Source organism: Nicotiana tabacum, chromosome 22 (genome assembly GCF_000715075.1).
Source record: "Nicotiana tabacum cultivar K326 chromosome 22, ASM71507v2, whole genome shotgun sequence".
NCBI lineage: Eukaryota > Viridiplantae > Streptophyta > Magnoliopsida > Solanales > Solanaceae > Nicotiana > Nicotiana tabacum.
This window is the reverse complement of record NC_134101.1, coordinates 133,329,340-133,401,428: the sequence shown is the minus strand read 5'-3', so window position 1 is coordinate 133,401,428 and position 72,089 is coordinate 133,329,340. Positions and strand designations below refer to the sequence as shown.

The 72,089-nt window shown below is 38.9% G+C and overlaps 3 protein-coding genes across 5 annotated transcripts; 1 reads left to right on the top strand and 2 right to left on the bottom strand.

The window, feature by feature from the left end:
- Window positions 1-25,947: 25,947 nt before the first annotated feature.
- Window positions 25,948-29,193, top strand: LOC107805047 (uncharacterized). The gene is made up of 7 exons (XM_016629022.2): window positions 25,948-26,199; window positions 26,343-26,414; window positions 27,367-27,440; window positions 27,894-28,053; window positions 28,617-28,697; window positions 28,811-28,906; window positions 29,024-29,193. The coding sequence occupies exons 1-7, from the start codon at window positions 26,044-26,046 to the stop codon at window positions 29,063-29,065; spliced, it is 681 nt and encodes a 226-aa protein (XP_016484508.1). The 5' UTR covers window positions 25,948-26,043; the 3' UTR covers window positions 29,066-29,193.
- A 208-nt stretch (window positions 29,194-29,401) lies between these two features.
- Window positions 29,402-40,337, bottom strand: LOC107805046 (DNA mismatch repair protein MSH6). The gene is made up of 21 exons (XM_016629020.2): window positions 39,217-40,337; window positions 38,531-38,624; window positions 38,295-38,397; window positions 38,158-38,211; window positions 37,951-38,025; window positions 37,583-37,651; window positions 37,385-37,468; window positions 37,095-37,286; window positions 35,629-36,179; window positions 35,426-35,555; window positions 34,453-34,544; window positions 34,183-34,361; window positions 33,910-34,112; window positions 33,719-33,820; window positions 32,874-33,036; window positions 31,569-31,858; window positions 31,360-31,497; window positions 30,801-30,880; window positions 30,574-30,673; window positions 30,195-30,324; window positions 29,402-29,971 (listed from the first exon to the last, which is right to left on the bottom strand). Exons 1-21 carry the CDS (start codon window positions 40,097-40,099, stop codon window positions 29,739-29,741), a joined length of 3,945 nt encoding a protein of 1,314 aa, XP_016484506.1. The 5' UTR covers window positions 40,100-40,337; the 3' UTR covers window positions 29,402-29,738.
- Window positions 40,338-41,975: 1,638 nt separating this feature from the next.
- Window positions 41,976-60,711, bottom strand: LOC107805045 (uncharacterized). 3 transcript variants are annotated; one of them, XM_075245108.1, is made up of 24 exons: window positions 60,456-60,711; window positions 56,496-56,929; window positions 55,835-55,986; window positions 54,839-55,078; window positions 54,424-54,533; window positions 54,260-54,337; window positions 54,035-54,141; window positions 51,328-51,422; window positions 51,111-51,244; window positions 50,543-50,646; window positions 50,398-50,475; window positions 50,142-50,223; window positions 49,657-49,828; window positions 47,722-47,792; window positions 47,259-47,339; window positions 47,100-47,170; window positions 46,711-46,807; window positions 46,562-46,621; window positions 45,871-45,925; window positions 45,362-45,759; window positions 43,652-45,283; window positions 42,981-43,550; window positions 42,829-42,887; window positions 41,976-42,491 (listed from the first exon to the last, which is right to left on the bottom strand). In XM_075245108.1, exons 2-24 carry the CDS (start codon window positions 56,849-56,851, stop codon window positions 42,296-42,298), a joined length of 4,998 nt encoding a protein of 1,665 aa, XP_075101209.1. In that variant the 5' UTR covers window positions 56,852-56,929; window positions 60,456-60,711; the 3' UTR covers window positions 41,976-42,295. The 3 variants fall into 3 exon arrangements, with proteins under 3 accessions (XP_075101209.1, XP_075101211.1, XP_075101210.1); XM_075245110.1 differs by having other exon boundaries at window positions 55,835-56,000; window positions 60,456-60,698; XM_075245109.1 differs by lacking the exon at window positions 60,456-60,711 and adding an exon at window positions 58,709-58,979.
- Window positions 60,712-72,089: the final 11,378 nt, after the last annotated feature.

The following is a 72,089-nucleotide window of genomic DNA, read 5'->3' as shown; positions in this document are numbered from 1 at the left end:
AAGCACCCATCTCGAGAAGGTATACCGAAGACTCATCGTGGCATACCTCGAGGTAGCACGAAAATCGATGACAATCATGGAAAATCAGGAAGTTCCCAAGGGCACGTGATCGGAACTAACAGGGCATGCAAAAATAGGACAAGTTAGTACTGAGTCATTATACAGTTGTACCAATAATATTTCCTACCCCTCCTATATAAAAGGAACCCTTATCATCTTGTAAAAGATTTGGATTATTACACAACATTTTGAATACAATACAACATTCTCTACTCTTTGCTTAAACAATTGTTCTTCACATTTATTGTTTATTCTTTCACTGCTCATCCATTGTTCACTTATTGTTCTTCATTTATTGCTCACTATTAACCGCAAAAGGCCATCTTTGAGGCTCTCATTATCACTAATTCTTCATCAATTGTTATTAGCTCCATCTAGACCTCAAAGCTTTGCTCCAGCCAACTCGAGGCCCAGCCTTATAACCGTATCGGTTTGCATTTATTATTTTCTATGCTTACACTTAGCATCTATTATCTAACAACTAGTATTGAAATAAATCACGTATTTTTAGAACCACAAAATCAAATATAATTGTAGTTACCATTTTTAAGGTAAACGACTTGGCGTCCACCGTGGGGCTAAGGATAATAGTGATTGTTTTGGTGCTAGTTTCCTGATAACACACGTTACTCTTCACACTTTTTCTTGTCAAAGATTCTTTGATTTCAGGTCAAAAAATGTCTAACTCAACAAATGCACACAAAAACAACGGTATTAGGCTTCATGGAAAGAACGGACCAGAAGAACCTCAGCACATCATTCACATGATCATTGGAGGAACCGACGTCCCATAGGGACCCATGTTCAAATGGGTCAGAGTGTCCATCGCAGCGGAAAGGCAAACTCGGAGTTGTACACCCGAGGGTGCCCTTATATTTAGAGAAGAAGACAGCGAGGCCTTATCCCAACCACATGATAATGCGCTGGTAATCTCTTTTCTTTGGAATAATGTTCAAATTAAACATGTGCTCGTGGATCCAAGTAGCTCGGCCATCTTAATCAGGTCAAAGGTGGTGGAGCATCTCAGACTACTCGACCAAATCGCACCCACCTCTCGAATCCTCTATGTATTCAACATGGCAAGCGAGACAACGAAGGGAGAAGTCATCCTCCCAGTCACTGTGTCTGGTACAGTTCAGGACACCAAGTTTCATATCATCGAAGGTGACATGGGGTACCATGGATACACAACATGAGGGCGGTACCATCAACTCTTCACCAGAAGATGAAATTCCCAACAAAAGATGGTATAAAAATGGTGTACGGATAACAACGTGCAGCAAAGGAGATGTTCGCGGTAAATGATGTGGCACCAACATCAACTTCCACCATCCAGGACGGGTCAAAAAATGGGCCGACCCCCGAGGAACAAGTGGTCTATGAGCATTCGAACGAAGACAGCAAAGAAGACTTCCTCACTCCTCGGACCTTCATTAACCCCGAGGAATTGGATGCAACGAAATCAACGGTCAAAGAACTTGAATAGGTCGTCTTGATCAAGCATCTTCCAGATAGAAAGGTATACCTGGGAACGGGATTGACCCCAAACTCAGAAAATAAACTCATCCAATTTCTTGTTGATAACATTGATTGCTTTGCTTGGTCCCATTTAGACATGATAGGGATCCCACCAGAAATATACACCCATCAACTAAGCGTCGATCCCAGGTTCAAACCAGTGAAGCAAAAAATAAGGCCTCACTCTGAGGTAAAACACGTGTTCATCGAAGGCGAGGTAACAAAACTCCTCAAAATAAGATCGATTAGGGAGGTAAAATACCCTGAATGGTTGGCTAATGTAGTAATGGTCCCCAAAAAAGGAAATAAATTAAGAATGTGCGTAGACTATAAAGACTTGAATAAAGCATGCCCCAAAGATTCATTCGGATTGCCCAACATCAATCGTTTGATCGATGCCACGGCCGGCCACGAAATCCTCACTTTTCTCGATGTCTATTCCGGGTATAATCAAATTCAAATTAACCCAAAGGACAGGGAAAAGACTTCGTTTATCACAAAGTATGGTACATACTGCTATAACGTAATGCCCTTCGGACTAAAAAAACGCAGGAGCTACGTACCAACACCTAGTTAATAAGATGTTCGAACATTAAATAGGCCAATCTTTGGAAGTTTACATTGATGACATGCTAGTTAAGTCCCTACGCGCAGAGGACCATTTGACTCATTTGCAAGAAACGTTCGATATCCTTAGAAGTTACAACATGAATCTCAACCCCGAGAAATGTGCCTTCAGAGTAGGATCGGGTAAATTTTTAGGCTTCATGGTGTCAAATAGGGGGATCGAGATTAACCCCGACAAAATAAAGGCCATTGAAGAAATCACAGTGGTGAACAATGTGAGGCCGTGCAGCGGCTGACCCTTAAGGTCGTCAGATCGGAGTCATCATTTTTTCTCCTTGCTAAAAAAGAAAAACAGCTTTGAATGGAATCTGGAATGTCAGCACACTTTAGAGGAGCTAAAGCGCTATCTCTCGAGCCCGCCTTTGCTCCTCACCCTGAAAGAAGATGAAACGTTGTACATATATTTGGTCGTATCTGAGGTAGTGGTAAGTGGTGTGTTGGTTCAGGAAGAACAAGCTACGCAATTCCCTATTTATTATGTAAATCAAACTTTAGGAGATGCTGAAACCAGGTATCTCCACTTAGAAAAATTAGCTCTTGCATTAATAAGTGCATCTCGAAAATTAAAACCTTATTTTCAATGCCATCGTATATGTGTGTTGGCCCAAGTAAAGGTTAGTTTTGAAGACTGACAAAGGAACTCAGGATGAACCAGGTCCATCCCTCAGGTGCACAAAAATGGGCAGATTCGAGCATGTGGGTTGCACGTGAAGGAGATAAGCTTAACTTGGTGTATTTAATATCCCTGATTGAAAAGGTTGCATAATTGATAAGGAGAAGGACTCCTTAATCAAAGAGAACACTATCCAAGATAGGGAAGGAGTTAGAAGTTGAAATCAACTAGAACTCTTCCATCAAGGAAGAGTTGCATCAGAACTCTAGTTATTTCTTCATTTACTAACTCTATAAATTGCAGGATGTTCTCACATTACAGTGTTGCACAAAAACGCAGAAGTTAAAAGTGAATTGAGAGCAAAATAGCAAGGCTTTTTGCAAGCAGTTCGTGTGTGATTCAAGTATGCAAACCTGAAGTTACATGAACCAGATTGAAGAACCAGCTTTATAAAGAGTTTTATGTGTCTTTCTTTATTTCTAGTTCAATTGTAGTAGAAATAGGGTGGTAAAGATGGTGGTAAAGAACATAACACAATCAAGGACTGATCCTCACTCTTAATTTTGATATCCACATTCTTCAGGTCCATTATAATTGAATTAAACTCATTAATGTGAGTTTTAACAGGTGTAACTTCATTCATACGGAGATTGTATAACCTTTTTTCAGGTAGAGGCGGTTTATTTGCGATTTCTTAAAATACAGATCTTCCAGCTTCTTCCATGTCGTTGCCGCAGAAGTTTCTTCAGCAATTTCCCGAAGAACGCTATCTGTAACGCTCATAAAGGTCGCACTCAAAGCTCTCTCCTTCAGATCTGCCTTCTCTGACTCTGTTATAAAATCCTCATCAATTGCCCTCCATAACCCTTGTACACCAAGGACGATTTCATCCTAATCTTCCATGGACTGAAATAGAACCCTCGTCAAATTTCTCTACTTCGTACTTTGTTGAAGATGATGAAGATATCTTAACCCTAGATTATATGTAAAAATCTAAATCTTGCTCTGATACCAATTATTGCGAAATATCGTGGGTTAACTAGCATACAATCACACACAAAGCAAAGAGAAAAAAAAATTGACACAAGGATTTAATGAGGTTCGGCTAAGCCTAATCCTCGGGGAAAAAGCAGAGAGAGTTTTCCACTATGAATGAGAAGAAAATCACCATACAATCTCTAGGATCCCCAACTACAACCCCTATATATAGATCCCAAAAGTTCCCAAACATATAAGAGAAAGGTTTCCCAATTTGACAAGGACTATAGGTTTTCCTTTCCCAAATCTATTAGGACAATGGGTTTTCCTAAACATATAGGGATTATGGGTTTCCTAAAAATACAAGGAAATAATTCAAGCCACAAATAACAATATATGTGTGTGTGTGTGTACACGATCAAAATCAAGAATTGTCGATTTTGAGGCTTCTATGATACTTTGAGTCCAACCTTGATAGGCTCGGAGCACGATCTAGGTTATATGTGTGTGTGTGTGTGTGTACATGATCAAAATCAAGGAAGGCCGATTTTGAGGCTTCTATGACACTCCGGAGTCCAACCTCGATAGGCTTGGAGCACGATCCAGGGCTTGCCCCCGAAGCACCCATCTCGAGAAGGTATACCGAAGACTCATCGTGGCATACCTCGAGGTAGCACGAAAACTGATGACAATCATGGAAAATCAGGAAGTTCCCAAGGGCACGTGATCGGAACTAACAGGGCATGCAAAAATAGGACAAGTTAGTACTGAGTCATTATACATTTGTACCAATAACATTTCCTGCCCCTCCTATATAAAAGGAACCCTTATCATCTTGTAAAAGATTTGGATTATTACACAACATTTTGAATACAATACAACATTCTCTACTCTTTGCTTAAACAATTGTTCTTCACATTTATTGTTTATTCTTTCACTGCTCATCCATTGTTCACTTATTGTTCTTCATTTATTGCTCACTATTAACCGCAAAAGGCCATCTTAGAGGCTCTCATTATCATTAATTCTTCATCAATTGTTATTAGCTCCATCTAGACCTCAAAGCTTTGCTCCAGCCAACTCGAGGCCCAGCCTTGTAACCCTATCGGTTTGCATTTATTATTTTCTATGCTTACACTTAGCATCTATTATCTAACAACTAGTATTGAAATAAATCACGTATTTTTAGAACCACAAAATCAAATATAATTGTAGTTACCATTTTTAAGGTAAACGACTTGGCGCCCACCGTGGGGCTAAGGATAATAGTGATTGTTTTGGTGCTAGTTTCCTGATAACACACGTTACTCTTCACACTTTTTCTTGTCAAAGATTCTTTGATTTCAGGTCAAAAAATGTCTAACTCAACAAATGCACACAAAAACAACGGTATTAGGCTTCATGGAAAGAACGGACCAGAAGAACCTCAGCACATCATTCACATGATCATTGGAGGAACCGGCGTCCCATAGGGACCCATGTTCAAATGGGTCAGAGTGTCCATCGCAGCGGAAAGGCAAACTCGGAGTTGTACACCCGAGGGTGCCCTTATATTTAGAGAAGAAGACATCGAGGCCTTATCCCAACCACATGATAATGCGCTGGTAATCTCTTTTCTTTGGAATAATGTTCAAATTAAACGTGTGCTCGTGGATCCAAGTAGATCGGCCATCTTAATCAGGTCGAAGGTGGTGGAGCAGCTCAGACTACTCGACCAAATCGCACCCACCTCTCAAATCCTCTATGTATTCAACATGGCAAGCGAGACAACGAAGGTAGAAGTCATCCTCCCAGTCACCGTGTCCGGTACAGTTCAGGACACCAAGTTTCATATCATCGAAGGTGACATGGGGTACCGTGGATACACAACATGAGGGCGGTACCATCAACTCTTCACCAGAAGATGAAATTTCCAACAAAAGATGGTATAAAATGGTGTACGGATAACAAGGTGTAGCAAAGGAGATGTTCGCGGTAAATGATGTGGCACCAACATCAACTTCCCCCATCCAGGACGGGTCAAGAAATGGGCCGACCCCCGAGGAACAAGTGGTCTATGAGCATTTGAACGAACACAGCAAAGAAGACTTCCTCACTCCTCGAACCTTCATTACCCCCGAGGAATTGGATGCAACGAAATCAACGGTCAAAGAACTTGAATAGGTCGTCTTGATCAAGCATCTTCCAGATAGAAAGGTATACCTGGGAACGGGATTGACCCCGAACTCAGAAAAAAAACTCATCCAATTTCTTGTTGATAACATTGATTGCTTTGCTTGGTCCCATTTAGACATGATAGGGATCCCACCAGAAATATACACCCATCAACTAAGCGTCGATCCCACGTTCAAACCAGTGAAGCAAAAAATAAGGCCTCAATCCGAGGTAAAACACGTGTTCATCGAAGGCGAGGTAACAAAACTCCTCAAAATAAGATCGATTAGGGAGGTAAAATACCCTGAATGGTTGGCTAATGTAGTAATGGTCCCCAAAAAAGGAAATAAATTAAGAATGTGCGTAGACTATAAAGACTTGAATAAAGCATGCCCCAAAGACTCATTCGGATTGCCTAACATCGATCGTTTAATCGATGCCATGGCCGGCCACGAAATCCTCACTTTTCTCGATGCCCATTCCAGGTATAATCAAATTCAAATTAACCCAAAGGACAGGGAAAAGACTTCGTTTATCACAAAGTATGGTACATACTGCTATAACGTAATGCCCTTCGGACTAAAAAAATGCAGGAGCTACGTACCAACACCTAGTTAATAAGATGGTCGAACATCAAATAGGCCAATCTTTGGAAGTTTACATTGATGACATACTAGTTAAGTCCCTACGTGCAGAGGACCATTTGACTCATTTGCAAGAAACGTTCGATATCCTTAGAAGTTACAACATGAATCTCAACCCCGAGAAATGTGCCTTCAGAGTAGGATCGGATAAATTTTTAGGCTTCATGGTGTCAAATAGGGGGATCGAGATTAACCCCGACAAAATCAAGGCCATTGACGAAATCACAGTGGTGAACAATGTGAGGCCGTGTAGCGGCTGACCCTTAAGGTCGTCAGATCGGAGTCATCATTTTTTCTCCTTGCTAAAAAAGAAAAACAGCTTTGAATGGACTCTGGAATGTCAGCACACTTTAGAGGAGCTAAAGCGCTATCTCTCGAGCCCGCCTTTGCTCCTCACCCTGAAAGAAGATGAAACGTTGTACTTATATTTGGTCGTATCTGAGGTAGTGGAAAGTGGTGTGTTGGTTCAGGAAGAACAAGCTACGCAATTCCCTATTTATTATGTAAATCAGACTTTAGGAGATGCTGAAACCGGGTATCTCCACTTAGAAAAATTAGTTCTTGCATTAATAAGTGCATCTCGAAAATTAAAACCTTATTTTCAATGCCATCGTATATGTGTGTTGGCCCAAGTAAAGGTTAGTTTTGAATACTGACAAAGGAACTCAGGATGAACCAGGTCCATCCCTCAGGTGCACAAAAATGGGCAGATTCAAGCATGTAGGTTGCACGTGAAGGAGATAAGCTTAACTTGGTGTATTTAATATCCCTGATTGAAAAGGTTGCATAATTGATAAGGAGAAGGACTCCTTAATCAAAGAGAACACTATCCAAGATAGGGAAGGAGTTAGAAGTTGAAATCAACTAGAACTCTTCCACCAAGGAAGAGTTGCATCAGAACTCTAGTTATTTCTTCATCTACTAACTCTATAAATTGCAGGATGTTCTCACATTACAGTGCTGCACAAAAACGCAGAAGTTAAACGTGAACTGAGAGCAAAATAGCAAGGCTTTTTGCAAGCAGTTCGTGTGTGATTCAAGTGTGCAAACCTGAAGTTACATGAACCAGATTGAAGAACCAGCTTTATAAAGAGTTTTATGTGTCTTTCTTTATTTGTAGTTCAATTGGAGTAGGTATTTTATATTGTACCTTTCAGCTTTATCTAGAAGCAATTGTAATAGGTATTTTAAGTATTCAAGTTAGAGTTAACTTGAAGTTGTCGCAACAGTTAGAGGCTGGTTGCTACAACGGGATTAGAGGTAATCCTTAGGTTTACAAAGAGTTTTGTAAATGCTGTTTTGGCTCAGTGATTTAGTGAAGTGTTGGGGAAAATCTTACTGAGTAGTAAGTCGTGGTTTTTTTACCTTTTGAACCGGGTGTTTGTCACGTAAAAATCTCTGTGTTCTTTATTTTATGTACTTATTATTCCGCAAACAGTAGTAGTTAGAACACCTAGAAGAACCAGGTTCTTCTATAGCGAAAATTGGGTACCACACAAATCACCCCCCCCCTCTTGTGTGGTATTGACATTTAGAATATCAATTGGTATCAGAGCAGGTTATCCTTGAAGAGGCTAACACCTTAGGAACAGATCAAGATGAGCGCACCACCTAGAAACTGGGAAGGGCAATCCACTGATAGGCCTCCACTCTTTAATGGCCACTACTACTCTTGGTGGAAAAATAGGATGAGAGATCAAATCATCGGAGAAGACTATCAGCTATGGGACATTGTCACTGATAGTACCCTGGCTACCATGAAGAAGAATGGTGAAGGAGTAGATGTGCCAAAAATAAGAGTTGACTGCAATGCTGAGGACTTGAGAAAATGGGGAAAAATGCTAAAGCGAAGAAATGGCTTGTATGTGAACTTGGTCCATACGAGTATAGTAGAATTCAAAGTTGTACCACTACTAAGGAAATTTGGGACACATTGCAAGTGGCTGATAAAGGAACACCTCAAGTTAAGAGGTCCAGAGGAACACTGTTGTATTCTCAATATGAGAATTTCACCATGAAGGAAGGGAAACCATCCAGGAGATGCATACAAGGTTCACCACACTAACAAATAAACTTAAGTCTCTTGGAAGGGTTATTATTGAAAAATACAAGGTTGAGAAAATTCTGACAAGGGTTTTGCCTGTTACTTGGGAAAGCAAAATCACTGTTACTCAGGAATCAAAGAATATTGTCACTCTTAAGTTGGATGAGCTAATTGGAAATCTCACTGCCTATGAACTTAGAAGGCAAACCATGAAGATGGATGCACCCAAAAAGGAAAGGAGTCTGGCATTCAGAATCACTGAAGGTGCTGATCTAGAGAAGGATGAAATGACCATGATCACAAAAGACTTCAAGAAGTACCTAATGAAAGGAAAGGGTCCTTCAAGAAGTGGAAGCTACAGCAAACTAAGGGTTCCTGAAAAACAAACCAATGAGGGGTGTTACAAGTGTGGGAAGACTGATCGCCACATCAAAAACTGTCCTCAATGGGAAATTGAATGGAAGAAGGAAATAGCTGAACGAAGGAACATGAAGAAGGAACAGGTTCAACCCAGGAAGAACAAAGGATCAACAAAGGCTATGGTTGTTGCCTGGGGAGAAAGCTCAGATGAGGACTCAGAGGGTGAAGATGGAGATGAACAAGCACTTATGGTAATTGGAGAATCCGATGAGGAATCTGAGGTAAGTATAATTCATCTCAAAGACAAGATTAAACTTTTGTCTAAAGAAAGGCTATCTGAGTTACTCCTGGATTTCATTAATGAATCCGAGGATCTAAATAATGAAAAAGTACAGCTGTCTAAGGAGTGTGTGATTTTGAAAGCTAAGTGCAAAAATCTGGAACTTAGGGCTAGTGAAAGTGAAAGTAAAAATGCTGAGTTAAAGAACCAAGTTCATGAACTTGACATCACTATCCTAGAGCTTAGATCTGAAAGTCTAAAATTGAAATTAAGAACTGGTAAAAAGAAAACTGATCACGCACAACTCACTTTAGAAGAAAATGTAGGAAAAATGAAAGATGAGTTGTACAAAAGAGATGAGCAGATAAGAGTCCTTAAGCAGGATTTAAACAAGGTTAAGTACGAGCTAGACAGAACCTGTAAATGGAATAGGTCCTCCGATGCACTTTCAGGGCTACATGAACACCATAGTAGAAATAAGAGAGGACTTGGCTACGGGACCCCTTAACCTAAGTGGGATCCCAAAAGCAAGTACCTCACACTTCCTGAGAACATAATTTGCACACACTGTGGTAAAACTGGTCACTATAAATCTGATGTGTTGCAAAAGAAAAGGCTAGTAAAAAGAATAAAGAATTTGTTCAAGGGAAAAATAGGCTACCGGTTGGGCTAAAAAGAATCTGATTCACCCTTTTGCCTATAGAAAGGGACCCAAACTAGTTTGGGCTCTTAAGACTAACCCTTGATTTCCTTTTGTGGGTCCAAGTGAAGGGGAGCAGCCAAATATGGTACATGGATAGTGGTTGCTCAAAGCATATGACAGGAAGCAAGAACCAGTTCCTTTCACTTGAGGACCTCAAAGGAGGTAATGTCTCCTTTGGAAATGGGAAGAAATGTGAGATCATTGGGGTTGGAAAGGTAGGTAAGACTGATTCTCACTCTATTGAGAATGTCTACTTGATAGATGGCCTAAAATACAGCCTAATAAGACAATCACTATTGTGTGATAGAGGTAACTTGGTAGCATTCACCTCTACCAAATGTTTTGTGATTAATCTTACCACTAACAAGATTGTTTTGCAGGGAAAAAGAGTAAACAATACATACATTGTAGATTTGTCCATACTTTAAGAAAATGAACTCACTTGCTTAAGTGTGTTGGACAATGATCACCTCCTTTGGCACAAGAGACTTGGACATGTCAGTCTAAGTCAACTAAACAAACTAGTCTCCAAGGACTGGATGATAGGACTGCCTAACATTAAGTTGAAGGAAGACAAAATTTGTGAGGCTTGTGCAAGGAGGAAGCAAGTTAGATCCTCTTTCAAAAGCAAGAAAATGGTAAACACCACCAGAACGATGGAACTGGTCCATATGGATCTCTATGGTCCAATAAGAATATTAAGCAGGGGTGGTAAAAGATATGTGATGGTGCTTGTTGATGATTACTCTATGTTTACTTGGACATTGTTTTTAACATCTAAAGATGAAGCATTTGACATGTTTACTTCTTTTGTTAGAAAAACTCAGAAGCAACTAGGTAATCAGCTTGCATCAATTAGGTCTGATCATGGAACTGAATTTGAAAATACTAAGTTTGCTGAATTTTTTAATGCTACATCATAAATAGTTGCATGACTAGACCTCTTGTTAAGAAGATTCCCTATGAGTCACTTAAAGGGAGAAAGCTAAATATATCCCATCTTAGGGCATTGAGATGCAAGTGCTTTGTGCACAATAATGGCAAAGACTCCCTAGGTAAGTATGATCCCAAAAGTGATGAGGGAGTATTCTTGGGATACTTTTCACATAGTAACGCTTATAAGATATACAGTAAAAGGACTATGTGTGTAGAAAAAAGTGTATATGTTATTTTATTGAAAAATTAACATTCTTTCTAAGAGGAAGGAACAAGATAATGAAGAGATTGGGCTGATAAGAAATTCAAGTGGTGAAACCATAGTCCATCCTGAATATGCATCACAGGAAGGAATAGGTGATGAAACAGGTCCTTCCACCCAAGGCAACATGACAGGGGGGAACTGACTAGAGAGGAACTGATCCTCAAACCTCAGGTGAACCTATTCCTCAGTAACAAAACCAGGAAGGAACATCCAAAGAAATTGACACTCCTATTGCAACATCCACGAAATTGGATATAGATGAACCTGGTTCATCTGTTGATCAGAAGTTGTATAGGAGAATGATTGGTTCTCTTTTATATCTCACTACTAGCAGACCTGGCATTGTGTTCAGTGTAGGTCTTTGTGCTCGATTTCAGTCAAATCCAAAGGAGTCCCACTTGACTAATGTAAAGAGAATATTGAGATACTTGAAAGGCACCACTGACCTTTGCCTTTGGTATCCAAAAGGTAGTAATTTTAACCTAATGGGATATGTTGACGTTGTTTATGTAGGTTTCCTAGTGGATAGGAAGAGCACCTCAGGTATGGCACACTTCCTTGATTCATGTCTTGTGTCATGGGCTACTAAAAAACAAATTCAGTGGCCTTATCTACTGCTGAAGTTGAGTATGTTGCTACTGCTTCATGATTGTGCTCAATTGTTGTGGATCAAGAAACAGTTGATGGATTTTGGTATTGAAGTTGGTTGCATCCCTATTTTCTGTGAGAACACTAGTGCTATTAGTATGACTAAGAATCTGAATCATCATAAGAGAACTAAGCACATAGATGTTAGACACCATTTTTGAGGGACAACTATGAGAAAGGCTTCACTGTGGAGTTTTGTGCTACTGACAAGCAAATTGCTGACATCTTCACAAAGCCTTAAGTAGAGATCACTTTGAAAGGAACGGGTTGGAATAGGGATGATTAAGATCACCTAAAAGGACCAGTTCAAGGTTAAATGAAAAAAAATGAAAAAAAAACTGGAAAAAAATATATTTGGTTAGAAAATCTGTAAATTGTGTATAGTTAGATTAAATCTTGCTCAGTCTCATACTTTTCATAGTATACTCTTGTACCATGTGTTAAAATGACTCATTAATCTCTAATGATATTTTCTCTATTTTGGCAAATTTAGACTTACACAAGAGAACTATCAATGAAGAACCTGGTTCATCAAGATAACATGGTATGTTTTCTACACTCTGCATAATTTGAAATAACTATATTTGGATCATGAGCAGAGTCCTACCAAATACCAAAGTTCTTGTGAACTTATCTATTACAAGTGAGCCGGTTACGTTCAAGACTCCTGACCGTATTAAACTACCTAGATTCTTTTAAGTCTGCTACTCAGGGGGAAGAAAGTGGTTCTTCCGAAATTGAACAGGTATCTTCTGATTCTAAAGTTTCTCCTGAAATAATTTCTAAAGTTGCTACAGATTTGGAAACTAGATTTGTAGGATCTATAGCAAGTGTTGAGACTACAGAATCTGGATAAGTTGGTGGTAAAAATGAAAAAGAAAAAAAGGAGAGCAAGGGTGCTAGGAGTACTGTGAGGGGAAAGGGGACAAGAGTGGCTGATTCTTCACCCACTCCTGTGAGTTTAACCAAAGACGCATGTGCAATGGTTGTTTGGGGAGATGAACCTGGTTCATCTGTAGAGGAAACCCTCGCAAGACCTGCATAAGAAAGTGACTGAAAGCTATAATCCAACTTCTTGATAGAGTTATTAATGGCACCAAAACTCATACCATTCCCTATGACTTCATTCTCACAATTGTGCTTGCACATTTCAATGTACCTATGAAAAGGTGGGAGGTTAGTACAAGCATGGATCATTTTTGGGTTAGTACTCTGGTTGCTTGCGATATAAAGTCAATGTCACTCCTAAGAACCTAGTTCATCCAAAAAGGTACCAATGAATAGCAAGGTCAGAGCCTTGGTGCAAGAAAGTGGGGCTAAGGATGTTGAGATTGAAAGGCTGGAGAAGAGGTTGGTTGAGATGGAGACTAAGAGAGATGCTCTCAGAACTGAGCTGGCAAGAGAAAAAGAGAAGAATGATAGCATTCTTCAAGGTATGCTGAAACTCCTCCAAGTCAAAAACCAAGCACCTAGTTCTTCCCATCCTTAAGCCTCCTAGCCTAATGTAGATAAACCAGTGACCCAGTTCGGGACTTTTTGTTTCTTTTGCTTATGTTTTCAGTATTTTTATTTCTTCTTATGCTTTGTGGTAGAATCTTATCAATCATCAATGAAATTCACTATTTTTTCTCTAACTGTTTGTTCATATTTCTTTGATGGTTAAAATTATTAGCTTGATATATGATGATTAATCCATGATTGCATTTGAAGTAGCCTCAGTGGCCATGAGTAAGCTTTAAAATCTGGTTATCTCACATTTTTTATGCAACTTTTTGATGATACCAAAAGGGGGGAAAAGGTTGTGCTTTAAACAAGTGATGTTTATAACCTAATGTATCTGGTCCTTGATGATAGGTGATAAAAAGGAAAAATGTTTCTAACATTGTGTTGATGTTGAGTTGAGTTGAAACAGGCACAGAGTTTGTCATCATCAAAAAGGGGGAATTTGTTGGCCCAAGTAAAGGTTAGTTTTGAAGACTGACAAAGGAACTCAGGATGAACTAGGTTCATCCCTCAGGTGCACAAAAACGGACAGATTCGAGCATGTGGGTTGCACGTGAAGGAGATAAGCTTAACTTGGTGTATTTAATATCTCCTGATCGAAAAGGTTGCATAATTGATAAGGAGAAGGACTCCTTAATCAAAGAGAACACTATCTAAGATAGGGAAGGAGTTAGAAGTAGAAATCAACTAGAACTCTTTTACCAAGGAAGAGTTGCATCAGAACTCTAGTTATTTCTTCATCTACTAACTCTATAAATTGTAGGATGTTCTCACATTACAGTGTTGCACAAAAACGCAGAAGTTAAACGTGAATTGAGAGCAAAATAGCAAGGCTTTTTGCAAGCAGTTCGTGTGTGATTCAAGTGTGCAAACTTGAAGCTACATGAACCAGATTGAAGAACCAGCTCCATAAAGAGTTTTATGTGTGTCTTTCTTTATTTCTATTTCAATTTTAGTAGGTGTTTTCATATTGTACCTTTCAGCTTTATCTAGAAGCAATTGTAATAGGTATTTTGAGTATTCAAGTTAGAGTTAACTTGAAGTTGTCGCAACAGTTAGAGGTTGGTTCCTACAACGGGATTAGAGGTAATCTTTAGGTTTACAAAGAGTTTTGTAAATGCTATTTTGGTTCAGTGATTATGAAGTGTTGGGGAAAATCCTACTGAGTAGTAAGTCGTGGTTTTTTTACCTTTTGAGCCAGGTATTTTCCACGTAAAAATCTATGTGTTCTTTATTTTATGTACTTATTATTCCACAAACAATAGTAGTTAGAACACCTAGAAGAACCAGGTTCTTCTATAGCGAAAATTGGGTACCACACAAATCACCCCCCCCTGTGTGGTATTGACGTTAAGAACATCAATGTGTTTTAACAACATACCCTCTTCGAAACATCTTGCACAAGCCCGAACTATCGGGCAGACTGGCCAAATAGGTCGTCGAACTCGGAGGTATGATATCGAGTATCAACCTCGAACAACCATCAAGTCCCAAATTCTGGCAGACTTCGTGGCTGATTTTACGCCTGCCCTCGTGCCCGAGGTAGAGAAATAACTCTTACTAAAGACGGGCACATCATCGGGGGTATGGACCCTATTCACCGACGGTGCCTCGAACGTAAAAGGGTCCGGGCTCGACATCGTTTTGAAACCATATACGGGCGGCATGATTATACAATCTATAAAAACTCCGAAATTCACTATCAATGAGGCCGAATATTAGGCTATGATTGCAGGTCTCGAGCTGGCCACGAACCTAGGAGCAGAAATCGTCGAAGCAAAATGTGACTCCCTCCTGGTAGTTAACCAAGTGAATGGGAGTTTCGAGGTTCAAGAAGACAGGATGCAAAGATACTTAGACAAACTACAAGTCATATTGCATCGTTTCAAAGAATGGACTCTGGTTCACATTCCCCGAGATCAGAACAGCGAGGCTGATGCACTCGCGAACCTGGGTCGTCCGTCGAAGAAGATGACATATTCCCAGGGGTTGTTGTACTGTTGTCCAAATCGATGATCGAGGAAGGCCACGCCGAGATCAACTCGACAAGTCTAACGTGAGATTGGAGGAATAAATATATCGACTATTTTAAAAGGGGGAAGCTGCCCACGGATCCAAAAGAATCGAGGGCCCTCCGAGCCAAAGCAGCTCGATTTTCACTCAAAGAGAATGGAACACTATATAGAAGGACCTTCGACGGACCTCTAGCAGTATGCTTGGGACCGGGAGGCACCGATTATGTGCTTTGAGAAATCCACGAAGGAACTTGTGGGAATCATTCCGGCACCGATTCTTTGGTTCAAAAGGTGATCAGGGTAGGCTACTATTGGGACAGCATGGAGAAGGACACCAAGGAATTCGTTCGAAGATGTGACAAATGCCAAAGGTTTGCACTGATGATCACCAACCTAGTGAATAGCTTCATTCAGTCTTATCACCATGGTCGTTCATGAAATGGGGAATGGACATTGTCGGCCCCTTACCAGCGGCACCAGATAAAGCCAAATTTATTCTATTTATGACTGACTATTTCTCGAAATGGGTGGAAGCACAGGCCTTCGAGAAGATAAGAGAAAATTAAAAGAAGTCATCGACTTCATATGGGATCATATCATATGTTGATTCGGGATCCCTTTCGAGATTGCATGCGATAATGGGAAGCAGTTCATAGGCACCAAGGTAACGAAATTCCTCGAAGATCATAAGATCAAGAGGATCATGTCAACGCCCTATCACCCATGTGCGAATGGATAGGCCGAGTCCACAAACAAGACCATCATCCAAAACTTGAAAAAGAGGTTAGAAAATGCGAAAGGAAAATGGAGAGAGGTATTGCCCGAAGTACTATGGGCATACCGAACAACTTCAAAGTCAAGCGTTGAAGATGTTCTCTTTGGTATACGGGTCCGAGGCTCTGATACTGGTCGAGGTCGGAGAGCCAACCGCTAGATTTTGGCATGCCACTGAGGACTCGAACAGTGAGGCCATGACTATAGCCCTCGAGCTACGAGATGAGAAGCGAAAGGCTGCACTAGTCCGAATGGCCACCCAAAAATAGAGGATCAAGAGACATTATAATAGGAGAACAAAACTCCGACACTTCGGAATCGGTGACTTAGTCCTAGGGAAAGTCACCCTCAACACTCGAAACCTAAATAAAGGGAAACTAGGCCCGAGTTGGGAAGGACCGTATTGTGTCCTCGGAATAGTAGGCAAGGGGTCTTACAAACTTGGCACCATGGAAGGCGATCAACTTCCAAGCAATTGGAACATATCGATGCTCAAATGCTATTATTGCTAAAGGTATAACCTTCTCCCCTTTTGCTTTATGAATCAAACAAATTTCTTATAGGTGTTTGACAAAAGACGCTGAAGCACCCTTCGACTCGAAAACCTCAGGTTTTAAAGCATGCGTTGCACTCTTTTTCCTTAGATCGGATTTTATCCCGAACGGGTTTTATCGGCGAGGTTTTTAACGAGGCAACATCTATATGCCACCCAAGGAGAATTCATCAAGTATTCAAGGCTTCTCTTCGATCAACCTCAAATACTGGGGGGCATCACCCCGGGAGGAGGTCACCTCTTGGAAGAAACCAAACTACACCTAGGAAGATCTCGAAAGGAAAATGTTGTATTGGGACAAATGGTCAAATGAAACATATCCATGTAGAATAGTCGAGCCTCCAAGGGCAAAAAACATGTACGCATACATCAAGTAATTGATGAAGCCTTTTGTTTATCGAAGCACTTTGTGTCTCAAAGAAGTTCACTACTTTCTCATAAGACGACTCAAAGGCCAGAAACTCTCGAACACTCGGGGACTGTCATCAATAGTCAGTTCATCGAGCCATCAAAAACTTGAATTCGTAAGACCTTGATCAAGCAACGTTGAGTTCGTAAGCCCTCAGTGAGGCAGCACCAAATCTGTAAGACCTTAAAAATGCATGACCCCGATATTAAGGCCAATGCTATATATCAAACTTATAAGACCCCTAAAAAGGCATACCCTCGATATAAACACCAGGGTCACCACACACGGGGACTGAAGGCTACGGCCAAACACGAAGACTACGGTCGAACTGAAAGGCTACGACCGAATTAACGCGGCTCTGAGATATCCAACTGCCGCCACAAAACTAAAGGCCTCCAAATACTTTGAAAATATTTTGAAAAGAACCGGTTAATCAGGCTACCCTTGGCATAAGCAAAGGAGCTTTGATAATATCAAATCCGAACAATAAAAGGGCTTCGAAAACAATCAGCCTTCGATGAAAAGGTTTCAAAAACTCAACCTTTGAGCAAGCCACCCGAGGTACTCCGCTATCGTCACATATCGACTCATAATCGAGGTTCTCGTTTGAGCCGTCAAAGAGTCGGACGAACATAAAACATGCCAAGGCATAATCAAAACTTCAAAAGTCTCTAGACAAAATGAGGGAAAATTATAGCCATATTAGAGGTCGCATCGACCCAATCTAAAAGAGCCTAAAGGCATATGCGTAAGAGCCTAAGGGCTAATGCGTAAGAGCCTAAGGGCCAACGCGTAAGAGCCTAAGGGCCAATACGTAAGAGCCTAAGAGCCAGCCTAGAGAGCCCAAGGGCTACCCAAGTTCGAGCAAGCTCTCAATCGGGGAATATTAATAAAGCCTCGGGGCTATATGTATCCTACGTTCGAGAAAACGCTCACTCTACTATTAAGCCCAAAGGTCGCCCGAGTTCGAAAAAACAAGCGAACGACCACCCGGTTAATGATTCCAAAGGCTTCCTGAGTTCGAGAAAACTCTCACTTGAGGATTGTCACCGAAGCCTAAAAAGGCTAGCTTTATTTCAAATTCAAGACCCGGCTCTCACTCAACTCGAATTCAGAAATCCCGGCGACCTAAGTTCGCATCAGAAGCTTAGTCCGAGCGATAACAAAGGACTTTAAGAAGCGTCATATCAATCAATTAAAAAACCTAAAGGTTTATTATGTTTCGGGTCCGGTATCAGAGCTAATCGTTAGAATCATACACTCGGATTCAACACAAATGAAAGGCATAATAAAGAAATTCTTATATTTATAAAAGACGTATTTCAAGGCTCACGCCTAGAGGGGGACAAACAAAAGCCTAACCCATCGTCGGGGTCACTTGACTGGATGGAGCCCCCTCAAAAGTTATGCCTTCAGCGGCTTAGGCCTTGACCCTCAGCATATCAACAGCCTCCTCCTCGAGGACTTCACCTTCACCTCCATCTTCCTCGAGCCCGCTGGCCGAACCACTGGCTGAACCATCGTCAGAAGAAAGTAAAGCTGTTGTTTCCTCCTCTAGGGCCTTCACCCTCTCGATATCAGTAGACAAATCAATGCCCCCTGCATATACATCCTCGAGAGCCTGTCTCCGAGATCCCAATCGGGCACGTTCCAGGGATCGGGCCAATTTAAACTCGGCATCTTCAAATAGCAGCATCTTTTCGGTATGAGGACATGAGCGCATCGGCTTCGGACTTGGCTGCAGATAGCACGGCAACCGATTCATCATGGAGATCCTTATACCTACCACCATCCGCTCTCGCCTCCTGAAGGCAACGCTCAACCAAAGTCAACTTTACCTGGAAAGTATCTCTCTTAGAGGCCATCTCATCCACACGTTGCTTAGGTCTGAGGATCTCAATATCCCTAGCTCTGAGCCCCTCCTTCATCAAGACCTTTTTCTTTTCAAGCTGTAAAGATCAACCCAAAGTTGTTAAATACCTCGGCCAAACAAGCATGGAAATAAAAATATGCGAAGACTGTATCACCTGCTCAGCAAAATCGGTCCGCTCTCGAGACACCATCTCAAAACAAGCCCGAAGGTCATTGAGTTCTTCCTCCTTTTTGGTAAAAGAGCTCTAAGCTTGCCGACCTCTGATAAGAGCCTCCCACACTCTTCCTCATAGCGGGTCGACTTGGCTTAGGACTTAGCTAAGGCCCGATTATGGATCGATATAGCCTGAAAGCATGAAATAAACAAAATCAAGAAGATGGGAATCAAAGCTCAGAGCGGAGTCGGCAGAGGATTACCTTTTTGCACAGCCTCTCGGCTTCCTAGAAAATGAGCAAGGCATTAAGCTCGGGGTTTTCTTCAACCCCAGTGAAGAATCCTTCAAATACGTCATTCCCCCCGAGGGACTCCCCCGCATCGGAAGTCTCTTTATTACGGGAATCCCGTATCTCCCTCGGAAAAGATGCCGAACCTGGTGGAGAATCACTCACATCAATAACCCCGGTTGGATCGATCGGGGCCTTCTCTTGCCCCTAGGGAGCCTCGGAGCTGGGGTCCCCTAACTTATCTACCGAATGCCCCTCGCCTCGGGGAATGTTTTGGTCGTCGATCGGCTCAGGGACATTACCCTTGAGGGCCTCTTCGGCCCGAGGTGGGACAACATCGACATCTTTTGGTTCAGAAGCCTTCGGCTCAATAGCCATCAGCTCAGCAAAATCCGAAGCAGATGCGCTACCTTTTCCCCCGGGTGCTAGCAGAGAATTGTCTCTCTCTTCGCCCCCAGCTCGGGGACTCTCTGCTGCTTCCAAAGTTAAGGCCGCTGAATCGACGTTAGGCTTTCGAGCTTTAGCCTTCTTCGGTTTTGGGGACTTAGTCGGAGATTTTCTTTTTCTCTTCTACTCCTTGGCAAGACTTGAGGTACCCGCCTCCTCGGAGGAGTCTTCCCTCATAAAAGAGGCATCTCCTAGGCCTGTACAAATGCAAAAGGCAGTCACAAAGGTTAAGAATATGATTAAGGGGTACCTCCTGTAACGAGCTCAAGTACGGCAGAAGAGAAACCTCACCGTGGTTTCTAGCTTCCCATCGGCCCTTGGCCAGGTCGCGCCATACATGCTTAGCATACGGGTAAGTCGAATCGAGCTGGAGAACCCAGCCCAAAAGATCCTTAACCGCACCAGGGTGCCACTCAACAGCTGCAGTGATGGAGGAAGTTAGTTCAAGAGGGAAAATGGTCCAAAGGAAAGAAAAAATATTTAATCGACATATTCACTTACGGTTCATGTTCCATTCCTCGGGGAATGGTATCCTTTCAACAGGAATTAGATCTGAAGTCCTAACTCGGACAAAGCGACTCATCCACCCCTTATCCTTGCCTTCGTCGGTACAGGCAAAGAAAGCCTTCAGAGCCCAATGCTGAAGCTTAATCAGGCCGCCTCGGTAAAGTCGGGGGCTGTACATCCTAATCAGATGGTCAAAGGTAAAAGGTACCCCCTCGACCATATTTGCAAAGTGCCTAATCATGTAGACAACGCGCAAGAATGATGGATGAATTTGACTGAGCGTCACCTGGTATTGCCTACAGAAATCAAGGATTACGGGGTATATCGATGAAGAGGATGATTCCACCGGACCTAGGGTAAAAGGATATGTATATACGCTAAGGAAATCGGGTTTATGTCTCGTTACATCTTCCTCCCGAGAAGGAATCTCTACTTGCACCGCCTCTCCCCAACGACAATCCATTTTCACCTTCCCAATGTCGGTTATCAGGCTAATATACCGGGACATGGGTTCGCATTGCCTCAGTTTCAAAGAAGGCTTGTCAATCGTGAAATCAGAGGATGTTTCACAGAGTCCGGGGATACACTCTTCAAGGCAAGGAGGTATTGTGGTCTTATCCTTAGACGAGCGTGAAGATAAAGAAGCTTTGTCATCTTGGGAAACAGTTCTAGAGGTCTTCGCCATTTTTACTAAAAGGTCTCAGAGGAAAAGAGAAAAACTAGATGAGGTACGAACACAAGATAGAAGTGAGAAGATCTGTTGAAAGTTTGGAGATATGATGAAGAGTGAGGAAAGAAGGATTGGAGTATTTATAGGGGCCAGTAGCGCGCGTTGGAAAAACCAAAGGACGGCCGACCGTCGTAATCAATTCAAGGCTTCTCAAGAGCCGTACGAACGTGACTTTTGAACATCCCCTTTTTGTCACATTAACAGTTCACATGACATAATTGACGTAATGATAAAGGTATTGAAGAGTTGAAGAAGTCAAATCGTTCCTTGTTATTTCATTCCAAGGAACACGGAGACTATCTGTACACGGTCAAAATCAAGGAAGGCTCATTTTGAGGCTTCTATGATACTCCGAGTCTGGCCTCGATAGGCTCGAAGCAAGATCCATGGCTCGCCCCCGAAGCACCCATCTCGAGAAGGTATACCGAAGACTCATCGTGGCATACCTCGAGGTAGCACGAAAACCGACGATAATCATGGAAAAACGGGAAGTTCCCAAGGGCACGTGATCGGAACTGACAGGGCCTGCCCTGCAAGAATAGGACAAGTTAGTACTGAGCCATTATACAGTTGTACCAATAACATTTCCCACCCCTCCTATATAAAGGGGACCCCTATCATCTTGTAAAGGATTCGGATTATTACACAACATATTGAATACAATACAACATTCTCTGCTCTTTGCTTAAACAATTGTTCTTCACATTTATTGTTTATTCTTTCAGTGCTCATCCATTGTTCATTTATTGTTCTTCATTTATTGCTCATTATTGACCACAAAAGGCCATCTTTGAGGCCCTCATTATCATTAATTCTTCATCAATTATTCATTGCTATTAGCTCCATCTAGACCTCGAGGCTCTGCTCCAGCCAGCTCGAGGCCCAGCCTTGTAACCCTATCGGTTTGCATTTCTTTTCTTTGCTTACACTTAGCATCTATTATCTAACAATTAATATTGAAATAAATCACGTATTTTTAGAACCACAAAATCAAATATAATTGTAGTTAGCATTTTCAAAGTAAACAATATATAAGTATGTTATTAGTGATTAAATAATACTATAATTTTGAAACTTTTTTGTACTATCAATTTATATAATTTAAATTCTTTGTGAATTTCATCGGTCATTATTAATGAGTTACTGTACGTAGAATTGTTGCTTTCACGCCCAAAAGTTTTAAAATTCACCTAGGACGTGGATAAAATATTTGTGAAAATAGAAATCTTCATAGGCCAATAATTTTCTAATCATCACAATATAGTGCCGACCACTCTGTCACAGACTATAGCTTAGCTTTTCCCCAAATTTGCAAGAGTCCGTTCTCACAAGTCACAACTTGTCCCTTGATAAAACCAATAGGGCGACTCAGTCAATAGTTCTTTGCTTAGCTGCTAGTGTCAAATTATACCATCCAAATGTAATATGCCAAGTTGCATTTAATTTAAAGCTATCTTTTATTAACTTCCTTTTCCTCATTTCCTTCTGTTTGCCACTTTTTCTGATGTTTCCATTTGGATTTGTAGGGACCCTCCATGTAAGCCAGTGGACATTAGTGATTAGAGAGACGTGATAAGAACGAGAAGAAGATAAGCATACATGTCAGCAATCAAAATATAAATATCCCCCCATAGCTTACAAATGTGTTCTTTTAGAAAAAGTCTAGAAAGAAGAAATCACAACTCCAATTTAATTTTGTAAATAGTCAATACGAGTTTACAGCATTTATAGAATTTGAATTTGATGGATCGATATTCTAATTTGAACTCACTGTACTTTTTAAATTATAATGTAAAATTCAATATTTCTTAAAAAATTTATAACTGTGTATATTCAGTATAAAAAGTATTGAATTTATATTCCACCTGCCTTTGCTTGAATTATAATCTAAATATAAATATATTAAAACTTTTATATATGTTCGAAAGTTTTGTTTTTGATCGGTTTCATATTTTATTAACTGGTATGGGAAAAACATTAACAAATACCTTTGGTATGAATAAAATTCACAAAATTAATTAAGATAGAGAGACATCAAGACAACATGGGCCGTACTCTCAAAATGGTCCCTACAGAATCATTCTTCTTTTTCTTCGGTGGGAGCGCGTTGCAAATTTTTTGGATAATTTACGAATAGGTCCCCACAAGTTTTTAAAATTGTTGGCAGCCGAACAACTTATACTATAGCCGTTCATCAAACAATCAGACACCTCATATTCAAACTATTGGAAGAGAGAGATTCACAAATTCAAAAATGGAATACCGGTAGACTAGTAAACTACAAATTGATTAATAATTCTTGGGGACTCTAGTTTCTAGATAATGCATAATTAGTTGCCTTTTAATTAAATAAAAATGGAAATAAAACACTTGAATATTCCATCTTTTAGTTAATTACAAACTTAACTCATTTTCGTATGTTGTTTGTTATACGCACTTAGGTGGCCACGTACAAATACCAGAATCATAGGACCCTACTTGACTTTTTATTTTTCAATTCAACCAAAGATCAAGAAATTAAGTTTTATCCAACCATATTGTAAAAATATTTGCTGAAAACTAGTTAGTTGTACGTAAGTATTTACTCTGAATAAGGATTGATAACCTAACAAAAAAATCAAGTAACGTATAGTAATCCGACAAATTACGTTGAGCATTTAAAATTTATTTGCGACATTAATGAATGGACTTAATTCATTGAACAATACTATTATTAAAGAAATTAGCAAACTTTAGCTTGTTGTAAATTTCATAACAAGAACTTGTCGGAGCTTACATATATGTTGCACATCATCCCTCATTATAAAATTACTACTTGTTTATTTGTGTATATTTTCTTCTTTTCCTTTCATTAAAAGAGAAATTTCGTTTATCTCTCTTATATAGGAAGGAGTAAGGGAGAAGAAGGGTTGGTAAGTTAGTTTGTGGCAAAGATATAATGGTTAAAGTGGCTAAACTAACTTTATTTTTCTCCATCTTAAGCTAAACACGAATGATCGCTTATCAATATAATAATGCTTAATTAGTTACTCATCAAAGTAATTTTCTATTGAAATAGATATAGATTAAATTAGTAAATACAAAATATTTTTCATATTTATATATAAAATTTAATTAAACATCAGCGTAAGTGTTGCATCTACTACTAACCTTGCATGTTTGTCTATGCACTGAAATGATTATGAAAGCTAAATTCAAGCATCTCGAATTATGCCCAACAAGAAATTAAATTAAATCATAAACATTAAAAAACAAAATTATTGCTATCCCTTAATATTAATTATTTGAGAGTTAAATAATATGAGTATAATTTATAGCTGAACCACCCAAATAGTTATATTTGGAACAACAACAACAACGACAACCCAGTGAAATCCCACTAGTGAGGTCTGGGGAGGGTAGTGTGTACGCAGACCTTACCCCTACTCCGAAGGAGTAGAGGGGCTGTTTCCGAAAGACCCTCGGCTCAAGAAGACAAAAAGACAAAAGGAGACAATATCAGTAACACCACAGAAATAATATGAAAAACAGGAACAACATGAAATCAAGAAGAAAGATACAAAGCAAAAGTAAAATAGTATCCCTACCAAACTAGTCTCATAAAATTATGACATAAGGCAAAACTCAACTACCTCCTAACCTACAACCCTAATACTCAACCCTCTAAATAATAGGCAAAAACAAAATATACTAAGAGTCTGCATGCACAGAGGCGGATCCAGGATTTTGAGACCATGGGTGCCAGCGGCGGATTCACCCTATAAATTTGGGTTCCGGTGAACCCATGGTCTTCCGGCAAATTAATTTTTTCATGTATATAATTTACAGAAATGGTCTAATATAATTCTTAGGAACTCATGCACTACAAGGATAAGTGGTGCACTGGCTAGATGGTTGTTTTACAATTTTGATACCATGGGTGCACCACTGGCTTTAACGTGGTGCTTATAAATAGTGTCAAAAAATAATTTGATTAATAATGTTAATTAATGTGAGAACTTTTAGTATTTTATGACTTATTATCAATTTTAAATATTATTTAAAGAGATAATTTATACACTTCTTAAACAACTCAGTTTTTACCATCAAAATTCAAAACAAAGAGGGAAAATAAAATGCTAATGACAATTTAATACTGTAAAATTTGAAACTTGTGAAAATTTTAGTGCAAAAAGAAGCACAAAAAATATTACAAAAATCTTAACATATGACTAATTCTTTATATGTAAATTACTTACAAAAATAAACTAAAATATTCCTTAAGAAACTATACTAACAATTCAAAATTCTTTGAGGTTAAAGCAATTAAAAACTTAGAAGCAAAAAGGGTAAATAGAAAACTACTTGAGAGCTGGGATTGAGGTTGCCATAAATTGGTATTTGGGGGAATAAAACACCGTAGGACCAGAAAAAATTAAAGATTAAAAAAAAGGAAAGAAAATTGTATAATGAGAAAGTCCAAGAGGAATCAATCATTTGTCCTTGGATAAGTAAAACAACCATCTAGCCAGTGCACCACTTATCCTCGTAGTGCATGAGTTCCTAAGAATTATATTAGACCATTTCTGTAAATTATATACATGAAAAAATTAATTTACCGGATGGGTTCACTGGAACCCAAATTTATAGGGTGGATCCGCCGCTGCGGCATGCATGTCGGATAATTGCTTAATCATAGAGGTGGAAAATGGAAAAAGATGGTTAGCTTTGTATATAATTTTCTTTTATTTTCTAAGATCCTAAAAGATTTAATTTAAATTCTTTAAGCGCGTATTGATTATGTACAACTTGTACCTATATATGTGGTAGATTCATTTGAAAATTCCGAATAAGGGCAATCTTGGAATTTCAGCCTCTATCCTCTTGGTATATTTTACGCTCCAAAACTCAAGAAAACAGAGAAAGAAGAAAAACAGAAAGGAGAAGAAGAAAATTGCCGGGCAAAGTTAACAGATTATTATGAAAAGCAAAACTCAGATGGGAGAAGTGATAATATATGTAGATGAATATAAATTCATCTCTGCTTCAACATATTTATGTAGAATTTGCCATGACGAAGAATTTGAAAGCTGTAAAAATTTAGAAGCTCCTTGTGCATGTTCTGGAACTGTCAAGGTAATTACTACTGATTATTAATTTTTATCATTTAAATGTTCTTTGGGTAACTAAGTTTCTAATTGAGCTGGTTTGATCCTCTTATTTTATTTTTTTGGTGATCACATATTGAATTTGGACTTTTTGTTTTTCTTTTTTTTAAGTTTGCACACAGGGATTGTATTCAAAGATGGTGCAATGAAAAGGGAAATACAATCTGCGAAATTTGTTTACAGGTTCGAATTTCGGTTCTTATTTTTTTGATCATTCCAATTTCAAGAAATGAAACTAACAGAACTGATTTTTGTTGGGTTTTCTTTTGTTTTAGTAAATTGTATTACCGTACAAAATCACATATTCTGTTCTTGTCATTTAAAACCATTTTTACTGGTTTAAGGTTCCTTCCTCTGTTTTTTCTTCTACTGAAATGGAGGCAGGCGTAGCCCGTTCTTAATTTTGGTCAAACCTTAATTTTGGTGTCCATTCATACAAAAATTCATAAAACTTTTCGAAATAAAAATAAATATTTAACAAAATCATGTGAGAAGTACTATACGTTCATAAGTATTAATCCAAAATGTTTAAAGCAAAAATGGGGAAATCGCAATTAAATTTGACCCTCTAAATAATATTAAGTTTCGCGTAAAATAGGACATGGAGAATGCACACATTTTGGGAAATGAAGATAATTAACATATGACAGAAATCAGAACACGCTTTCTTTCGATAATATAAAGAATGGAAATGTCTACATCGTCTATGCTTATCTACTTCTTGACTGGTTGCTTATACTTTTGACGTTCAGTTTAAGCTACGTAATTTTCTGTTGCTATCTTCTTCTTTTTCATTTTTTTTTCTATTTGGATTTGGATTTGGATTGTTCAATGTTCATGTATTAACTTTAAAGAGGTTAACTTTTAAGGGTGACAGTATACGATAATTTTTTTACTATCAGATCACCTAGGATAATTTTAAAAAATCAATAATAAATCCTCAAAAAATATAAGACAGACAACATGTAATTGATAATATAAGAATTCTTTACAGGGCACTGTATATGTAAGTGAAGTCCATTTTAAATATCTTCCGTTTATAGTGTTGCTGACCACATCAAAAAAATACTATTAGTTTTTTTTGTACTCTGTATCTGAGTAATTTATAAAGTTGATGACATTTTTAACGTTGCAGAAATTTGAACCTGGATACACGGCTCCACCTCCTAAGAAGGCCGACTTGCTTGATAATACAGCTGCGACAATTAGGTATGTATTCGACCAATTTTCCTCCTGGAAATTTATTTTTACAGAAAAAGAAAGAAAGATAGTTGGCACGTTATATTTGTAGACTAGCCTTTAATGTAAATTTAATATTGCTATTGTCTCCTTCATTGTACTTGATATATAGTTAATACATCACTATAGAAACTGCCAGGGATGTCTGAATATTTTTATCTCCGACAATGGATATAAATAAGTAATAAGTAGTAGTACAAGTTTATTAAGCAGTTTCGCCATGAGGGGCAATATTTAATTACCATTACTAACGCACTTGTTAGTTAATGAATCTAATCTAATTAAATTATATGCTCTGACTATGTAAGACTTTTTTATGCTATCAATATATATAATTAAATTATATCGGTACGGTACATAGAATTTAAACTCGTTATTAATATATAACGTTATTAATATATATGGACATTTGGTTGCATGTAGAGGAAATGCAGAAGCAAATATAGAAAATGGAAGGGAAAGAGTGGTTGTTTTGGAGTCAGATTCAGAAGAAGAAGGACAAATGCTGGTGAGGAGTCAGTATTCTGAATGCTCACAAGCAGCAGATAGAAGTGCCTCTTGTTGTCGAACTGTTGCTCTCATTGTAAGCACTTGAATTTTTTTCCTTTTTTCAAATTAATGCTTGAGTTTTGCGTCATTGCTTTTGTATGTTATATAAGTACTAGTTAACAACGAAATAGACAACGTCCAACTCAACATTAATGGTCAAGATGAGAAATTTACGCTTGTAATTGTACTTACCATTCGAATTGTGACATCTTAACCATTAAATTGTCTCTTTGGAAACGTAATAATCAAACATAGTTAATGACAGCCCAAAAACACATGTGCTTCAATGCTGCTTCATAAGTACTATTTTATTATGGAAACCAACATTTAAGTTACTAATTATTTAACTTTCTTCTTGCGATTTGCCCCCAAAAACATGAACCGGAAATAGTCCAGTTTCGGTTATTTTCACATGACATATGCATTATGCACTAGTTCGTGATCCTGTGTGGACATTAATTAACTTCATTATCTTTAATTGATCATTAATATGGTATTTATTAATATCCGTAGATTTTTCCTTTTTGCTTTTTTGTTGGGGGGTTGTCACTTAATGTGGTGTCAATTTAACATTATGGTATTAATTTAATTTTGCAGTTCACAATTCTGCTTATGATGAGACATCTGCTAGAGGTGCTCAATGGAGGACCAAGAAACTATCCCTTTACACTTCCTACAGTAAGTGTACCAACTTATCTGATTGTGATGTTGAATAATAAAATGGTAATTTGGTACCAATTTAACTGTAATAAGTAGTTCTTACCAACCTTATTTGTCCTTTCTGCTTGCAGCTGCTTATTATAAAATCCACTGGAATACTCTTGCCCATGTACATTATAGTCCTGTTAATCACAAGAATTCAGATTATCATTAGACAGCAGTATATGGTAATCTCATTTCTATATATTTTGTCAACTCAATCCAACTTCAAGTCCAATCATTTTCTAACATGTTCGTTAGCTCCATAAATACAATCTAAATATTTTGTTTGTTTCTTTATTCAGGATACAGAAGACAGGTTATCCAACTCTGACCAAGACAACTAATACGAGAGTCCTCCCCAATTGTTTATTTTTTTCATTAACAATGTAATTTGTATTTTCTAAGCATCATGCTGATGCTCATCTAATTGGTTTTTTCCATACACGTGGAGAGTAATGAAAGTTTCACAACAGATTCCTTGGCAGTTAGATTGATTATTAATACAATTCCATTGCTTCTTTTAACAAACTACTACAACTTACTGCTATTAGCTTACTTACAAAGACAAATGCGAAATAGAAATACTTATATATTTCAGTTAGGCCAACGACCCTGGCCAAACTCCTCTTGCGATCCAAGTCAAATGGAAGAGAAACCAACCTTATTAAAACGGTTAGATATTGCCAACAAACTAGGTTGTTTGATGTTTCACTATACGAAATTACAAACTGGATGGAGACAACCTACCCCTCCACACCCCTATGCCAACTACTGCCTTTGACCATGTTGTGAAGTCCGCTACCTTCCATGTGGGCAAAATTTGGAATAGTAAAGAAAAAAATTGGCTTACTAACATCTTTTCTTTTGTAAAACTCTAATAGCAACCTTAATCAACGAGGGGACTTTGCTAAAGCATGCTTCTATACAAAATTGGCAACTGAAATTAGTTGCAACAGAGTAACACTAGGGAATAAGAATGCCCATACAGGATTAGGAGATGTACATTAAGATTTCTTTTCAATTTTGTTCAAGGAGTATTCTTGCTCTCCTTTGCAATCCATTCAACTCACAAAGAACCACACCATTGTCACATTTCTCTTCAATAATAAAATTCATCAAATTCTGCACAAGTGCTGCTGTCTTTCTTGTCAAATTCCCATAGGAGTTCTCTTCAGATTGCTTATTGTAACCATTAATTTCAAACTCTTCAGATTTAGCAGCAGCTCTCTGAAGCACACCATCAGGAAGTCCTGAAAAGAGAGTTCTGAGATTAAAGAATGTGGTTCAACAAGCTAAAAGTGAAAATAAAATTGAGGCCTAAGTTCACAAACTAAGGTTGCAAACCAACGCGAAATGACCCTCTCATTGGATGACAAAAGAGATATCGAGTCCCCTAAACCTTTATGAGGTGGAACGGAAAAGATACATAAAGCAAGACTTCATGATGCAGTAGAAAAACTTTTACACACATACCAGCCAGCCGTGCCACATTGACACCATAACTTTTAGGACATGCACCTGGTGTCAACCTGTATAGAAAAGTAACTTCCTCAAGACCTCCGGACCCTTTCCCAACTTGGCATGCCATATGGCACAGTGACACCTACACAACCAAAGAACATAGAATTCCAAGTAAGTGATCTACTGAGCATCCGATTTTAGCAGGTTAATAGTCGAAATCAAAACAAGTAAGCTAATGAGTATCAACCAAAAGGCATCCACTTATTAACTGTCTGATTTTATTATTCTTCTAGGTATTGCATCAAAATGTTCAGGCCAAATGCTTGATCTTTAAAGCAATGCACATAAAATACGGCAGTTAAAAGGGAAGTGAAAGATTGGAAGACAGTACTCTGGAATCTTTCTGATAGTCAATAGATAATCGATGATAGTGGGTAGAAAACATTCCTCGACATTGCACCTTGTGGACAAAGTGTTCAAGAACTGATTCACTGCCAACAGAACCAGAAACATAACATAATGATCTTAGGTGAAAATGTTTGAGCAAATAAGGGAAAGAGAATAAAATCTACACCGTAACAAATAATCAAAAATGTTTTTTGTATAATTGGCACATACGCTATTGCTTGTCCATCGGAAGTTGATGTACCGCGACCAAGTTCATCGAGTGCGACAAGTGAATTACGGCTCGCCAAAGACTACAATCATTGATAGTTACCCCAAGCAAACAAATGTTCAGATTACTAAATGAAGACGAGAGTGCAAAATTAATATCAACAACCCAATAATGATCTCCCAATTTAGCTCTTAATAGTGATCATGTCTAAGGCCATCTTAGCAGACACCATAATACAAGTCAATTATTTATTTATTTATTTACATAACTCTCTCCCCTTCACTCTCAATTAAATAGTTATATCCGAAACAACTGAATGGTAGTCAAGCAATGAATTGATAACAGCCTTTTAGTTGAAATTAATATCAACCCCATTTTGCTCTTAATAATGACCGTGTCTAAGCAGGTACAACGATATAAGTCGATTAATTATTAACTTATGTATTTGTTTACATAATTCTCTCTCCCCTCCACTCTCAGCCAGATGGTATATATCTAACAAAATCAGATGGTAGTCAAGCAATAAATTGATAACAGCCTTTAGAAACAATAAAACCTCACCAGCATTGAAGCAGTTTCCAAGAGTTCTGTCAAGAATGTACTCTGGCCTGCCATAATATGATCTTTGGCCCCCATTCTTACAAATATACGATCGACGGGTGATAAGTCAAAGGATGATGCTGGTACATCAGCTCCTATCTAAGAAGCGTCAAAATCTTTTAGCCATCGATATATGAGAAAACACTAATTTTCTACTGGATGTAACTCACCTGGGCCAAAATTACAGCCATGCAAACTTGGCGCAAAAGAGTGGATTTCCCTCCCATGTTAGGACCAGTAAGAAGGATAAAGCTGGCGTTCGGAGGACCGCCAAGGGAAACATTGTTGGAAACAAAAGCTCCCTTATCTAGAGAATCACTTTTAAGAACAGGATGTCCTAAATTTTCAGCATGAAGAACTGGCACATCATCTTCACTTGGCACTGACTTGATGTTTGGACGACATGTTGGTCCCTCATAGTAATCGCTCGCAATAGATAAACTGATTAAAACATCCAATTCTGCAAGAGATAACAGCCACATTTCTTGTATTAAAGATCCTAATTGTGTATCATTAAGCTTCTTTTGTTTAAATACCTGATAATATAGCAGATGCTCTTGAATCAAAGTTCTACCAAGTATAAATTTAAACTTCACGAGCAAAAAGCTCTTTCTAAAGCAAGAGGATATTAGTTATGTTCAACACAGTGCTATTTACCAGGAATTGATTTGGACATAGTGACTAACCTCCCAATTTCCTCTAATTTGAAGTCAAATGAGCATAATAACCAAGATATTTTTTAACTGAGAAAAAGTTGTTACAAATTAGGGAGCCTCCCTCCGAGTTTGTTATAATCACAGAGACCTCTCCACTTTTCTGGAATGTCGACGCCCTTCCGTTAACTGTTGCTTAAAAGAATCTTATGAAATTAAGAACGAGTTATTGATAGAAAAGAATCACCTTCTTTTTTTCTTCCCTTATCAAAAAAGAATCACCATCTTCTTATCTTGCTTTTTACTTCAGAATACACTATTTATGGTTTCTTATATTTCCTCAACCTTTACTTCCCCTGTTTCTTCGCATACAGAGGAGAGACACAAAAGCAAAGAGACTTCTTTTAGCCTTAATTAGAGATTTTTATGTTTCCAAATCCACTGTTCAGCTGGGGCAGAGCATTTTTTTTAGTGGGCAGACTGATTGAGCTGTCACCAGGAGGACAAAGCAGACAAAAGAATGATACATAAGTTTCCACCTCCAAATTTTCTTAACGAAAGAATACAATCAAGTATGCATGAAAAGGAACAAGTAACTTCCATGGAACATCATGTCGCTGCCCAAAAATATGCAAAGAAAACTGAGAACCTGAAAGTAACCTATTCTTTTTCCACCATAAGCAAGTATGATTTTTTTTTCCAGAAGACTTAACTAGATTCACCATTGAGCACTAATGATAGTACTGCTCCAAAATGAATAGAGGGGGAAAGAGACTTAAGAGCAATATCTGATTCCATGTCCAAATTAAGGGTCAACAATACCTGCAGTGATACAAACTAATTCTCTCCACTTATTATGATGTTCACAAAACCGTCCTATCAACCTCTGCAAAATACTTTTTAGCTTAGATTCCTTCTCTGAATCAGCTTGTGAGAGCTCTCCGATTAATTTCTTTAAGACTGGATTCCAGTACCTGAAATAACCCTGCATGCCAGATATTTTATAGGGGAAAGTAGAAGATCAGTAATGGCACATGGCTGGAAATATTGCTTCTATGACCAATTAACAGCCAGTTCTTCTAAAAAGAAAGCAGGTGCACAGCTACTACTAACCAACAAACCAGGTAATTAAACTACAGTTACTGGGTGATGATATACTTGTTTAAACCTAGTACGAAGTCCAATATACCACATAGTAAATTTCCTAGTATCGTTCCTTTGTTTCTAGAATCGCCACTGCTTTAAAAAGATTAAATGAATCTTCATGCTCCTCATCCAACCCAATACAGATAACCACATAAGGAAGGGAGAGTATTTGCAATGAGGACAATAGAACTCATAAAAAACTACAACACTGCAATTAGCTGTTGTTAAGCTGCAGCATCAACTGCATGCATGCACAGCTCAATGGAATAATGAACATGTGTTAAACAGTTTGATTAAAATTAGCAATCTTCTACATGAAGGTTTTGAAACCATCGTCTAGGTTGACTCAAGCATCGTATTAATAGTAATAGGCACCGCATGTAACTACGGAACCAGCTTTGGACTTTCTAAATCTCATTAGCAATAGGTAAATTTTGACTTACGTAGCAAGAAATCTCATGAAGACAATTCACAACCCTTGGTATGTTCAGCATTGGCCATGTAGAAGTATGCCAACTAACCTTTTTCGATGACTGTAATTCGTACTCCTTCGGAATGCTCCTGCACAAACATTCTGGTACTTCCAAAAGGTATGCATCTTTTCCTACAGTCACGTAGTCTATCTGCAATGTTCACACATATATGATTTGGATCTGAATAACTGCCTATTGCTCAATAAACTCCTACTGCACATTAAAATCTATGTTCTTACTGATGAGTCTCCAAGCAGTTTCCTCTGTTCCTTCAAGTGCTTGGATAATTTAAGTTCAATCTCCTGCAATTGTTTACATGCAGCATCATACTCCTCATCAACCCCCTCATGAGGTATAATACGGCCCGAGTTATTTGCTTCTACCCAATCAAAAGCATCCTTGAAATGCTTGAGAATTGAATCTACATCTGGAAGACCTTTACCTATAAATCCAATTAATCCATCAGATACCACCAGAAATTGCAGCATAGTTGAATAATTGAATTTATATACCTGGTGTTAATAGATAATATAGTAGCTTTGAATCCATGTTTTCCAAGATCACCCCAAGTGAAGAGCATGCATGCACCATTGATTCACATCCACGTAAAGCAGATACGAACTCTTGCAGTTGTTTCTTTGCTGCATCCTCGTATAAAATCACTTTATTTGCATTTCTTCCATTTGCTTCACTGCATTGACGCAAATTAAAGAGCAACATACTTAAGAGGTGACTACCTCTAACGAAAAAAGATATTGAATCTGATAATTATCGATCTTTACCTGCTACCAAAGAGGCGTGCAAGCAACCGTTCCATATCAGGAAGCCTTGACAACTCTTTTCTAAACTCAAGAACAAAAGGTAGATTGAGCCCCTAGAAAAGCATTGAGCACATTATAGCATCTCATTTGTCATAGAAGCTCATTAAAAAACTACCACAATATATGCAAGGGCAAAATAAAAAGGGAAAAAGAAAGTTGAATAGGCAAAAAGGACAAGCAAATTCAAGTATCATTTGTCATAGAAGCTCATTAAAAAGCTACCACAATATATGCAAGGGCAAAATAAAAAAGGAAAAAGAAAGTTGAATAAGCAAAAACGACAAGCAAATTCAAGTATAAATATAGTCCAGAACCAAAACATTCGGCAACAAGAATCTGCTAAAGCCACAATAAATGCAATAAACCAATTCTTTATAATATCATTCAGTCTGTATTTGAGAAGATCTGATGTATCAGTTTCACTTTGTGAAGATGGACGGAAGGTCCAGTACCAAGCATTTGCTTACTGCAAAACTATCAAAGCACACTACTCAGCAAGTGAAGGCTCCAAAAACCTTCCACCATCAATCACAAGTAACAGGATAGATGCAATCATGCTGTCAGCAAACGAGTGAACATAATCACCTGTGACATTGTCGCATAATGAATGCTTTCAACCTGGTCAGTCCAAATCATGTGATGCCTTCTTCATTCGATATATCCAACCTTTAGACGGTACTTTACTTGATAGATGGATTGGTAATTTTCACCCTACCCAGCCAAAAAGGGAGAACAAAATGCCACAAGCAAGGACCATGAACCAAAGAGTGCAAAAGTTCACCATCAACAGTACAAACACAGAACTTGGGTTTTTTGCTTTTTGAAAGTTGTAAAGATGACTCCAAGCACAGCCTTTTGCTAAACATTTATATAAAATTGTTACCTTTCTAAAAAAAGACAGTACAAACACAGAACCTTAGGACCCTGAATGTACCTTTAATCCGGCTACAGCATCCTGACGTTCTCTTATGGACTCTGGATGATATAAGGGTCTTGCAAGCCATGACCTGAGCATCCTTTTCCCAAATGCTGTGATACAATGGTTGATTTGAGCGTATAATGTCCTATATTAATGAATGAATCACCTCAAAGTTTCACAACAATATAATCAACTAAATGAAAGTAAGCTAGATATACCCTGAAGAATCTCCATCTCGACTGTTCTCAAATATCTCAAGATTCTCAAGCGCAGCTGCATCAAGAGCCATATTCGGTTTTTGAGTACTATCACAAAAACCAGAAAGGGGAAGTGGTTCAAATTTCGCAAATTTGAGCAGGGATTCGTCCAGAAAAGCTTGCTTCAAGTAGTATAGAGCTCCTCCTAGTGCTGAGAGTGCATAACTCCCATTCCTACCAAGATTTACAAGCTCACATAAAACATCTGGTAGAAGGTTCCTTTCACCATATTCCTCTGAGGTAGTGCTTTCATGTGATTCCATTTCATTTGGAGATGATGTCAGCGGTGGACTGCTCATATTCCTATAGATTGCCTTCACCTCACAAATGGTTCTCTCAGCATCCCAAAATTCAGAGACAGGAACCAACTCATTTACCAGCGGATTACGTGTGTACCGCAGCAGTACTCTCTCAGTCTCAAGACTAAGCAATTTAGCTGGCTTTATTATTTCCACTGGTCTTAACTCAGAAAGCAGACAACACAAGGCACTACAATCTGAATCATCCTCAAACTGGCAAAGAAATACATCAAATTACTAACTTTTCATTTCAGTACAAAATGAAGATTAACCAATAAAGGGATGGAATACAGTACAGAGATGATGACAAGGTTCCTTCAGAAATTAAGAATTTTTAAATAAATACAGTATAGAAGCCCTGCTATACCAAGTGTCATTCAGTCTACTGGCAACAGAATCCCAAGACAAGATTGATTCCAGACAGTAGGCAAGCAGATAGAACAGCCTTATGGCACACCTAATCATCTCGTGCATGCTACACTTGAATGTTCTTGCACTTACTTTCATAACCAAACAAAATAAGTTGTTTCCAAACAAACAGAGTCTCACATTAAATTAACGAGTTGTCAACATAACAAAAAAATTTAGAAGAGATCATTATTTTTTTATCAAGAAAACATGTTGGAGACTTGGGTAAAAACAGCTTAGAAGAGATCATTGATAAAGTAAATAAGAAGGAAGAAGGTGATGCTGATGCTAGAAACCCAAATGAATGTGTGGTCGTAACGAGGTTATAAGGATGGAAAATAATAAATGTCGTGAAGTTTTCTTTGTGCTCTTACTTTCAATTATTCAAGAGACATGGTTTGATCTTATAAATAATTACCGTTGACAATTGAATTTTGTGACCTATCGATATGATTGATTAGCCAATTATATGCCCTTAGCCTGTGAAGTGCACATCTCTATATGGGAAGGTTGATGAAAACTAATTCAGGTATGCAACATTCACATTAAGCTAATCAAATTGCATTTAGAGGGAACATTTGTGAAAAACTATCATCCACAGAGAGCAGCCTTGTAGGATCAGACTGATTGACAGCAAACACACTACACATGACTAGGAACAAAATGGCATAAAACTTTTTACCAAGAAACTACAGAAATTCATAAGCAATTGCCCAGTACCTGTCCAATAATAACCTTGCTTGTGGTGATATCCACCATACAGACACCATAAGTACGCTTCCCTTGCAATACAGCAGTTTGAGAGCTTTCAGTCACTGCCATCATATATGAAGCATCAGGGTTTGCTGCGAGCATTTCTCCCTCAGTTAATGTTCCTTTAGTGACCACTGCACATATTTCACGTCTGACGACCTGGGATACAGTATGATGTGTTAGCTACAGAAAGAATTGAAGAAAGTAAAATTGTCATCACTATGACTGCGACAATCTTATGTAGCCATAATGATGACCTTATCTTTAGATCCCTTCTCTCTTCGACGAGTCTCAAGCTGTTCAGGTGTCTCTGTTTGCTCAACCACAAGAACCCTATAACCCTGCCCCATCAAAGCAATTAAGAATAAGAACCCTGCCATGAAAAGACCAGGCAGTCTAGCTAACATTTGAACCATAAAGCCAACACTGAGCATTGTGCAATTAGCAATTACGACCTTTCGCGCCAACTTCTCTACATTCATTGAGAAGTTCTTTTCTGGAAATCCACAATGGGGTTGTTCTCCCTGAAGATACAGGCAACAGTCAGCACAGATGCACAGGAACTGAAGAATGAAACTAAAACATCCCATTGCAAAGGAAGAAAAGGTACTACCTTAAAACAGAAACATGCAATTTAATCAAACCGTGATACAGAGCATAAAACACTCACTTTCTGAACAGGGAAAAGCATAAGTGAAAAGTAAAAGATGATGTTGGGACCATATTTTCTCTTTTAGGCATATCTACACATGGTGACGACCAAATTGTTTTTTATCTTTTTTTCTTTCATTTTTCTATTTCTGGGGGCATAGGCTCAAGTTACCTTCATGTACTGCAAATGAAGTTCCTTGGTTCCAATATGTGCATCCATCTCATAAAGCTCATAGAACTTTCCCATCTGATTCACAAATCATGGGATAATTAAAATTCATCACATAGAGGGCAAACTAAAGAAGATGAAATGAGAAGGCCACACAGCAACTTCATTGGCAAAAATATTGAGCCATCAATATGATGTCACCATCATTACCTTAAAAAACAGAACTTTATCCATGTGCTTCGACTTGAACTCCCACCATTGTCTCTGCGCATCATTTACACCATTTAAATACTCATTCTGAAAGGGAAAAGAACTCCAAAGATATCAACCCAGGAGAATCCAATTACCTGACCACCAGTTAAACCTTTCAAAAAATTAGGAGGTAGGTAAAGAGTCTTTGGATCATAATTGGCATCTCCAGGGGATCTCCTATTAGCGTCCTTCCTATCTCTGTTTCGGCACACAAGGTAAATTCAGAAAAAGGCCATAACAAGCAAAATGGTAAAACATCACTAGTCTCCACCTAGATCAAATAAAACAAAACAAATAGTGAACTGCAGCAGATATTGCAAGAAGAACTTACTTCGCAACAAAAGGGAATTTCTCTGCTTCACGTTGTCCGAATCTATCTGCTGCACCGCACAGCAGTACGTTATCATTGTTGGTTGGCCTGACACCTGCAAGGCAACAGAGCTGCCACAATTTTATTCCATATTACATTTAAGCCTTAATTTTTTCTCGTCAATTCTACCACCTATGGAATAAATTTTAAATTAACACAGTAACAAACTGCAAATCTAATGCTATTGCCGAATTAGGCAACTTCAGATAACTTACTACAAGTCTACATTTTCATTTGGATCCAACCATCAAAATGTAGTCCAGATTTTTCATTCTTTTTTTTCTACAAGTAGAAATTTTTCCTTCATTTCCGATCTTTCCTGTCAGGTCCTTGCTCCAACCATTTTACATTTCCCTTGCAGAAACGACCATATTAAGTAAGATCAGCAAACAGTTCTTTTTCTTCAATACAAGTTCAAAGAGTCACAATAAGCCATACATACTTGGGGACAACAATATTCATGGTTTAATATGCTCATGTTATGGATAAGATATATACCCATAGCAGGTCAACCATAATATAGGGAGCGAATACCTTTATGACAGTGATTATCATAGTACAACGTCACAACCACCAAATATTATGAAGCATTCAACAAGTAAACTGAACTCAAGAGGAACGCAAAAAATGCAGGTTCAATCACTTACAATCCTCATTGGTTTTAACAAGCTCTTTCCCATTTACTCCATTCACTGCATTGTCCACCTTGCTATTAGCACTCTTCTTATCTGCAAGAGTCTTACTCTTCTTGCTCGAACTCGAACTTAACTTCACCCCTTCACCACTCTTCCGCTTCCTCGACACCACCACCTTATCCGCACCCGCTTTCCTGCTTCTCGATCCAACAGCATCATCTTTCTCTTCCTCAACCACCAAGTCCATATCCTCATCAACATCCTCGTCTTCATACACTTGTTTATCCGCAATTTTTCCCCAATCTTCATCCTCAGAATCATCTTCAACGCTCTCCAAATCCTCCAATTTCTCTTCCTCCTCCTCCTCCTCAGCTTCTTCCACCACCAAAGATTTCCGCAACCGCCTCAACTTTCTCGCAGGTGCCTCGACTACCAATTCGATCTTTTCTTCAGCTAAATCAATCATTTCCTCATCACCATCGTCGTACTTAACCAAATGTTCACCAGAAACACCGTCGAAAGACTTTACACAGCCTTCGTACCAAGTTCTATCCAATGGCCAGTAGACCTTAACTCTTTTGCCCACTATCTCTTGCCCGTACGACGGCTTAAGGTCAATAATGGCAGAAATAGGTGCAGTTATCTTCCGCTTCACCTGTAGAGGCGAAGGTGTCGTAGGACTAGCACAAGGACTGGTACTAGGACTATATTTAAGTTTAGGCTCAGCATTAGGGTTAGGGTTAGGGTTAGATTTGACTGGAATTTTTTTAGGGACAAGAGGTGATGGGGAAGGAGAAGGTGAGGGCGAAGTCATTTTAGAGAAGAAAGAAGTGATTTGACTCTGTTGATTGACGATCGGAGATCTGCCATTGCTGGAGCGGCGAGAAGAACCCATTTGAGGCGACTGTAAATGGAGAAGAGAATGGTGACCAGTAGCAAATAGTGTGAGCGGGACGGAGAATATATGTGGGAGTGAATGAGAAGAATGAACTCTGTGGAAGCGGAGACTGTATATATAAATATATATATATATATATATAGTGGTTTCGAAGTTGCGGGAAGAGTGAACGTTGAGTGGCGGGAAGCCTCCTCTAAGCCCTTCTTCCTACTGGTTCACTGGCGATTGCAACTCTATTATTGCGCTGCATATTTTTATTTTATTTATTTTTCTGATACTGCTCCCCACCTGCAATGTCACTATAGCAACAGTAAGTTAAAAGGTCACACATTAGGGGTTGTTTGGTAATGATTTGAAATAGTTAATTACAACATAAAATCCCGCATAAGATACAATATTGGACACAGGGGCGGAGCTACCCTTGTTCGACAGAAAATAACACTGTGTAGATAAGTATTTTTTAAAAAAAATTGAATATATACAAGGGGTTGACAACCCTTGACACAAGACAATCTCCTAGTGCAACGGTCAAGGGGTGTCAAAAGTGACTGAAGGTCGCAAGTTCCATTTCCTATTGGACACATATTACAAAATACTCCTTCCGTCCAAGTTTACTAGTTCACTATACTAAAAATAAGAGTTCTCTTTTACTTGTCCAATTTGAAAAAATCAATAGATAGTTCATCATTTTATACTTATTCTACCCTTGTTATTAAGTGCTACTTATTTTTAAATATATAATAAATAGGAGTGATATAGTAAAATTACTATATTATTTATTGTTTCTTAAGGTGTTCACCAAGTCGATAGTGGACAAGTAAACTTGAAAGAAAAGAGTAATAATTGCATAACTAATGCAATGTTTGGTTACTAGTATTAGATAATACTTGCATTAAATTATGCGTGAATTTATGTATTATTTTATGTAGGATATAATGTGTACCCAGAATACATGTATAACCAATGATGCGATAAAGCTATTCAAAGACGAAAATGTTCTTTTAAAGTAAATAATTCATGTATAATAATCTCATCTCAATCTCAATCACTGCTTAACAATCTCTTTGTTATTAATCTCTGCAAAAACAATCTCAATATAATTGCCATAGCTAGCATATGAACCAAACGACCCCTTAATGTTTTTGTTTCTAATAAAATTTAAACTCTCTTATGATGTTATTTTTTCACCCACTTTATTGGACTGCAAAACCACAATCTTGAATGCGTTTCATTAGCTCCATATCATAATCATTGTAATCACTATTATTTCTTAGCTGGTAAATGAAAAGCTGAAAGCGGAAAGGTTTCTTTTCTGTTTATTAAATTGAAAAGTGCTTCTTAGCTAGTTAGCTCTACTTAAAATCTCCTAGTTTGATATGCTAATGTTACGGACTGAATGAAGATGGACGAAAAGTAAGGACTGGGAGTTAGGTTGATCCTCTGTCTCGATTTGAACGTCCATTTTGGCATGTTACGTAGAAGAGTTCGAAATTGTTGTTTAGTTCTACCCTTTTATATAGTTAGTTGATATTGATGAGAAATAACGGTAGACTACAAGTTTAACGAGCTGAGAAGGAACTTGTTTAGTGTCAATATCCACAAACATTGACCAACAATTAATTTTATTTTATGAATAACCAGCAACATGATAGGAAAATTCATTATATATCGAAGAGGCTAACTTAAATTTTACTAGTGTTTTCCCAAGTGATCTTAGACTTCAATAATATGATATACGATTTTAATCAGATAAAATAACATACCATTAAGCATATCTGATTTTATAGACATTTTCTGGAAGGACTGGTTGCTTATATATAGAAGAAAGTCGACTACTTACATTCAATTTCCTTTCCCTTATGAAGTTCGAACATTCGAACAACAACGGACTATATATAAACGTAAGAAACTTTGGCTATTGTGACATTCTCAAGAAGAAACATAACTACATCAAGCTCTGGCCAGGTAGCAAATAAAAAAATGTTCGGATTGTTTAAACTAGTGCAAATTGTACTCCAAACCCACCATATACTATCATGTTAAAGCAACTCCATTTAAACCTCAATCATACAACAGACCACTCTAGGCCAACATATCTAGAGTATAGGTACAGAAGATCCTTTCCACAAAATTGGATCTCCGGGCAGTTGGATGAAAGGGAGGAAAAATAACAAGCCAAGAGAAAGCATGACCTCACAAATCTGACAATGTCTCACTAAACCAATCTGAAAGACGCTTCATTTTCACTGAAAGCTCTCTATTTTTGGCAAAGTAAGCCTCACCATTTGCTAGCATCACAGAGAAATCATGCTTCATTGCTTCCAAGCTTCTATAATAGTTGTTCTCTAACCTTAACCGGATTATATCAGGTGATAGAGGAACAGGGAACCTGCAAAAAGGAAATCATTTATCGCATTGGGTCCATTAATAATTGTGTATGCCAAACAACAAACATATGTCCGAAGATTGAAAAAATAACTATAGCAAAACCCACGCCCCTCCTCCCCAAAAGAAAAAAGAAAAATGAAAAGAAAGAACAGACACCCCTGCAAAGTTAAATGAGAATACAGTATCGAAAGAGGCTCAAAAGAGGCTACTTTACTCCTTTTTTTGTATGTGTCCCCGGTGTGTGTGGGGGGGGGGGGAGTTTCTGAAGGATGATATGGGGTTTCTTATTGAAATTCTTCAACTTCTACAAAGCAACAGAAACAATGTAAAAAGAGTACCTATTCACAAAATCCAGTTTCCCAGCAACTTGTTTCAATTTTAGAATCCCAAAGAAATCCTGTAACATGCACACAATAGGGTCAGCTCTGATGCTATGAACTACAAAGTTCAGTAATTACTTCAAGGCATAGACAATTGAAAAGATTAAAACCTGATTTCTGCTTGCAGACTGCAGTAGCTCGGTGACAGAAGACAAAACTCTGCTTTTGCTTTCCAAGTCAATATGAGGTTGCTCCCATGAACTATCTATATCATGTAGTTCCCAAGGACTATGAGGATGGGGTTCTGATTCGTCTTTGTATAGGATACCGCATCTTTCCCATGGACTGTCAGGAAACTGGTCAGATTTGGCTTTCACAGAAACTACCCGACCTTCCCACCACCTACCACCTTGATCACTCTCATCCCTCCACCAAACCAGACATTTGTCTCTGTATGACCAATTTCTCTCCATTGCAGTCTCATACCGAGATCTCTCAATAATGAAGTCAGGGAAGTTAACTAGTTCAGGCAGTTTTAGCTTAAACTTCTGTCCAAAGACGGGGGAAGTGCTATCTATGAACTGAAGTGTAACTTTACAGCAACTCTCACCAGAGCCAGGAAGAGTTGCGTAATTAAGATTCTCAACCAAGCAAAATTCCACAGCTCGGAATACAGCTGCATTCTTTGTCCAAGGACCAGGCTCCGACGAATCACTATATTCTATATATTCTTGATGCCCCTGAATTCAAGGAATACCAAGTGGCATTATCACTTAAAAACAAAATGGGAAAAACAGGAAAGAAGAGGCTACGATTAACCAATAGAAATAATGTAATGCACCTGTCGGAAGTATACTACTTCATCGCCTATCTGAGGAATGTAGCGGTAACCCTCTTCATGCTCTGACAATAGCAGCCAATTCATTTTTTTTACTTCCTTATTCAAGATCATTCCAGCTGATAAAACATTTTCCGCCCTGGAAGAATGCTCTTTATTGTCTGTAGATGACCGGCTGGACACATAAGTTGAAGTCCTTCCTAATGGCAGAAAACCCGTAGCCTTCTTGGTCAGCTTTTCTGCATTTCTTGATGAACCTACAGCTACATGGCTCTCTCTTATCTTTACGTCATCTTTCCCGAATGCTGTATCTCTTGACATTGCAGTAAATCTTAAGGATCTCTTTCTACGTGCTGCATCAGTAGCGGCATGAGGGAATTCAGAACCTGATTCGTCATGATCAATACAAGCATCAGAAGTACTTCCACAAATATCATGACTGCGAAGTAAACGCCTTCTAGATCCATGAGACTTGCTTCTGTCAACAGTATCATCCGTCAGTACACCCCAATGCAATTTCTGATCGAATCTACCATGGCCATTGTCTGTTTCTGGCACTTCCGGAACTTGGTTTTGTTCCAAATGGGAAAAGATTTTAGATGTTGATTCATCTCCATAATAAGCATCTGTAGGAAGATTAAATTCAGAATGAGCTTGAGAATCCCTGGAAACTTTCTTTGCTTTTATCTTTATTATGGTTGTCTTCACTCTAGGTTTTGGGTTTACTTCAGGATTGTCGTTGGTGGTAGTCAGCTTGTTTGATCCCGGACCGATGCTTATTTGCTGTGGCTGATGACTAGGTGACGATGACAACTGAAATAATGAACTTTTACCACCTCCTGAGGAACATGCTGCATCTCGTGGATCATTTCCAGCCATCGATCTGCTAGCTTCAAACTGTCCCGGATTTGTTTGAGCCTCAGTCATTAAATTATGGGCCAGACTTTGGATATCTACACCGGCAGAAAAATAGGCATGCTCACACAGAACACCTTTGTGTTCCTTGTCATTAACCATAATATCAGTTTTATTGTATTTCTCAGACAGCTCCATGCCAATTTCATCTGCAGAGTATGATCCTGGCTCCTTTAATCTAAGGTTAACCAGATTATCTTCAATTATCTCTTCACTAGCTTGAGAAGAACACGACTTATCAGCTTGGTTACCACACTGAGTTGCAGTGTCTTTTGATAACTCAAGCTTCTTAGCATCACGAATTTTCAATTTCAGGACTAATCTCCTTTTGTTCTCACCGTTTGTTTGAGGTTCAGCGGATTTAGGAGGTACATCCACAGATCCACCTGTTGAATAGTTCCGTTGTTTGCTCAGCAGCTTGTCATCAGATTCAATGCTCTGATCACTTGACCAACATTCTGGTGACTCAGTTTCCAATGAATCATCCTCAGAGCTACCTTCATCTTCTTCATCTGAAGAGCTGTCAGAATGATAACGCACAATAGCAGGATGTGCAGCTCCTCGCTGAGGTCTTAATGACTTTAGTTTAGTTGACTTCTCTTTAGCCGTAGCTTTTTGCCCATTTCTTGATTTCCTAGTTCTAAGACTTCTAGATGAAGTGCCAACATCTTCATCCTTAACTTTCTTCCTAAGACGTCTTCCAGATGATGTGACTTCCACCTGAAAAAGATGCAAATGTTGCTCAGCCAGGGTAAATAAATAGGTATTCTTTCTGTGTTTGTGAAAGTCGGCACTTACTTCTGATACAGATTTTTTCCTTTTTGATCTGCGCAGGCTATCTTTCTGACTCCGTTTCATCTTCTCTTCTTCACTACACACTGAAGCGCTAGAAGAGCTGTCTCTTACACATTCATGCTCTCCTTCAGTAGAAACCTCCTCATTCATATTGTATTCTGAATCAGTCTCATCATTTAGAATACCATTATCTGGCTCCCAGAAAAGGGTATCGACAAACTCTGGCAGAGGTTCAGCTATTATGTCCAAGTCAGCCACGGGAAAAACTTGGTATCCTAGGCTCAAATTAGCGTCTGTGCCAACAGAAAATTTAATTGAAGGAGGACGCCACTCAGTACCCAGAGCTCCCAAGCGGCGTCGCTGGTACATACTCTGGTATGGTTCAGGATATGGAAGCATACCTAGTATTCCAATTATTTCATGTTTGGAAAAACAAAACAAAAAGGCATTCATTACCATCATCTTGAAACTAAAAAAAATGAGATCAAATGATGAAAGCAATTAATATCTACTTGCGTCACAAAGAAGATCTTGCATGTTCCTCCGATATGGAGCTAGCTGTGTCTCCTGCAACAGGTGAAGAAATGCCTGCTGTTAATACTTCAGGAAACTTAGCAAACTTGTACAAGATGCAACAGCTGTAGGGTTCAGCTGACAGATTAGATCATGCATGTGTTACTCAGATAAGTGACACCAAAACTCCTTAAGTAGTAAAATCAAATGGCAGAACTTAAAAATGGTAAAACAATAAACCTTTTACTCACTTCGTCCATAAACATGACCCACATTGACAGATAAGATCATGCATGTATTACTCAGATAACTTACGCCAAAACTCTTAAAGTAGTAAAATCAAACGACAGAACTTAAAAATGGTAAAACAATAAACCTTTTACCCACTTCGTCACTATAAACATGACCCACATTGACTACAGAGATTAATTGTAAATTGTTTGGAAAGATAATTAAATGGATTTAAATACAGAGTGTATAAAATAATGGTTTCCAATGTCCAAACTTGGATTAGTCATTTAAAAAGATTTCATACCAAGTTTTAAGTAATGTCAAGTAATATTAGTTCTAATAGGATGGGTGGAGAAAAGAATGACATTAAGGAAAGAAATTTGGCAAAGGACAAGAAAGAAAAATATGTCATAATTCAGGAATCAAAGGAGTGAACTAGCATGTCTAAACTAAAGGTACCTGATCAAGAGTGTTCCCCTGCGCATCCTGGATAAGGGGTCGGTAATCCCCAAGGAAGAACTGTTGAAAAGTTACAGCCTCAAGATAACATACAGTAACTGTTAAATGCTTAAAACTATGATGAGAATGAAAAAGAACGCCTCATATACCTGATCATATTTAGCGTCCTTTTGAGACTCGCCTTGGCCTGTATTTAATAAATATATTTGTCCAACATCATCAGAAAGAACAATTGATGTTCCATCCCTTTTCACAAAGAAACAGCAGATCTCCGCACAATCAGTAACTTAGGCATTTCAAATAAAGCAAAGAGCATTTGCACAAGTTAGCAAATCTAATCGGAAATGGAACTGAATGAGTTATTAATTCTGAAGCCAGGATAAATTGGCGTTCTTTTATGGCCCCAAAGGAGAAAGCTCTCGTGATGTCTAAAATTAGTAGCACATTAAGGAATCACCATATACATAGGCAAAGAAACTTTACAAGCCAAATATCAGAGATGCAGGAAAAATTACGAACAACTCTTTAAAATACTTACTGCGAAAACTTTCCATCAACCAACTTAAAGCGTCCTATATCATATGTGCGGATGGGGATCCCCTCCCATATCTGGAAATAGATATAGCAAGAGTTCAACAAACGGAAATACTTCTGTAAAAGGATGTAATACAATCAAACACAAGAACCAGAAACCTACATCCCACAGGATGGTTTTCCCATCATAACCAGCACTCATTGCGATTCTGGGGTTGAAAGGATGAACATCCAGAACATAAGTCTACAAGAGGCAAACAGTTAGCATTAATTACACCAGATAGAGCTTTTTTAATGGGTGTGGGTGGGGCGTAGGGGTTGAGGAACCGTATCAGGAATTCGTTCCAGAGTTGGGTGAACAACATATTTATTTAAAGTTTATTACAACCAAGAAAGTGAAATAAACCGCCATAAAGAATTGCATGACTCTTCTACACTACCCAACCAAGAAATTAGACAATGGTGGACGCAAGCAGAGAAAAAAGTAACCAGTGAACACATGCTGCTACATGGAGCTAAAGTGAAAGTTTCTCAAAAATGTATACTCAAGATGACACAGGAAAATGTAATAAAAACCTAAGCAGAATTCAGAAATATCAGCTTAATCATAGTCAAAAATAACTTACAGACTGCGTGTGACCAGTCAAGGAGTGCACCAAGCTACCATCAATAGCATTCCAAACGCAAATTCGGCAATCTGCATAAGTTCACCTTATGATCGAAAATTACAAATTCAAGCACCAGAAATCTTCTGCTTTGAAATATGAGCATAATATGAATCAACAACCCAAATGGAGGAGCTTTTCTTTCTAACAGGAACCAAGAAGACCTTGATTTCAATTTCTACGAAATTTAAATTTGACTCTCGACGAATACGTATCAATTTTGTTTTGCTAGCCTTGCAGGTGCTTAGGCAAAGAGTCGCACTTCTAAGAGTCCAGTTTCTCAGGAGTTGACTAGTTGTTTTGAGAAAGGGTAAGTAATATATATGTAGCACAAAATGTGCTTGAATATTTACAAGATATTTCCGCTCTCACATCAGTAACCTTTCTAACACATCATCTAGCAAAGATTCTACATCGCTACTCAGTTCTTATTTACATCACTAGTTGCACATATATAGCACAAAACCCATTTCGGATATGACCGGACACGACTCTCAGAGAATTCTTAAGAGACATGGTTCGCAGCTCCTTTAATCATGACAAATTTACTAGGAAGTCATTCTATTACTTTGCAGCCGTCTTAGTACCGCGCTATACTTAAAAGACCATGAGGAATTATCCTCCATAATGCACCTCGATTATTCTCAGCTCACACATTCATCTACTTGCTGAAAGAAATGAGTTTCCTATCCCAGCATTTTTTTCCAAAAGCTTCTTATGCCTGCATTAATCTGATGGGTGCAAACTTAAGCCCATGCCAGGCACCAACATGTCCTATAATAGTATCAACTTGATATCGGTTTCCAATGTTTAAAATCTTGAAAATACCTCAAATGCAACTTCAATAAAATATTTGTCAACCAAAAATTTCCAACTGGCTATTACCTATTCCAACAGACATCCCTTGATGCAAACCAGAAATAACGATTTAACATGAAGTTGAACGTCACACAGTATCTACTCCATACTTGCTAGAACTAGATGTCTGATAACGTGTGTGAAACAAGGGCAAAAATTGGTGGGTGCTCTACAGCAGTAGAGCAAGATTGAATTATTAAAGGCGACAATAAATCAGTAACCAATGGAAAGTAATAAAGTATCCATAGCTCCAACATACCTGTCAGTATCATTCTGAATTCCTGATATGATTTGGGTCCATTATAACATTAAAAAAGTCATCTATTTACTCATTATCAACATGCATTGCTCGTTAGTGTCACGACATACTCCTACTAACAAGCTTGTGAATGTGCATTCATGCCTGTTGAGAATCAACTTTGTATACGGTATAACGGGTCAACAACTAGATGCTTCAATTCACAAACACCAAACTTTAATAGGAAAGAAATGAATTTTCATCCCATAATCATATTTAAAATAGTTTTGAATTCTATGTTGTTCGGACTCTTCAAAATCCTTGCCACACCCGTGTCGACACGAAAGGTGTGGATCCACACCAGATTTGGTCAATTTACCTTGGGTACTTTGACTACATTCCATGACCGAGAAGTATAAATTGATTGGGTAATTGATTTGATATTTGGATTTATGTCATATATATACATAGTTATATTATGCTTTTCTATTATGTGAGATATCTTATGAATAAAATATTAGGTGTCTATAAAGAACTAAGTGTTATTGGTTTTAGTTCAATAACTTTAACTAATCGAAGTATATACTTCATATGTCGTAATATTTATTTATTTGCCGTATCCGCACTCGAATGCATACCCCCCCCCCCAATACTAAACTTTATGTGATCAAGAATCCGACCTCTAGATCCGCACCCGTATTGATACCCGCACTCGAGTCCGAGCAACATAGGCTTTGATGAAATAAAAGTACGTTCTAATGCAAAACTTTTGAACTGAATATGCAATTAAGATAAGATACCCATTATAGCAGCCAGTACAAAGCGATTATCCAGGCTCCATACTATCATGTTAACACCACGAGGAGTAGGGCGAAATCTCTGCCGTGGCCCTCCTCGAGGAGGCTGTGGCGGCATTGGTGGGGGAGGAACTTTAAGATGATATGCCTTACCCCAAGAACGTCCAAGTTTTCCCTGAAAGGATTAGAATATTAATAGTCAGAAAGCACCAGCACAGAGAAATATGTACACTTAATGATGATACACTAGGGCAGTTAGACTTAGTCCCAATTTACAGATGTAATGATGTGTATATTAGTCCCACACATCGGGTTAAGTACTGCATACATTCTGTAGTATGCCTACAAAAGAATACATGCATAATTTTAGACCTGTATTCTTTCTCTTATTTTTCATAAACAAAATCCACAAGAAATCTAGAAGTTGAACACCAATTATCTCAACTTATTCCAAGAAAGAAATCAAATTGATGCAGCCAAGAACTCACATGGGATGACTTGCGTGGTTTAGTGGTCCAAATAATTGCACTTCCATCCCGAGAACAAGTGACTATATTGTCATGGCTAAACCTGAAGAATTGAGTTTTAACAAACACAATTACACAAATCAATGCAACTTCTCCCATCAGTCAATTTGACAGACCAAACTCTATTTTATGTTTAACCATGAGTTAACTATAGCTGATAAAAAGGATATTAGGAACATTGAGATCATTTGAACAGTGGAAAAAGACGTTCACAAACCAAGAGTTCCTAAATTTTGGAATGTAGTCCTCCACAAATGAATCAGAAGTTGAAGATCGTGAAGCAACTGCACAGCCACTGCATAAAAGAATTGCAAGTAAGATAGTGATGACATTTTTAAGGGAGACAACATGGCTGCACCAACCTGAACTGTACATAGTTGACATCATTTTCATGACCAGATAATGTATCTATTTCATGATTTAGTTCCTCGGGGCGATCTGGGGAGAATTTACAAGCACTCCAGACCTGACGACGAATCATTTTCGTGAATCCATACAATATCATCATCCCAGTAATAGAAAAACAACGAAAATAAGTCTGAGTACACCAAAAACTTTCACATCGTTCACATTCTTAACATTTCTTGCATACTTCACACGGTAAACTCTATGTTTAAGTGTTAGCAAAAGTTTCATATTGCCAGGTAACAACCACTCAAACATGGGTTTTGACATAAATAGGTTAAATAATACTAGTACCTAGGTCAGACATTAATTAGAGGACTTTGATAAAGAAAGCTCAGAAGATCTATTATATCTGTCAGGTAACTATACTAAGAGATTAACAAAATATTATCTTATCAAAAGAAAAGGTAAACTACACTAAGAGCTTATTGACTAATAACGAAAATTTCTCATAACCCTGTTTAACTTAATAATGGAGATTTGACAGGGTTATAGTAGAGCATAACATTTGATGCTTGTTCATACCCTCGCTAAAGTATCAGAGCTGCCAGTGACAAAGACAGTTCCATTGGCATTGTATGCACAACACAAAATTTGATGGTTATGTGATGTATTACTTGAGGACTGAATGTTGGTTAGTGCGGGAGCACTGCTCTTCACTGCATAAAACAAAAATCCATTAACAAGCTTGCTAACCAACTACACCAAACATTATCAGACAAATAACTTGTTCTCAGCTAACCAGAAACGTTATCCTTTGGCCTTGGCGAGTAAACGCGTGGAACACATTGGGAATACCTAGCATCCCAAATGCGACAAGTTCCGTCATCTGATGACCTACCGATAGGAAACAAAAACACAAGAGAAGTAACTCACACATCCATGAAGTAAGTCATCCTAAACCCCATGTTACTTAACAAGAAACTTTAATAGAGATGAATACAGATTAAAGTGATTTCTCTGTCGATTGTATAGCCTACTGTAAAATCTTTACTAGCTTTCTTGTGTGTTAACCATCTTTACAGAATTGTAGCTTAGTCTAAGGCTCCCATATCTTCCATCTAATGCTTTCAGTAGTCCTCTAACTCAAAGGAAGTTTTGTAGAGGAATTTAAAAATAAATAATAAGAAAAATTACATGTTATCTGTTGCTTTAACATAAATACAAAAGCATGCACTACCTGGCACACAACTAGACACATATGTTCAAGAGTTTCTTAAAACAACATATTGTGATGTAAAAATTCCTACATTATGAGAACCAAACAGCTTAGTATAGAGTTGCCGTACAGACAAAAACAAATTTTGTGTATATTTGAGGGCTGTCTGAGGTCAACTGAAACCTTCAGATGAGTCTCTATAATTATGAATATACAATGCCACATGGATAAAAGAGGAAATAAAGCAACGAATACAGGACCTTGGTGCGGAGCATGTTCAGAGTGGAACAGGGGATGCACATGAGAGGTGCTTATAGGATGGAATAAGAGAAGGGAGAGAAGGACAAGGAGAGCATGCGATCCTTTAGAGCCTTTTTGATAAGTAAAGATAAAGTAGCTCCTTTAGAGTTTACGTGGACAATGTGGCAAGAGAGAAATAGGAGCGCATCTGAAGGAGTAGAATAGTCTTTTGAATTAATTAGTGGAACATTTTTATTCTGTGAATTCTTTGAGTGATTTTGATATTCCAGTTATTGTTGATGTTTTTTCATGAGTTATTGTTGATGACCAGATGAATTTATACAGTCATGCTTTGTTACATTATGTAGAAGTACCTTTTGTGCAGGCCTAAAAAGTGGGATTTCCCATCACATCAATAAAATTTGAACTTCATAAAATCCCTTAAAACTAGGAGAAACAACGAAAGAATTAAAACTAATCAAGAAAAAGAACAATAAGTTGAGTCTTAATCTTACTAGCGTACTGTAGGCACTCAGCGCTTACTTAATTACAGTGATGGACTAGTCCACAAATATTTCTTCCATTTCTTCTGCTATCATGTTAGTTTCTTCTATCATATTACTCCCTCCTTATAAAATAGATATCCAATTTGATCCAATGTAGAGATTTCACAGAAGAACGCTTGAAAAGATTATTTTTCTCATGATGATGGTGTCCGCGCCAGCTTGCGCACACCTCGACTATTCCAACGGGTACCTACTACCTCCCACCAGCACAAGTACCTGGTAACTCTATTCACCAAGGCTTAGACAATAAATCTTACCTCATCAAAAATAAAAATAAAAAAACATGAGGAATGATTTTCTAGAAGGTAAGGATCACTGGGTGATGAATCGACTTCAGTTAAGACGTAGTATTCTAATTCTAATGATGATTAGGATGAAGCTATAAAAACTTTTAACACAGCAATTTGGTTGCTGAAACCATCTAGACAGTGTGCAATGCCGCAGTATATAATTGATATATCAGAGAAATCAAATGCCAAAATCTGGAAAACCAGTGAGCTATAGCTTTTTTTGAACCTTTGGGCATGAAAATTTGGAGCCAATGAAGAGAAAGAAACAAAGCTGTTTATATTTCTCTCTTCAACAGTGTGCTATTCTTTTTACTTTTTCTACTTCAAGTCAGTTTGTGTTTGGTATCAAACAATTTGCTATAATAAAATTTACAGATGCATTGTCACTAATTGTTGGACTAACAAAACTAGCAAAATAGGAGATAAAAATGGTGAGATTGATGCATATAATGAAGTTGATTTTTAAGTTGAAATATTAGTTGTAAAAATAGAAAGATAGAAGACCAGATCACCCATGCACCCCTCGTGTCTCAGGAAAAAAAAAAGATACTCCAACAATTTCCAAATTCAGAAATTTGCATATTTGTGTTCTAGATGCTTTTTGTGTGGGGAAACAGCAGAGACAGTTAACCATCTCTTCCTTCACTGTAAGATAACATCTCATCTATGGAGAATTATTCTTAACCTCAAAGGCATTTCCTGGACCATGCCTGGGAAGTTTATAGATACTCTTAAAAGTTGGGAGGAAACAGGACTACAGGCAAAGGACAGGACCAGATGGAGAATTATACATTGCATTTGGTGGACAATTTGGAAAGAGAGAAACTCCAGATGTTTTGAGAATGTGGAGAATGGAGTGCAGAAGATCAAGTTAAACTTTATTTTGCTGTTGTGTTTTTGGTGTAATCAGACCTACACAAATGATACCGACACCATTATTGATATTTTAGATTCAATATAGAGAGTGTCAGTGATAGTTAGAGTCTCTTGTATATATGGTTTCAGTACTACCTACGTACTGTTTTGCTACATACGAAATACAGAAAAGTTACCAGTTTCAAGAAATTTGCATATTTGTTATTTCCATAAGTCACAGTTACTCTGTTTGGTTTAATCAAATAGGGCTAGATCTCTTACGCATAATAATGCATCATGTCTCTTCAAAGAGAAGGAGCAACAATAAGGATGGCTTACGATAGAAGCTGATACACAGAGCTAGGCCTTGGAGTAAATGCAATAGCAGTGACAGCTCCAGTGTGCCCACGCAAAACTGAAATAGGTAACCCATCTGGCAAACGCCACTGAAGTACAGAGAAAGTAGATAAGCCGCTCACTCTTCAACAGAAGATCTTCTTGCCCAAAATTATTAATCTTCAAAGAAAGCAAGAAGATGTCTGTCAAGTGGGAGGAGAATCTTACAACTCGAATGCTGTAGTCATTTGACGCAGACGCCACTAAAGCATTGTTTGAACTGACAGCTAAATCAGTGATGTCACCCTAATAGAATGACAAGCAAATAAGTGGAAAAAGGCAAAAACGCATTTCATAAGGAAGAACTGAAGTTGACACTTCCGTGAACTTACTTCATGTCCTCGGCAACTAGCCAGACAAAATCCAGTTTCCATTGACCAAATCTTGACAAGGCGATCATCAGATCCAGTAATCACATATCTTCCTGAGCGGTCAAATATTGCTAGACGATACAGAAAAAAGGCAGAGAAATTGAGCTGAAGGTTCGCATGTCATTTTGACTGACAATCCATTATATCTCTAATATGATAAGCCTTAAAGACTGCTAAATGTCTCTACAATAGAAAAACAGCAGCTATCTTTAAAACTACTAGTAGCATTCAATTTTTGGAATTTCCCGTATAGCAGATGAAGTTGTGTGTTATATTGAGCATAAATGACGTGCCCAGAATGAAAACCCATTTGAGTAAAAACATTTAATTGTCTAGATGCAGAAAGAAGCAAACTAGAAAAGTTTTAAACTCATACCACAATAAACAGCATCCCTATGTCCCCTTAGTTTCTTTATGGTTTGCATCTTCTGAACCATAGTTGACGGCTTTGCAATAGCATAACTTGCAAGACGAATAGATGGAGCACGGTGATGTTTTGGGAAACCACCTCCAATCTCTCTCAAACTTAGACCATGCACCTGATTAGCCTGCATGTGTGGCCAACGGAGGTATGAAGGAAGGGATTGAGCCTGCTTATCTACTCTGTTTCTCTCACCTGTCCATCACATATTAAAACTTATATAAACAGAAAAACCTAGACTGTCAACAGAACATAAATATCATGCTATTTAAGAGAGAGAGCAGAAAAGGGAGAGGAACAATGTACATATAAGATCACAGTGCAAATGATAAAGCTAGTTTTTGAAGAAATAGTAGTTTGGAAAGCTTTCCTGGATAACTTAGCTCACCAAAACAAATTGATGATAGTACATCGTTCACAATCAAAGATGCAGAATACTTGCCAAAAGAATTTTTTTTAATAAGAAGAAAGCACCTATAAGCTGCTTTAGAGTGAGACACCTTATAAAGCCAAAGAAACACACAAATTCAAATGCAATACAACCCTCAAAATTCTACTCAGCAAATTGTGGTATTCTTCTTCTGGCTTATCCTCTATTGGCCAAAATGAGTACCGAAGCTATAGTTGAAGTGATAGTGTATGTCAGTCCAAGAGTAGAGAGATAAAGTTAATCTTGTAATATGCTTGGACTCCTGCTATTATAAAGGTTCACTATCCAGTGACATGAATCTGAAGAAATGTTGGATAGTGCAGGGAAGAGGTTTATATTTCAGAAAGGGTGGACATATACACGGCACATGCCCAAGAGGAGAGTAGAGAAATTAATTAAGGATGAAAAGGAGTCTGTTTAAACCAAAAAAATTGATAGTGAAAAAGAGAAAATTGAGACATGTGTAGGTCGTTTTACAAAAGAATATTTATTAGATCTTAAACCATCACAAAATTACTTACAAGCCAAAAGAGAAAAAGGCCCAGATCCAAGTAGCGTGGGGACATCAGCAGCACCTGGGGCATCTCCCCCACTACATTGCAATGGAGGACCCAAACTCAGCAGCAGCTGTTTAAGCAACTTTACTAAGTGATCCTTTTCAACATGAGGATACCTATCATCAGCAAACTAAAGGTTTAAATGACAAAAGATCAGGAATGTGAATTAAATGTTTAAGCAGAAAAAGATGGATAATACAGGGTTTCCCCTACTTATAATAAAATTATTTACCTTTGCAAGAAAATAAGCAGAAACAGATAGATTTGTGGCATGTTAACCAGGTCAACTTTCCTAAGGACCAAGCACGCAACATTATAATCATTTTGAAAGCGTCACTAAGTATGAAGAATTCATCTCTATGTAAGCAAAAGATCTACTGTGAAAGCAATATATAGTATCATAGAAAAGTAGCTCATAATTGATTTGTAAAAAGAAAGTTTAAAAATCTATAGGACTTAATCAGAATAGGTTGAAATTCTTTACCACAATTCAATCATTATATATTTGAAATAAATTCATTAAAAGAATTGAATAGATGTATCCAGGGAGAATTCAACTGGAAGCAACTATTCCCTAGATCACATCTTGTGTACAAACAAATAAAAATATTTTTACGAGTCACACCTTAGCACCAGATCTTCATAATTTAGAGGGAAAGAAACACCATTGTCATCTTCATCTCCACTACGTACATCTTTTCTTGAATACCAAGCATGATATCTCCTAGGTAGAAGCTCATATTCCAAAAGTTCATCATGGAGTATCCCAAGCGTTTTTCGGCATGGCCCAGATGACAAAAAATGCATAATCAGAAAATAAACTTCTCTAAGGTCAATATTTACATCCTTCATTAGGGTATGTTCAGCAAATCTCGCTTCTTCTTCAAATTGAGATTTTGTGTATACCCTATTCAGGAAACTTGTAGGTGCCATACTTGATAACGTAGCGCCATTTCTAGATGTACACTTCCCTGAATCCATCCTTTGTTAGCAAATAAATTGTCCACTCTGTGTTTTCCTCTTCAAAGAGCAAGATTCATGACTCCACAATCTCATGAACTGAAATTAGAAAGCAAACTCAATCAATTTTCTCGGAAGTAAATGCAGAAGTTCTCATAAACACTTCATGAAACATATTTTAACCACCACGAAACAGGGCGCACAAAGGTCACTATACAAGGTCAAAGAAGCACTTAAATATGATTCTTCCAAACATGTTATTCTCATGCAATGAATATATGACAAGACAATAACAAGACCCCCCCCCCCAAACCCCTTCCTTCCTTTTTCATTTCACCTTCACATTACAGCTGCATGGAAGTTATTATAATACTAATGTTACATCTCTAATTACAAGTATCACACTACAAAATTAACACATTCGCATACTAGCAGCAAGAAAAATAATTAAATCAGGATAGTGGCAAACCAACTAGACAAAAAAATCTTTCAATTTCACACCTATTCCAGGGGAATAGAAATAAATTAACCTGAAAGAACTCTAGGATTTGTGTGAGACTTCAACCAACAACTCTAAGTAGGAAAATATGTCGCAAACAAGTTAATGCATGAATTCCAAGATTTTATCATTCAATGAATGGAAACAGGAGGGGGGAGAGGGGCAGGAACGAGGAGAGGTGCACAAAGCACGTTACATCAACTGAATATGAAATAACTTTTTAGAGTTACACATGATTTTTTTTTTATTGTTTACACATGATATTTCCTTAACAAGAACTGGTGTGTTTTCATTTTGATTAGTAGAATAACATAACATGGGTAGTTCCATACTGCATAGGACTAGCTTGCAATTTCTTAACCACATAAAAACTCTTCTAGGTTAGGGGGAGGAAGGCTCTCTATCTTTCTCCCAGTGCAGTAGACACTGAAGAACAGGTATGCCTACATCATCCTGATTGAGTATACACAATTTTTCACCAACCAAACAAGGAAAGAGTTAATTGGTTCACTCTTAAATGGAAAAAATACTCCAAGTTCAATCCACATTGGGTACAAAAGGCAAGAAAAATCTGGATAATATGCAATACACTTTAAGCACCAGTTTCTTGCTTGTAACTGTTCTTTTTAATTATTAAAAGAGAATTTGGAAGTTATATGATGCCCATGACGGAGGGCGGGCCGATGACGGCGGGTCCAAGAGAAAGATTGCCAAGCTTCTAAGCTGGCAAACTTCTGAAGCAGGGGTGCACATAACACCTTAGGTGAATCCCACATCGGAATGGGAGAGGAAAGTGTAATGCTTTATAAAGAACATAAAAGCTGGTTGCTAAGCATAACCACATGTCCTCGGCATAGATGGATAGAGAATTTTCCAAAGATTCAAAATCAAATAGACATCAAATAGAGTGTAATTATGAATCAATCATGCATACAACTCAGTATCCTCGAGCTCTACCTCTTCTCTTACATCCTTAGTCCCCTGAAGACACAGTAACTTGGTAGAAATTGTTCCCAAAAAAAGGCCAGCAACTTGGTAGAAATAGATCACATCAAAAACAATTGATGGCCTGCGTGGCAGGTCAAAAATTGCTTGATACATACAATTCACCCACACCAACCAGTTAATGGACGATATGGACAACCTTATCATTATCTGATAATTTGAGCTTAATGATCCACTATTTTTGAAGAGCAAAAGTACTGATGTGATATGTATTTCCTATTAGTCTAATTTAAAGCTTAATCGCCATTTTTCCTCTTATTTTTTTCCGTTTGACTTATATTGTTTGTTATCTAATGGTGGGAAAGCACGAATTCAGTTACTTAATCTACAGCAGCTGAGGAATAATTTACTCGCTAGAAAGTCAGGGTTTATACCTTATATACCAGAATGGTGCAACTATTGTATTCCATAAATTTAATCACCACTGGTGTTGGAATTATAATTGTAATCCTCCTCTTCCTTTAGCATCATTAGTACTCACTCTGCGAACATGATCTCTTCCCTGAGCTAATATGGCAAGGTTGAATGTGCCTGTCACACACTATGGCTCCATCAAAAGGTACTAATTTCTTTGTGAAACCAAGCTTTTCCATTGTTAGAAGATCGTTAGCACTGTTCTTGTTTAAGCTTCAAAAGGCACAGACACTGGGAGCCAAAAAAAAGTTAGGCTTGCTCTGACACCTTTATCGGACTGAACAACGCAGGACAGCAGACAATTTTGGTAGAATTAATGCGTCGGAATGATTGACAAGATAAAATTGCCCTAAAGGAGGGCATGGGATTTCAATGCACTCATTAGTCATTAACCCCTTGCAGATAAAAAGAAGACGGACATGACATCTTCATTTTACGTCCTTCCATTTTCTCCTTTTCGTACATCCCACGCAGCTCTGGACAGATAGCGTGACACACTAAATCCCTCATTGTATCCGCATCAAGATCATAATCTATGGTTATTTGGCTTAACCATTAACTACCAAAAACTTTGCAAACATTAACATATACGCGTTTAATAAACCTCAGCAAAGTTTATGCAGGAGGAAGTTAAATACTTTTTAAGTTACTAAACCATAAAAATTTATTCTTTTCTTGAACAGGCCATAGAGATTCATTCTTTGAACAAGTAATAAAAGAAGAAACCGTTTGATATTTTCTAGAAATATTCAAAGTCCCCGGTTAAACTCAACAAGTGAATATTACTCAAACCATAAGCTACAAAAGATCCCTCACACAAGTTTGGTATCACACATGAATGACAAGATGATGCAGACGCAAGGGGAAAAAATTAAACTACAGAAACAACACAACATTCAGCCAATCATGTTATTAATGACTAAGCTATGTCATAATCTGAGGCTAGTTGTGATTGACTCTACGAATCTTCTATTTCCATTTCGCTCTACCTGACCCAATTCATTCCAATTATGATCAATAATTTGTCTGTTAAAGCAAATTCGGGTTCTCTAGAGATTCCCTAGATCTCATACTTGTCGTAAACTAACAAGCAATTCTCTAACTAGATTAAAAATGACGCATATGAATCCTCTATATCGATTCCACATTCAATTCCAATTGCGATAAAATAATTGTTTCTAAGGCAAATTAGGGTTCTCTCGAGATTCTCTAAATCTCACACTTATTCGTAAACTAACAAGAATTCTCTAACTGGACTAAAAATGACGTGTATGAATCCTCTATTTCAATCCGCTCTAGTTGACCCATTTCATTCCAGTTACGATCAATAATTTGCCTTTTAAAGCAAATTAGGGTTCTCAGAAGATTCTCTAAATCTCACACTTACTAATTAAAAAACTAACATGCAATTCTCTAGCTAGACTAAACATGAGCTGCATAACTAGTCATATATAATATCAAGAATCCTATAAAGACAAAAAATAAATCTGCCAAAAACCCAAAGCACAGTAAGCTGGGATTTTCTTAGTCAGAAATATTCCAGTGAAAAAAATTAATAGGAACTAATACTAGATTAGCATCTCTTTTCATCCCCTAGTTTTATATTTTTTTCACAAAAAAAAAAAAAGGAAACATGCAGCAAAGCATGTGTAATTTAGAGACCCAAATTTGTTAAAGTAAAAGAAAGAAGTAGTTTTTATGATTAACCTGAGAAAAATAGGGCAAGCTTATCCCCAGAAGAGCTGATGATTTTATAGGCAAGAAACAGATGAGCTAAAAGGGGTTCTGATTTAAACAGTGCACTTGCTGTAAAGTCAGATGCAGATGTTTGCCCTCAACCTCCAAATCACAGAAACTGTTTTCAAAGGAAATGGAAAGTTAGCTCTTTTTTGGGGACAACGACGGAGAGATGTTTGTTAAGGAAAATAGAAAAGACAATACAGTGGTACTATGAATTCTGGCGATATGGCCAATCCAAAATTTGGAAAACACCCAATTCCGTTTGACGCCGCAATTCCCCTACTTTGTTGGTAAAAAGTTAAAACCTTGTCTTTTCCTTACTTTTATTTTTAATTATTTTTTTTTTGGAAATTGGACTTTCATGTTTATTAGAATGCACAAAATAAAAGTACAACGGTTTATACTCGAAATGGGATAACAATTGAATTTATACGCGATTATAAGAATACGTGAGGTAAATTGATATAAATTGAGAAAACAGATTAATATTGAAATCAATGACATAAAAGTAAATGCAAACTACACAAGTTGAATAGTCTTAGCCTTGAAGGTTGGTCAACCTCGAGTCTAAAAGTGCCTCAATCGATATCGGAACGGAATGATAAGGTAATTAGAAATAACAGTGTATTGATTTGGGATGCGTGTTACAATGTGTATAACAAATAATTAGACCTCCCCTACTCTACATATAATTCTATAAAATGTAAAAAAATCTCATGATTTGTTAACTAATCGGTCTCTCCTTGATATGTGCCAAGATTTCCGCCGCGATATCCGACCGATTGCGGATATTACGTCGCGATATCCGACCGATTGCGGATATTTTGGCCTTCCGTTATTTGGTCCGATAATGTTTTCTCGATCTTGTTCGGAGTCCAGGGTCGGTTTCAGAGTGAGGGCTCGATGATCTTGAAGACGTATGCTCCAATTTCGTACCTTGGTTCGATATAATCTAGGGTCGATCTTTAACCCATCACGTTTCAGTCCCGATCTGTCATGCAATATATGAGCCCGATTTCGACCGTATACAGATAGTTCCCTCGTTTTTCGGAGAGTAAACGACGAGAAACGATATGAGCCCTCGATCTTCGTCTTGATCCTTCGCGCCATAAACGACAAAACTGACTAAACGTCTCGTTATTCACGTCTTTAATGGCATTAAATGTTCGTTAGTTACTGGTCGGCCATTACAGGTTTTGAACCGTCGTTTGCAAACAATAAATACCTCCTCATTATCTCATTCAAACTTTACTTTCAAAACTTTTGCCCTCAGATATTAGAAATTTCTTTATTCTCAAACAACCATTTTCTAATCACCCCGAAATCACTTTATAAGAACCTCTGTTCTTTACCCCAAATTGTCAAGCATATCCTTTTAACTTCCTCTTTTCCTTTAACCTTCCAAAAAAGAAAAAATTGCGAAGACCTTAAAGTCTGTTCCCCAAAAGAAAGCTCCCTCTGCCTCGTGACCGGCTAAAGAGGAAAATGTTCCGTCTATTGCTACTGCAGAAAAGACATCGGAGCCTACCTTGCAAATGTACATTCCTGCAGGATGCCCGATCGATGCTGATTTCAAGGTTGAGAAAACCTCTTCCATACTGGGTCGGTGTGAACCGGTCTAAAGATATGTTTACTCGATTACTGACAGTCTCCTCTCCAAGGTCAAGGAAGATTGCAACTGGGTCAGTAAGCACGTGGTGGTGCCTATGCCCGAGGAATTAATTACTACCCACGTGGAGGGTTTTTTAAGTGTTTACACTTATCACTTCACATTAGGCCCTTTGGACCAGGTCATCATCGCCTTTTGTAAGAGGAACAAGGTGACCCTTGGTCAAATTCATCCTTCTTTCTAGAGTATAGTAATTCTTCTCCGCTTCTTCGTAAGCAAAATCGAGAAGTGTCCCTTCACCATCAATCATCTCATGCGTCGGTATAGTCCCCGACTCTATCGAGGGGGATTAATAAAACTTGCTCATCGGGCCACTAAGGCCCCATTCTCAAAAATAGATGAGGATCGAGACCGAGGCTAGTTGGGTTGATTTGTTCAAGTGAAAACCTCAGATTTAATCCCGATTGAAGATATTCCATTTCTTGAGAAATGGAACATGAAATGTAAGTGTAATATTGCCTTTAAAATTTTGTTTATTGCTTTTCCTTTTTCCTTCCTTCTTATCGATGTTTTCGTGGTGCAGCTATTGCTCGAATGTCGGATGCAGTTCCTCGACTCAAGGAGTGGGTCAAGGGCATCGTGTCACAGAAGCCTTATTCCGAGAGCGCGTGGCGGGAACTTTTAAAGGTCCGGTAGGAGGCCCATTTTCACGGTAATATCCTTTTCTAGAGTAGACTATAGACAACACTTGGGCTTCTTCTGAGCTTACTCATTTTTTTTTCTTTATATGCCTTGGGAAGGATGTTGCAATAAGGCCCCCGTCTGGAGATGAAGAAATCCTCCCCCAATCACCTGCTCTGAAGCAGGATAAAGAGAAGAAAAGAAAAGGGGCTCCGAGTTCCTTGAACTCGGAGAAGCAGAAACCAAAAAGGAGGCAGGTGTGCAAACCCAAGGAAAGCACTGACGCCCTCCCATCGGACTTAGCCCACCGATTGAGGGATGAGTCCGAAGAAGAAGAAGAGAATTCTGAGCCGGTGGCCTGCGTGCGAGGCAACATCGCATTGCCTCAAGCCATGGAGGTTGCTGAAGGGGCAGTGACCGGGGCCTGTGAACCGGAGAGGGGCGAGGCAATTTTGCCACAAGCTAGGGAGGTCGACAAGGAGACCATTACCGATATTCCTTGAGTAGAGGAAATTCCCCGAAGGATGCGTTTGGGGTGATTTATCTCTCTGAGTCTCCCTTATTTCTGACGCCATGATCAACGAGGACCATATGCTGAAAGGGCGTTCACACGAGAGGCCTCAAAGGGCAGTAGATTTCAATAACTTCTTTGATGGATTAGAATCTACCGCCTCGGAGGACGTCATCGGGTTGGGTGGCATATCGGTGCCAAAGAAAGTGTCGTCTTCGAGAGCTAGCGGGTCTTCCTCGAGTTCGAGGTTAGGGGACCTGTTCCCGGCTCCGAGTGTAGATCCTGACCAGAAACGGTCAATTATTATGTCTATTACGGAGGATGCTCGAGTTCTCTCTACCCCCATGGGGGTTGCCAGCTATCTTCGGTGCCTAGTGACCGAAGAGGACCAGTCCAAGGTGGACGAAGTGGAAGCGCCCTACCTGTTCAACGAAGCCCAACAGGCGTTAAATCGGGTAATTTTGAATGCCTCTTTGTTGTCTACTTAGATTTTTAAGTTGCAAACAATCATAACACTTTTCTTTATGCTTGCAGGCCTCGGGACTTTATCATGAAACATTTCTCCAATATTGTGAGGAGTTAACCCAACACGAGGTCGAGATTCGGGAGCTTACTGAGAAGAGGGACGCTTACAAGCTTCCCAGTGAGAAACTCCAGACCGAGATAGAAGCAGCTCGGAAGGACCATGTTGAATGGGTCGAGGAGGTAAGACGAGTACTTGAAGATAGTGACGATGATTCGGACACAGTGGCTAACGATCCAAACCTGCAGGTTCAAAAGTGACTTGACCAGATCGGGTAACTCTAAGTAGAGATGGACACGGTGAAAGCTGAGGCCGAAGAATAGAAGAAAAACATGGACCTTCTAGCGTTAGAAAAGGAGACTGCCAGGCACAACTGACGTCGATTGAGGACCAGCTTCGGGGTGCAGATGAAAAGACCTCGACTCAAGCCAAAATAATAGAGGAGATCCAGCCTCAACTTAGTGCGGTCTCCAGCCAAAAAAATTTGGCCAAGGAACTTGAGGCGGCTAGGCCGGAGATTGTTGTGATCAAGGGCTAGGCTGATGAGAAGGTGGCCCAGCATAAAGTCGATGCTGAGGCGGCTCAAGCCAAGTGAGACATTTGCTGGAGCATATGAAGTGGCAATCCCGAAGGGAGGCCCACGAGGGAGTTTAAGCTTAGGCTTTCAATTTGTTGACTGAGATTGTGATTGCCAAGGTATCTGAAGCCAAGGACAAGAAGCTGGTTTATCCCGAGGAGGAGGATTATGAGGGGTCCGAATATTCGGATGAGCCCGAAGGTCATGAGACCCTGAAGGCAACGACGCGGCCCCCGATGAAGATTAGGTCACTTATGATCTTTTTAGACGGTTTTGTCTTTTGTTTTTTAGGCCATTTTTGGCCGATGTAGAGTTCTGTATCGGGGCCATTTGCCCATTGTAAAAAGTTTTTTGGATAAATATACAAGGCTTTCTTTCCCTTTCATCTTTTGAAGTTTTCCTTTGCTTTATTATTTGTGTTCACAAAGATCAAAATGCCTTAGCATGAAATAATTTAGGTTATGCTCGAAGGTTCAAACAAACCTTGGGGGTTCGGTGTTACCAAAAACCTTATCCCAAAGTAAGTAATTCGGATTATAGTTTGCAGAGGGTAGCCTTTAGAACTAGTTATGAAAAAAATTCGTTTTTGAAGGCCTAGTTTTTGTTACGGGTCTCAGACGTCTCCGAGCCGTGTTAATATGGTCGTAGCCTTTTAGTTTGGGAGCCTCCCAGTGGACTTGGTTCCCCGAGTTACGTGGGCTTGCCTAAAATAACAGTCCCCGAGCGGAAGTGGTTGTGGCCTTTAAAATTCTAGGGTTACCTAATAGGTCTTATGCCCCCGAGGTCTAATAGCTTAGACCGTCCGAGTTTGTTTCGGACGATAGTCCCCGAGTGAGAGAGTGATCGTTCCAACTTAGGTTATAAGTGACCATTGGGCTCATTACCGTTAGGGGATCGGAAGCAGGAAACTCCTTAAGGAATGTAAACAAAAAAATTTAAAAGACAAGATGATTGCAAGGAAAAGGCTTCTTTTTATTATTGTGCATAATAATAACATATGTGTACATGCTTTGTGTTAGGGTTCGAGCAGCCTATGCGGGCATGGTTCATTTGACCGTTTAGCCCTTATGATAAATCCTATCGATCGATACCCTTCAGCTACGAAGTTTCTTTCCTTGCTAAAGTCGATATCCAAGGGTAATACCCCCTCCCCCAGTATTCGTGGTTGATTGTAGAGGAGACTCGGATACTATTAATGTGATCTTCGACACCGATTCGTAATCGGTCTTTGATTCTAAGTTAGCATGATCCACCGTTGCCCTCTTTTAAAACCTTGCTGGAAAACCCATTTGGGACAATCGGTTCAAGGGAAAAAGAGTACAACGCGTGCTTTCAGACCTAAAAACTTCGTACTGGTTCTTGTCGGTCACCTGCAAGTGTTAGTCCGAAATATAAATAAAAGAAAATGAACGAGGTCGTACCTTAGCAGTAATACCATTTTAGGTGAATTACATTCCAATTACGTGGTAGTTGTTCATTATTTATCATTCCAAGCTTGTAAGATCCTTTTCCAGTGATTTCGATGATATGATACGGCCCTTCCCAGTTCGGCCCCAACTTTCCTTCGCTCGGGTTTCGGGTGTTCAACGTGACCTTCCTTAACTAATTCCCCGATATTGAAGTATCGAAGGTTGAACCTTCTGTTATAATATCTCTCGATCCGTTGCGTTTGGGCAGCCAATCGAACAAGGGCGGCTTCACGCCTTTCATCCAATAGCTCCAGGCTTGTATTCATTGCCTCATCATTTGATTCCTTTGTTGCATATTGGAATCTTATACTTGGCTCCTCGACTTCAATCGATATTAGAGCTTAGACACCGTATACTAATGAGAACAGAGTGGCACCTGTACTGGACTTCGAGGTCGTACGATATGCCCAAAGGACTTTGGGTAGGATTTCCTTCCATTTTCCTTTGTCGTCGGTCAACCTATTTTTAAGGTTCTGAAGTACGGTTTGTTGGTCGATTCGGCTTGTTCGTTCCCACTGGGGTGGTAAGGTGTTGATAGGATCCTTTTGATCTTGTGGTCTTCGATAAACTTGGTCGCCTTGCTACGATGAATTGTTTTCTGTTATTGCACACGATCTCGGCCGGCAATCCGAACCGATATATGATGTGGTCCCAAATGAAATCGATGACCTCCTTCTCCCTGACCTTCTCATATGCATGGGCTTCGACCCATTTAGAAAAATATCCAGTCATAATAAAATAAATTGGGCCTTACCGGGTGCCCATAGAAAGGGGCCAATGATGTCCATTCCCCACTTCATGAACGGCCATGGCGATAAAACCGAATGCAACAGCTCCCCGGGTTTGTGTATCATTGGAGCATGTTGTTGGCATCCATTACATTTTCGTACGAACTCCTTCGCATCGCTTTCCATATCGATCTAGTAATAACCTGCTCTGATGAACTTTCGAACCAATGATTCAGCGCCCGAATGATTTCTACAGGTGACCTCGTGAATTTCCCTCAGAACGTATTCGGTATCTCCCGGTCCTAAACATATGGCCAGTGGGCCATCGGACATTAATCCTTAGTCTATACACATTCTTAGTATGTTCCCTTTTTAGGGACTACCACTATGTTTGCTAACCAATACTGGTATTTAACGTCCCCAATGGACCCTATTTTAAGGAGTTTAGATACCTCGTCTTTGATAAAAACATGTTTGACCTTTAGCTGGGGCCTTATTTTCTGCTTGATCGGATGGAATTTCGGGTCCAGGCCTAGCTTGTGGGTGGTTATTTCTGGGGGGATCCCCGTCATATCAAGATGGGACCAAGAGAAACAATCCATGCTAGCTATAAGAAATTGAATGAGTTTTTTCCTGAACTCGGGAGTTAACCCCATGCCCACATATACCTTTTGATAGGGCAGATGGTCGATCAATATGACCTGCTCAAGCTCTTTGACCGTCGATTTGGTAGCGTCGGAATTATCGGGACTATAAAGGATTAGGGAATCACATTATCATCGTCTTCGTCAGCCCCCTACTTGTATGGTTGGGTCGAGGCCGACATCGGTGATTGCTATTTGGCCTCTTGTTTTGCTTATCAACTTGGTTTTTTTAATGATGAGAGTATTTATATCAGAATTACTTCATCGATTGCAAACATCTCCTTTGCGACTTGTTGTTCTCCATAGATCGTCTTAATCCCCCCGGGAGTTGGGAATTTTACACTTGGTGAAGAGTCGAGGGCACCGCTCTCATGTTGTGAATCTATGGCCTCCTGAACAGGGCATTGTATCTCATGTTGCCTTCGATCACATAAAACTTGGCCTCTTGGATGGTCCCGAGGGCATTGACCGCTAATGTTATTTCCCCTTTAGCGGTTTCACATGCCATGTTGAATCCGTTCAAAACTCGAACTGCAGGTACGATTTGATCTCGTAGACCAAGCTATTCTATGACTCTTAACCAGATGATGTTGGTCGAGCTACCTGGATCAATTAATGCACACTCAACTCGAGAATTATTTATGATTACAGATATTACCAGAGCATCGTTGTGAGGTTTGTCATGGGCGACTTTCCAGCCATGCCCCATGACCTCTTGGGCGCGCCCCATGGCGTCCTAGAAAGCCTCCTAATGCTTAGCACCACGGACGGCCCCGTGGTCTTGGCCCCGCCAAGTGACAAGTGCACATGTGCCTCTGTCGCCCTACCGATATCCCTCGCTAGTGCCCAACCACAGACGGATGCCAACAGCGCCGCGCGCGCAGACCCTGATGCCAAAGACTATGATGCTGACAACGGACCTATTTCTGCCTTGTAGAAAACTAATTCCTTTTCATTGTAAATATAGAGTAGTTTTATTCCATGTACTTTCATTATGTTTCTCTAGGTTAATCAAGTCTAGTCTTGTAGCTTTGGTTTATGTTTTTTAAGTATTATTAGGGGAGATCAAGCAATCAAACTTTCTAGCAAGCAAACAATTCTATATACTGATGTCTCTCCCCCTCGACACCACGTTGCCTTTTTGTAATAGCTTTCATTAATGCAATCAAGCTTTCTTTCATTCTCAATTCTCATTTTTGTTCTCTCAATTGCTCCTGATATTGGTTTTCTCGTACGACACTGATAATCTAGTCTAGCGTACGGAAGGGACCTCAGTTGGCGGACAGTAACTACACTGACATCAGTTGCTTAGCCTTATGTCGCCCTTCCAAGGAATCTCAGGAAGGTGCCGCGTAACAGTTGGTATCAGAGCCTAGGCTCGACATCGGACGAGGGAACACATTGCCATTACCACCATTTCTGCCATGGTAAATCATGGGGACCGCATTGCGGCCCTTGAATAGACGGTTGACGAATTACGGCCCGTTGTGGGTAGTGTGCCTAAACTAAGAACTAACCTAGGGCAAAGGTTGGATGACCTGGACCGCAGGGTGCTCCAGGCCGAAGTTGACATAGAAAACATCAGTCGTGACTCCGAGGGAGACCGGCAGACGGCAGCCACAGAGGCAGCCAAAATTTTTGGCAAATTCGAGGGACTCCAACAGGAGCATGCCGAGGATTTAGCTTACAGGGCACAAAAGGCAGACAGGGTGACTGCCATGCAACAAACTATTAACGACTTGACAGACAAACTCAATATTGTCAATGCTTCTTTACAGGGCCTGCTTCGAGGTGGTGGAAACCAAATCGGGGGCGCTACGAACCCCGCTTCCGCGATACAAAAACTAAAAATTGTTGAGCCAAAGCCATACAATGGAGCTAGGAATGCCAAGGAAGTGGAAAACTTCATCTTTGACATCGAATAGTACTTTGATGTTGTTGGAGGCCTAGAAGAAGCTAAGAAGGTAGCAACTGCTGCCATGTATCTTCAAGGTGATGCTAAACTCTGGTGGCGAGTGAAGTACGAAGCCATAAAGGCCGGTGAAGATGCTCTCAAGACATGGGCAGAACTGAAGGCAACCATACACTTACAGTTCTTCCCCGAAAATGTTAAATACAATGCAATGAGAAAGCTACGGGAGCTCCGCCAGACCAAGTCAGTGCGGGACTACGTGCGGGAATTCTCTGTGCTCATGCTAAACATACATGACATAGGGGACAAAGACAAGCTCTTCACCTTCCTATAAGGGTTGAAACCTTATGCCCGCATGGAACTGCAAAGACAAAGGGTAGATACCCTATCCAGGGTGATCCAAGCAGCTGAATGCCTTGGGGACTATCAAGTGGAAGCTCGGAAGGATCGGCCTCAGCCGCCTGTCCGAGCGGGATTCAAAGGGGTCCAACCTAGCAATGGTGCCTCTAGCAGAAGTGGGGGAGATCCGAGTGCAACCAAATCTAAGGCTCCCTCCTCAGGCAACAATAGTGCTACGTCAAACAACAATGACCGGGGGAGAAAACCTCCTTCGGGATGCCGTCATTGCGGCGGACCACATTGGAATAATGAGTGTCCACATGCACAGATGAACGCCCATCAAGCCTTTGACGATGGGATAGATGACGACACAGACTATGCAGACCAGACCGAGCCAGTAGGTGCCTTCAATGCAATTGTTGGCTCCATTTTTGAGGCCTTAGCGGGAACCAGTGCTGGCATCCGTAAGAAGAAGGACCCTGGCCCAAGCACTAAGAAAGGGAAAAATAAGGCGGATGAGAGGAATCCTCCTAAACAAGAGAGGACCTTAATGTTCGTTGAGATGAAGGTAAATGGCAAGCCCATTCGGGTGATGATAGACACGGGTGCTACCCACAACTACTTAGCCTCGACTCAGTTGGAGCGCCTTGGTCTAGTTGTAGGAAAGGGCAGAGGTAGTGTCAAGGCTACAACTCACCTCCTCAGCCAGTGGGTAGGATAGCCAAAGAGGTACCAGTGTACTAGTATATGTCACACCTCCTTTTTCCGCCCCCGCTAGGGTACATGAGTTTTTCCAATTAAAGGACAATCGAAACGGGATTTGTTTATTTATTTCAGAGTCGCCACTTGGGAGATTTAAGGTGTCCCAAGTCACCAATTTTAATCCCGAATCGAGGAAAAGAATGACTCCATATTACAGTCTGCGCACCAGAAATCCGGATAAGGAATTCTGTTAACCCGGGAGAAGGTGTTAGGCATTCCCGAGTTCCGTGGTTCTAGCACGGTCGCTCAACTGTTATATTCGGCTTGATTATCTGATTTTATACAAATATGAACTTATGTGCAAATTTTATCTTTTTACCGCTTTTATCATTATTATTTTTTTAAAATGTGAACATCGTTTAAAAACATGTCTTTGGATTGCGTCACATAAAATGCACCCGCGATCCGGAACGTATTTTTATTCAATGTTTTGGGATTTGGGTTTAGGTCGCATGAAATGCACACCCGAATTTAAGAAAGTAAGCTTATTAAAATGCGCGCCTAAAGCAATTAGCGTGTTATTATTTCTGGGTAAGGCCGTGGAATTTTGCTAAACGGCTCATCCCAAAGTCTAATTAATTTTAATTAAACATTTTATGAGGGCCCCGCAATCTATACATTTTATTAAGCGAGGCTAGTCTCATTTTATTTTTAAAAGGACAGTCCTAAAATACCTACATTTTTCCATTGAAATTTGTCTCTACAAAATAAAAGAAAAAATATCTTAATTTATTTACATGCTTGAGTTGTTATAGATGAATTTTGAATATGATTCATAAAATCTGAAAATGATGCAAACATGATAGTCTGTTGTCACTGCAGGCCCAGGCCCAACGTGTATGACATAAAACTAGACCTGGGCCGTCTTATTCACATGTTATTACCTAGTTACATTATACTAGGCATGCTCTCAGTTTGTCAAATTCAAATTAAAAAAAAACTTAGCAATCTAATTTTAATCCTAGACCATTTACATGCTGAAATTAACCAATATTATTTAACTAAACAATATTTCTACCAAGTTCCTACTAGATGGCCTATTCGTTTGATTTTTACTTGACGGAGTTACTACACCATTTATTTATTTTTAGGCAATATATAGATAGTTCAATCGTTAAGCTATCGTCGGATGTTCCACTATATGTATTAAATAGCTACACGATTCTGATTTTTTGCAAACTAAATAAATTATACATACAAATAAAATTCAGAATATAATTAAAGTAAATTTGGAATTTCAACTCTTCATTTTTCGTATTCATGCATCATATTTCAGATTACAATAACCAGTGTGTCAGTTGTGTACCTGATATTGGAAGCAAAAGAAAATGAAGATGAGAATCAGCAGCAGTAATAACAATACAGCACAGCAACAACAGTCCAGCAGCAGTAACAACCCAGGAACAGAGTTTGCAAACCGGTGGAGTATTAATCCCAAAACAAAAGCTTACACAACAACAATTAATGCTAATTTCAAACAATAAAAGAAAGCAGAAGATTTTTTTTAGTTTTTTTTATTTGAGAGTTTGAATATTTTCGGAATTTTTCTCTCTCTTAAATATTCAGTTTTTTTTTTTTGTGTTTTAATTCTCTCTCTCAATTCTTCAGATTCGTTTCTTTTTTTCTGTATTCTCTCTGTTCCCTGTATTCCCCTTTGTATCAAGACCTCTCTATATATAACACATTCCCAAAATCAATTAAAATCAATCACTTTCTCCTACCAAACCCATTATCTTCCCACTCACCCCCATTACATTAAATAAATATATCAACCTCACCCCATTATATTTTGTCCCTCATGCCTAACATAAACAAATACAAGATTCCCCCACACTAAAATTTGTCT

Bases quoted from the DNA above. Each gene is read 5' to 3' on its own strand.
- LOC107805047 (XM_016629022.2), top strand. From the start codon at position 26,044: ATGAAAAGCAAAACTCAGATGGGAGAAGTGATAATATATGTAGATGAA. The intron at 26,200-26,342 runs GTAATTACTACT...CTTTTTTTTAAG, and splicing joins CATGTTCTGGAACTGTCAAG to TTTGCACACAGGGATTGTAT. The intron at 28,907-29,023 runs GTAATCTCATTT...TTCTTTATTCAG, and splicing joins TCATTAGACAGCAGTATATG to GATACAGAAGACAGGTTATC.
- LOC107805046 (XM_016629020.2), bottom strand. From the start codon at position 40,099: ATGGGTTCTTCTCGCCGCTCCAGCAATGGCAGATCTCCGATCGTCAAT. The intron at 38,398-38,530 runs GTAAGTTCTTCT...GTGCCGAAACAG, and splicing joins AAATTCCCTTTTGTTGCGAA to AGATAGGAAGGACGCTAATA. The intron at 34,113-34,182 runs GTATATAAATTC...TTGGATTTATAG, and splicing joins ATATTATCTATTAACACCAG to GTAAAGGTCTTCCAGATGTA.
- LOC107805045 (XM_075245108.1), bottom strand. From the start codon at position 56,851: ATGGATTCAGGGAAGTGTACATCTAGAAATGGCGCTACGTTATCAAGT. The intron at 55,987-56,495 runs GTGTGACTCGTA...TGCTGATGATAG, and splicing joins TATGAAGATCTGGTGCTAAG to GTATCCTCATGTTGAAAAGG. The intron at 55,079-55,834 runs GTAAGTAATTTT...TGTGATGGACAG, and splicing joins GCCTTTTTCTCTTTTGGCTT to GTGAGAGAAACAGAGTAGAT.